At 43.5% G+C, this 63,541-nt stretch overlaps 1 protein-coding gene across 1 annotated transcript; it reads right to left on the bottom strand.

The window, feature by feature from the left end:
• Positions 1-2,923: 2,923 nt before the first annotated feature.
• AVPR1A (arginine vasopressin receptor 1A) lies at positions 2,924-7,947 on the bottom strand. The gene is made up of 2 exons (XM_075059050.1): positions 6,646-7,947; positions 2,924-4,830 (listed from the first exon to the last, which is right to left on the bottom strand). The coding sequence occupies exons 1-2, from the start codon at positions 7,631-7,633 to the stop codon at positions 4,547-4,549; spliced, it is 1,272 nt and encodes a 423-aa protein (XP_074915151.1). The 5' UTR covers positions 7,634-7,947; the 3' UTR covers positions 2,924-4,546.
• Positions 7,948-63,541: the final 55,594 nt, after the last annotated feature.

Below are 63,541 nucleotides of genomic sequence, written 5' to 3'. Positions count from 1 at the left end.
CTGGAAATGTGCAAAAGATTCTTCTCTGATTAGAAGAAAGTCCATCTGTACCCAACAACATCTTGGTCCACCTGGAATTAGACTTACCGGTCTCCTCACCGTAGAGCTGGGATGAGAGCTTTGTGCTCCCGATGCTGCCTCACAGCCTTACTTTTCAGAAATCGAGTAACCCAATGGACTGTGTCAGGAATTCAGCTAAAAATGTCCTTATGAAGACCTAAGGCTAATTTGCATGTAAATTGTTACTCCAAGCAAGTTTATACTAAGACATGGCAAATTACTGAGCAGTTGTACCAAAACAGAGATACAGTATTAATCCATTAACACAGTACTGGTCCAGGACTTTCTGCAGGACTAATCCTGGGAGAAGCAGACCCATGCTGGCTGGCTCTAACGAAGCTCAGCAGGGACTAGTCATGATTGATGTTTGCTTGCTTTTTACATACCTGCACAAACCATCCTGCATGACTTACATTACCTTCAACAGTTCTCTGCCTTTTTCAAAACTAGCTGGACATACTTTTGTGTGAGGGACTGTTACCTGAACCATCCAGGACTGTTCCCGGCGGAGCAGCTGTGATCTCTTCCTGGACCTTGAAACCTGTTCATTTATGTACCCTGGAATTCCTTTACCCAAGTAGCAAGTGCTACATTTTCCAGTAAAGCCCATTCCTAAAGAAAAACACAGAAAACTATCTTGTAACAGTAACTAAAGCTCCAAACCAGTGTTTAAGCCCTCTAACTCCTTTCTGCCTCCCCAGCCTTCCATGTAAAGAAGGGACTTCTTTCCATCCAGTACAGAAGGGACTGTACAACTAAGACTCATGCAGACACTTATTAGAAGAGGACATTCCATTTAGTTAAACCTTTCTGTAGGTGGGGAACTCAGTCTAGGACAACTCTGCAAGAGGTTCCCCTACGCAGCAAGTAACTCTGTATTTCAGTACTAGCTCTACTGTAAGACCTGGGTTCATTTCCCAAAGCTGGGTCACTGGTACGTGCCCTGGGACGACATCCAGCTCTGCAACTGCTTTCCTTCTTCTGCCCTGGTTTCCACATGCACGAGTTGGAAAAGAGCATGCATACACTCTAATAAGGTCCTTCAATCTGGACAGCTTGGAACTGGCCATAAGATTTGCTGCAGACAAAACCTTTGTCTTTGCAGGATTGGGCACACATGAACTTGTTTGTGTCTTCTTGTAGACTTTGCTCTTGATGTGGTAATACAGAAAAAAAACCCTTCTTTTTTTCTGAGCCAACAATATGTTTACCTACAGATTTAAAAAGAAATGAATGAAAAAAAAAAAGCTTTTTAGCAACTTAGGTTTCTTATTTAAAAGAACAAAATCCTTTCCATCTTCTGTATCATCTCATGTGCTCCACTTTGGCCATCTAATTGTCTTTAAAATGCTGCAATTCCAGTAACACCAGCACAAACAACAGAGTGAAGGCTCATCCATTCAATCGTGTTTCCATCAGAAGCTAAGTATTTTGTCCTCCCAAATTAAAACAAAAATATCAAAATAACCCCTCAAGTACATGAATAAGTGCTATGTTACATGTTTTAACAATACCAGCAGCATATAGTGGAAAGCTGACTGCACGTTCCTTCTTTGCACTTGTCCTTCATGTACTATATGTAATAGAAAAACATTTTAGTTTTGTTCACTCCTTAAAGCTTTTCATGGAAACAACTCATTAAAATTAATGAAGAAATTTTACATTTTGTAAAACGTATGGAGTGTCACCAAATATGTTTCTGGCCCTGCAAAATCTAATCAAGTGAAAGAAACAAAATGCTTCTCATCGAATATACAGGTTTATTAGAGCACGTTTCCATGTTTTAAACGTGCAATGGTTTAACAATTTCTTGCTTCCTTCTGTATTTGTGTGCCCTCATGATAACCCAAAGCAGCTGTTAAAAAAACCTGCATCTCTACAAATGAATTAGAAAAAATGGGCTGTATCTTCCAATGTCACAGTTCTGTGAAAAAAACCCCCCTCAGTATTTACAAAAAAATGCCTGGAATCCAAATACTGCTAAATAGTGTTGTCAATTTAATTACAGAAACTGTAGAACGCTCACAGGGTATATTTACGCTGACAGCCCCAAGTGTAAGCCTAGATTTTGTAACATATTTGGAAGAAAGGGAAAATTATAATTTTGAGTCTGTTTACTTTTTTTTTATATAGTGGTCATTACCCAGCTTAGTCCTATTAGCAACATTATTCTACATTTGTCTTCTTGTTGTCTCCTCCATTTGAATATAAAGTGTAACAGAAAAAGAATTCAATTCTGCAAACAAGAAAATTCTGTTAGTACAGCTAATTGCTTTTTAATATATATTTTGTGTACAAAGAAAGTAACACAAATAGAAAACTAGGCAAAGGATAGTATACTTAACTAGAAACATTTGTAATTTCAGTAACTGAATTACCTACTTGCGAAATATACGCAGTACATACAATGTGCACAAATAGACACACACCCAACGCCACTGCACACATTTTTTTGGACTAAAATATAACTTCAGGTTCACAAACCTTCACCCAGAACTGGTGAGAGCTGTAGTCACATCTGTGTACTAAAGGTGGTCAAAAAGATAGTCTGTTAAACATAAGCCATTCCACCATGATGTCCTTTGGGTTCCAGTGTTTTGACCACCACCACCACATTAGACCAGATTGCTCTCCTGAAGAACAGAAAATTATAACAAGGAATGTAGAGAGAAGAGCTAAGATTTTCTTTAGCAACAAGAAAACCTAAATACTATTTTTTTTTGAGCTATAATCTTCCTTAGTCTTTGCCTGGAATAGTCAGTGATATGTCTGTGAGCTTCTGGAGTGGACAACAGGTTAAGTATGATCTTATCCTGCACCTAGCTCTATTAATTTCTGCTACCATTATTGCGACAGGCATGCGGCCAGCACCATCCTCAGTGAAAGCCACAGTTGTGGCCCCAATTTTTTCTCTGCTCAAGCAATTAGAAAAGCAATCTTGTTTGTCTGGTTTTGGTGGGAAAGAGAGAAACCTGCTGCTGAGGTTCTTCCTTGCAAACATAAACACGGACATTATGCAGCCGTGCATGTGTCCCACTGCTCTAGCGAGCCAGCTGGGATTGCATCAGAGGTCCTGCACGGTGCCAGGACAATGCCTGGACTTCAGGATGGAGAGAGTTCAAGAAAACGGAGCAGACAGGTAGCTGAACTTCTCAGAGAAATCCTCAGGACTCTAAAATGACAGCAAGACTTATTCAAGGAGCTTCATAACCCAATTTCCAGGCAAAAGACAGACTCCACAGAAAGACATAACAGGATTATTTACAAGCTGTAGGAACTACACTTGACTTGGCATGCATTGTAGTGAGAACAAGCATACCTTGAATGCTTTATAATTAGTAAATGTGTTGTGATGACTTTTTATTGAAGTTTACTGCCGATTTTAAAAGCTATATTGTCATGATCTGCCAAAAAAAAATAATCCCAAAACAACAATATTGATGATTTTTATAAGTTCCCAGAAGACTTGTAAGTTTGATTCTCAAGTCTGTGTTGTGGAATATACTGATTCTTCAGCACTTACCAAACGGCCACATTCTCCCGAATTTATGGGGCTATTTGCTTGACAACCAAGTGTGGCTTTATCCTAGCTATCTTAGGGAACAAAAAAGAAAAGATGCAATTCTTACCCATAAAGCAAGTGGTTCTGGTAGTCAGGATGAATTTTCTTAGTGTATCTGTTTGTAACAGTGCTGAGCTAGTCACAGCTTATCATACTTATTTATCAATGTATTTTTTAAAATTAGTTTAAACAAATCAAAATAGGTGCAACAACACAAAAAATATGCCGTATAACTTCCATTAATGTGAAGGGAAGAGGAAATGTCACCCTAAAAATGAAACCCCACCATACACACACAGACGTTGACAGCACTGAAGGACTTGCCTCCACAGGGGCTGTTAAATTTCACTAACTGAGATTTGCTAGACCTTTACAAGATAAAGCAGTATGATCAGTGAAATTCCCAATAACTCAGAGCCTGTCTAACCATGTTCCTTACCTGGACAGTTAGGACATTCTCCCAACTCTTTTCTTTTTGTGTTTAAGACTAAAATTGTGATCTTGCTCATATCATCTTCTTTCCCTGTGACTTCATCGGACAATCATGAGAAGTTTTAGGCATTAACACTAGAGTGGAGCTACCTCAACACAGGCCAACTGCACTATTTTTACTGCTTTGAACAACAAGCAAACAATGCACTTAGTATTTTAGAAACAACAACAAAAATTAAATAGTAAATTCTATTTAGAAAAATAATTGCTTTATTGTTGTCACACCTTCCTGATCAGTTGCCCAAGTCCTAAATACCTTTCAGAAAATAATTTACATGCTGCAGAATAGCTTCTCAAGCAATGCGGCACATTCTGCCTTACAGCCTTCTTAGTCCTTCCTTGTTAGCACGGCTGGCGCCTTTCACCAGTGAAAAATGCTATGCAGTAACCTTCCCAAGCGCTCTGCAAGCCCTGCCCGCCCCGGGGCCTGTCTCAGGTTGGAATGGGGATGAAGCTGGTCGATTTGGAGTGGGGCGACTCTCTCCAGGTGTTCAGACTGTGGGTTGGGCTTCTGTTGTTGGTAAAAGAAGTCTGTCGCCTGCTGTTGCTGTTTGAATCTTCTTTACTCAGCGTTTGCTTTATTTTTTGGCAGCAAGGGAAGCTCTGTATGCAGTCTTGCAGGAGGTGCCCACTGAAGAACATGTAGATCCACGGGTTACAGCAGCTGTTCAGACTGGCCAACAGAGCCGTGACAGTAGTCGCAGTGTTTTCGGAATCTGGGGGGGGGGGGGGGGGGGGGGGGGGGGGGAAGAAAGCGGTTTCATCATCAAAAGAACATTTGCACCTTTCGGTCAATTGCTTCACTAACCGTTGGATTTATTTTCCTGAATAATTCTAGTTCTAAAAGTTGAGCAGCAGCATTTTAAATGAATAATGAGGACATAACGAGGAAAGTTCTTATTTATGTAAGGCTGCCACTGAAGTCAACAGGAATTTGCCTGAACAGACTTCAAAAAGCTGTGACAGAAAAAGTTATGGGGCAATCCATCCAAAATCAAGCTTTAGTCCGCTTCCACTGATGTTTATCGAAGTGTTGATAAGCTCATGCTTTAAATACTGAACAGACTTTTGTTTTAAAAATTGGTTACCCTGGGAGGCATTGGCAAAATTCCTACTGACTTCCCACTGCTTTCAATAATACTGAATTTTGCTGTAGTCATTTGCATGCTGAAGTGTATTGAATGCTCAAGTAACTACTGGCTTGTGAATCAAATCTGGATTTCAGAGATTGAACAAATTTTACTTAAGGGAAAAACGGAAGTTAGGACTATGCCATGAAACAGTTACGGTCTTCCACCTTCAATAACTAGTTAAATTATCAAATATTATAAATATATATTTAGTCTAATCAATTATTAGTGACCTTTCCTTGCAAATATTGAATCTCCAAAGAAGTATAATCACTGTGTTACACAGTTCCATAGATGTAAAGAATCTCTTCAAACAAACCTACCAAATACCCATCCGTTCAATTAGGTTTGCATTTCCTTTGAAGTAAAAAAAAAAAAAAAAAAAAAAGTATCTATTTGCCTACTGCGAGCCTTTATTTCCCTGTAGGGGTCTGCATTTTAGGCTCAACTTCAGTTCCATATTAGGGGCAATCAGTGCTCTCACTACAGTAAGTGGTAGTTTGGGGGCATTAAAAAAAGTCAAGAAATCATGAATTCCAACATTTTGCTCTGTTGCTTTCTCATTATGAGGAAACAGGGTATATGCTCCTATGTTGCCTGCCCCCCCCTACCTAACAGCCTTTAAACTCACCAATTATTTTCAGCCAGACTGAACAGCGGGACAGGCACCTCCAAAATACCACATTGCTCCTGTTTCATGAGAACCCGATCGTTGACTAGAGGGGCTACTCAGAGGTGGCCGCCCTACGGACAGGCGGGCTTCAGGCTGTGCTCAAGCCCACCACCAGGCAGCAGGGGAAGAAGGCTTAGCGAGTCCCCCGCTCCCATCACTACTCGAGACACACGCGTGTCCGGGCTTAGGAACACCGCAACCCGTCGCTGAAGTTTTATTAACCGGCACCTTCAAACGGCGGAAAACGCCGCTGGGTCAAAGCGCGGCCGCCCGCCCCTCGGTTCCCCTCCGGGTGGGAGCGCGGCGGCTGCCGCCCCTCGCCGGGCCCCGGCAGCCGCCCCCGGCTCCCCCCGCTCCGCCCCCGGCGCCCCCCCCGCGCCCCCCGCCCCGCTCCGGCTGCCCCGGGGCAGACCGAGCCCGGCGCCGCCGCAGCTCCCCGGGGCCGCCCCGTCCGAGGGGGAACGGGGAACGGCGCGGGGGTGGCGGTGGAGGGGGGGCGAGGGGCCCGTTCGGCCCGAGGGCGCCGGGAGGGCGCGCCCCGGTCCCGCTCTCGGCGTCCGCGCCCCGTCGCCCCCGCTGCCCCGGGCTCGGCCGAGGAGCCCGCCCCGCCCCGGCGGAGCCGTCCGCGGCCCCGCAGCGCCCCGGGGAAGGCGAGCCGGCGCGGCCGGGGGACCACCCCGAGGCAGGGGAGCCCTCCCGGCGCCCGCCGGGGCGTCCCCGCCACCTACCGACCCAGGGGAAGCGCTGGTCCCAGACGGACCACATCTGGATGGTGAAGAAGGGCGCCCAGCAGACGACGTAGGCCGAGACGATGACGAAGGTCATCTTGACGGTGCGGATCTTGGCGCGGGAGATGGTCTTGACGCTGCTGACGCAGGGGGCCAGCAGCGGCCCCCGCCGCGGGCCGCCGCCCGCCCGCCGCCCGCCGCCCGCCGCCCGCCCCGGGTGCGTCTTGCCCCTGACGTTGCGCCAGATGCGGTAGCAGATGAAGCCGTAGCAGGTGACGAGGATGAGGACGGGCGCGACGAAGATGCCGCCGGTGATCCAGGTGACGTAGGCGCGGGGCCCCCAGGGCATGATGAAGTGGGCCCAGCAGTCGTAGACCTGCGAGCCGCGCTCCACCTCGCTGAGGGAGAAGATGAAGTACTGCGGGGTGCTGAGCAGCAGGCTGAGCACCCAGGCCGCCGCGATCATCCCGTAGGAGCGCTTGGTGGGCTGCTGCAGCGTCTTCAGCGGGTGGCAGACGGCGATGTAGCGGTCGGCCGTCATGGCCACCAGCATGTACGCCGAGGCGAACATGCCGAAGACCTGCAGGTGCTTGACGACGCGGCAGAGCCCGTCGGGGCCGTGGAAGCGATGGGTCACCTCCCAGCAGAGCTGGGGCAGCACCTGGAAGAAGGCCACCACCAGGTCGGCCAGGCTGAGGTGGCGGATGAAGAGGTGCATGCGGGACGCCTTGCGGGGCGTGCGCCGCAGGGCCAGCAGCACGCTGCCGTTGCCCACCACCGCCACGGCGAAGGTGACGGCCAGCACGGCGATCTCCAGCTTCGCCAGCTCCTCGTCCCGCCCGAAGGGGTCCCAGCCGCCCAGGCTGCCGTTGGGCGACCCCGACCACGCCTCGGGGCTGCCGCCGCCGGGCTCCGCCGCCCGCCACCGGCTGCCGTTCCCGGGCGAGGGGGCCGCCCGGGGGGAGCCGGCGCCGCCGGCGAGGCGCATGGAGGGGGCTGCGCGGGGGGGCCCGGCCCGACCCCCGACCCCCGCCCGCCCGCTCGGCCGCCGCCACCCGCCGCCTCCCGGCTCCGGCGGCGCGGGGCGCCGGGCCGGCCGCCTTTATCCCCCGCCGCGGGAGGCGAGGCGAGGCGAGGCGAGGCGCGGGGGGAGCGTCCGTGCCAGTGGCTGCCCAGCGCCTGACGCCAGCCCCCGCCTTCCCCCGGCCGCCCCCGCCGCCGCGGGAGGCTCGTCCCGCCGCCGCCCCGGAGAGCAGCGCCCCGCCGGGGGAGCGGGGCCGCGCCGCTCCCCCCCCAGAATGCTGCTCCGAGGGGGGCACGGGGGACGGGGTCCGCCTCCCCTTCCTGCCTCCGCCGAGCCCGGCGAGGGGCGGGGGGGGGGCCGGTAAGCGAGGAGGGGCAGCGGGAGGAGGTGGTGCTGCGGCCGGAGAGCTGCCTCCCGGCCGAGGAAAGCGGCGCTGAAAAGTCGAAGTGAGAATAAAAGCGTTGCCGTTCAGCCAGGCGGAGTGGGTGGGGGGTCCGGCGGGGCCGGTCCGCACGGCCCCAGGTCCGCCTCGACCGAAGGCGAAGGGGGTGGTGGGTGAGGAGCGCGGGTCTGGCTCTAAGGGAGATCCCGTCGGCGCCTGCGGCGGGTCGCAGCGGTGCGGGGATAAACCCCAGCCAAGTGAACGGTTAGAAAAGCGAGCGCAGAGTTTGAAAGCAACCCGCTAAACCCAATGCTTCTGAAGGTTTCAGGATTTCACCTAAGACAGTAAATGTCATCCAGGCCGTAGCATATGGGTCTACAACACGTGTTTCTGCAAATACAATCAACATCTCCTCATTTCCTAGAGAATCCCTGGCAGTGGGTCAATTAAATCTCCGTTTTAAACATGTTTCGAGCTGAAGAGTTTCTTTCCTCTTGGTAGAGTGGACTTGGTGCAAAGTCTGGTCCCGTTGTTGTGACCGTGGATTTACACCCTGACTTCACTGGAACCTGAATTTGACCCTTCGTTTACAAACTTCTTCCTCTGGCCACACAAAAATGCGTAAGATTACAACAAAGAAATATTGCATTAGATGCCAATCCTGCTTTGTTTTTAATAAAAATCTCTGGGCCTGCTCATTATGTGATTGCAGTTAAATTTAGTTGCAAAAAATATGTGGGGTTTTCCCAACTGGTTTCACAGGGAGAAGGAAGAAGGGGGAAGAACTAAAGATTGCATCTTCCTTCTTTGATTAAAAAGATGTTTCCAAAAGTTTTTGACTCCAGAAGAGTCTTCCAGCTTGAAATACAAGAAGGTGATATGCTTCCAAACATGCTAGAATTGTGCAAGGCTTTATCCCAGGCTTTTTGCCGCCTTCCGGGCTTGCTAGCCTGTGAGAGGGTGCACGCACCCATGCCAGCCTGCCACTACCCTTCCTTTGCTCGGGTCAGTGGCAGCAGTCTAGGAGGACACCTGCTCCAACAGTGCAAATACTTGGCATGAGCTTTTCTGTAAAAAGCTGCAAGAAAACCCCCAAACCTGGAATACGGACAAAAAATGTGGCTGTTTCCATTCATCCCTTGCTGCTGTGGTGGTGACTTTTGCTGCCTTCAGACAGTCTTAGTCTCTTCTTCCATGGCAAAAGAAATGCTTTGAGCAAGTCAAAGGCTCAGGATTTTAATCCTGGGAAATTGATGATGATTTGTATTCTGCAAGATCACTTTTCACCAAGAAGTAGGGGGCTTTCAGCATAATATTATTCAGGAAAACTGACAGTTTTGAATTGTAACTACTCATAGTCAAAACATGAGCGTCTGCCAGGTTTGGCAAGAGTTGCTCTAATCATTAGAGTTGCAAAAAAAGCAATATAAGCAAAAAAAGAAGGTCAAGCTTTTTTATCAAATAAATTCCTCATGCAGGATGAGGGTTAAAGCACTGCTAAAAAAAAAGGAGGCCTGTTTATTTGTAGAGGATTCAGCTGTCATGTTAAATAGCACATAAACCATCTACACAGATACGAACAGCTGTCTCCTGTGATCTGTCTCCAAGTTCAAAGTATCTGTACTGCTCCCTTCCACAGACAGTATCTACTAAGTAAGGCTGAGTTTGGTAGCCCTTCCTAGAGAGCCACGAGACTTAGATACTGCAGATCCCAAACTTTAAAATCACAGATTTGGGAACCAAGTATGGGAGAAAGCCTATGTGCTGAGTGAGGGACTGCTAAAAGCTGGGGACACCAGCGGGGCAAGCAGACGTCCCAGCCGTTCACCATCCCCGGCAAGGAAGTGTCACCTCGAGGCAGGCAGGAGGGCATGGTGGACTCAAAGCAGCCTCCTGAAAAAATGCCTTGTTTACAGCCTCTATTGGTCTAGCTTTTTGGCTACCCGAGCAAAACTAAGCAGAGAATTGCCCCCAAACTGCTTTCAAAACAGATCAGAAGTCTAAATTCAGGGTTCTGAAAAGCCTGTAGTACAAGACCAAGAAATGAGTATGATTGAGAGCAAACTCCCACTCTGGAAAACATGGAACTAAGAAACCCGCCATAAGAGACAGGTCTTCAGGGTTAGCCCTCAGGATTCGATCTGCAAAAGCCCAGTTCCTTGTCTGGAAACGTCTAAAAGTGGCCAGGAAACACAGAGCCTTAAGGTTATGCCCCAAGTTTTCTTTTGGTTATCACCTGAAACCACATCCAGATCCAGATTCTAGTATTGGTGCACATCAGAAATTGAGTCTGACCATCCCTGTCGTACTGCGTTTCTTTCCGTGATGGAGGCTGAGTGTGATAGTCAAAGCAGTACCGCAGAGCAGCCTATACAGCTAAATGTCACCAGAAGCAGCAGCGTGTTGCCCTTCTTCTACCTTTGCCTCCTCCGTTGCAGCCTTGCTGACCTGGCTGATAGCAATCAGGGCCTTTGGGAGTCAGGGAGTTCAACCATTCCCTTGCAGAAATGTTAACACAGCAGCTTCCCGGCCTGTCTTGATCTCAAGGCAGTGAAGGAAACAGGCATTTGGAGGGACTATAGGCCTTTGCACGTTTATAACCTTGCGGAAGGAACATACCAAAAAAACACGGTGAAAGCTCCTGCCTTTCCACATTGCGTCATGTTGATCAGACTTCCAGCACGTCCAAGGTGCAATAAAATCTGTCTGAGACAGTTTAACTACAGCCTCAGTTGGCAATCTCTCGTTTAATCTGAAGGATTAAAATCACTGGGGCATAAATCCACACATTCATTCAACATGGTCATTGGCAGACAAGGAAAAATTTAGAACTGAGCTTCCTCATGTTATATCTACTTTGTGAAATGGCATAACGTCAGACTTTCCAGACCTGAAAGAGACTTAATATACATTTTGCACATCTACAGACACTGCTTCAGTGTTTTTGCTTTAAGCACATAATCAGCAGTTTTATCTCTCAGTTCTCTTATTTCAGAGATGTTAAAGGCTCTTGTTGATTATCTGTAGTATGCCTTGAGCCAGTTTTTAAATTACTCCTATCTAGAGTTTCATTCTATCTGTAACCTACTGTTTCTATCACTGTGTTAACACCTACCTTATGCTTCCTTTTGCCTTTTACAAGTTTTGATTCATCTAGGGGCAATTTAATAATGATTTTTGTGTTCTCTCCTAGTTAACATACACTAAGCCAAATGAAGGGAAAATATTTTATACAGTTTGGTGGCAAGAGTAATCAGTAAAAACAAAGTGAAATGGACATTTATAGTTATTCATGTGATTTCTTCTCAGAAAACACTTGACATAGTGAGATGTGACTCTTACAAAAATATTTAATACTAGCAAAAGTTTTCTTGAGGCATTTAAAGTAGTAGGAAGGAATACAGACAATCTATGCATGACATAATTTTTCTGAGGGATTTAACTGCAACTGACAGTGACACTATCAACTGATTCTAGGAAATGGTCCATCTGTGTAAAAGCTAGTCATTGTACAAAATTGCCTTATTTATCCCGGAACTATGCCAAGAACAGAAAGCATTCTGTATTCTCAAAAATACACTGGCAGGGTGTTACTGCTTCATAATTTTAATTGAAAGAGACCCACTTAACATTTATGGAATAAAGGGAATAATGCTTCTGATAATGATAAAATTAATTTTAGTAGCTATCCTTAAGAAACATATTCTAAAGCATTTTTTAATTAACTGGGTTTGAAACCATGTATGTCAGTATTCTTATGGTGATCATTTTGAAGAGTATGCCAGTATGGAATATTGGTGATTGATGCAGAATACTAACACAACCATTAATGTTAAGAAAACACCACTCAGATCATCTGTACTGAAAATATTGTGGCAGTTGCACTCTCACAAGCTTGGTAGTTCAGGGTTCTACCATCACAGTCACTTTATCACCGCATTAGTGAGAAAGAGCATCCAGTCTTTCTAACAGACCAGAGGACATCCAAATGCCAGCTAGTCTTACAGATGCTTATGGGACATCCATTGTTCCAAGGTCTACGGGACTATCCTCTGTGAGACTGTCTTCTCCATATAAAGCCCAGTCCTCTCTGGAACAAAGCTGGCTAAAAATGTTTTCATCAAAATGCTTTTTCATTAGAATGCCGGTTTGTCAAAACTGCAGTTTTTCATAGGCATCTATATAATAGCTTTGGGAAAAACCTTTTCTTCATTCCCACCCATATTGTGGGTAAAAATTTAAAAGGTTGATGGAAATGGAAAGAGTTATTGATATGCCCAAAGGGAATACTTTATCATGTCCATACTGTAGGCGGAATTTTCTGATGTTACTTTATTGGCCTCGTGCTTTGTGTTGCTGCCTGAGGGAAACCTCTAGGGAGGAACAGGGTGTGCAGTCCAAGGGGCTCAGTAGAGCTCACGCTTGATGTTATCCAGGTTTTGCTCGTGGCGATCATTGTGCCTCCTCGTGAGTCTCCAAAACAAAAGGACTCCAATCCATGATTGCCACAGCTCTACACAAAACTTTGATGATTGTATGGACTAGCACAGGCTTCTTCAAATCCAAGTGTAATGCATAGTGTATAAGCTGTTCTAGTCCTTGTGCAGCTGCGTGATAAATTCTTGGAATGGATGAGACATGGCAATACAGAGTGTCTTTCATCATTGCCTTAACACCCACGTTTAGGATCCTGAAAGCTGCAGATGTATTGCGCTCTTTACCTGCGCTGTGGCATGCAGCATGTTCAACATGCAGAAGCAGCAAAGAGCACGTTCCCTACCTGCTTCCAGTGCGTCTTCTCTTATCACATCTGCTGTCCCTATCTGAGCCAGCAACAAGCTGGCAATGCAGGCAGCACACACTTTCTCCTCTGCTCAGGCCTCTCCGGAGATAAAACAAAATAGATGGTGGTGTTGAGGAAGGCAGAGAAGGATCAGGCATTGAACATCAGAGCGAAGAAAGCTGAAATACAGGGCAGGGAGGTAGATGGATCTTGGAGCAGAGTCTGGAGGGTAACGCGTGAGGACGTGAAAGGAGAATCCAGGCCAGGCAAGGAGAGGCAGCCCTGTGTCTCGGGCACGGGCACAGCAGAGATGCCCTGGTGCCTCCACCTTAGTTTCTCACGCTGATGAGGTAGATGTGGGGCTTGAAGAAGACTGGAAGAAGCAGAGGGGAAAAGAAGGAATGAGTAACGGTATTTAGATGGTGCATTGAGTAACTTTGCTGCTGATTTCGTTGTTTTTTTTAAATGCGTGTGGGTGGAGAATGGTAGCAGCCTAGGTTAAACACAGCAAGACTCTTGCATAGGTATGCAAATTGCTGTAAGCTAAATTGTACTGTGGCAAGTACTTAGACGAGGAGAACTTCCTGATGTTAATGACTGCAGCTTCAGTGCCCTTTGAGGTATTCTTGCTTTATACTTTAAACAGTTTATAATTTTCACTCCAAACAAGTTGTCTACCTGACAGTTTTAAGCAGTCTCTCTTTGCACTTCCTTCATCATCATACTTAGCAGCTTTATATCATATAACATTTTACTTGTTCCTTTTATGACCAGAGGAAAATTTGTCTGCTTCTAGGATAAAGAAGGATAATAAAGCTATAAATTTTAGGGGATAGGAGATACTAATGAACCAACTAACATGGCAAGAGAGGAAAAGCACTCCCATGAGATATAGTGAAGCTATAAGCCAAAGAATATAATTTTACGTCCAGTGAATAAACTTTTTTTAATGGTTTCTTGGTGAGTTTTGCCATTACATTGCTTATGCTTAATTTGCCAACAGCAGGATTAGTAAACCGTGTGAAATGGCTTGTTTGGCCTCCAGAAAACAGGGTTTATAATTTTATTTTTCTGCCAGCTATACAGGGAGTAACACAGGTGATAGCAGTAGTGTAGCTAGATCCAGATCACGTACAGATAGGGCAGAGGAGTAAAGAGACTTTGAAACAGAATTCTGGAGTTAGAAGCCAGCACATGGAGATTTCCTGAAATTTTCTTAGGCCCCTAGGAGGATTTATATATGAACCTTTTCAAAAGGAAAGGAGAAGAAACTTTTAATTGCATTTGTCCAAACCTAAAAATGAAATCTTCCTAGAAGTGATCCTTATGGAAGGCTTTCACCAGTGTTTGCTCCCAGTGGCCTCTCATGAATGCCTGTATCATTTACTGAAGAGCAAATGGCACTGTTTCATACTGGTTGTGATTTCCTCTGGATCTTTTCGAACTGGTATGGAAATCACTGTGTTATGCATTTCATCTAGGGAAGCCCTGGGAATTACCAGGAGAGTATGTATATGGAAGAGTGTAGTTTGTGTACAAATACAATAGCAATGTCATCAAGAACAAGCCTTTGAACATTGCACTAGTTAATTTCAAGACATTGCAACTGCAGGAATGGCAGTAAAATATGTGACCTAAAACCACATTTGTGCTCAAATTCTTATAGAGGTCAGAGCTGAATAAATTGGATATGCCATATGAAAGAAAATTCTTTAACCTCATGGACTTCATGTTTAAATCAGCTGCTGTTTCTTTATTTCAGTCCTTCCTGTCTTCTGTCTACAATGTTGCAATAGAGCCTTAACACTTATGCCCCTACTTGTGAGAATCCTGATTTTCTCTACTTCTTTCACCCTGAATAACATGGGTCATCACTATCTTATTATCTCAAGTGAGTTCAAGGAAATGCTTGTCCCTGTTTTGAACAAGTCAGCATCCTTCATCTGTTTCTGCCACTGTCACCGCCACCACCACCAGTATGAGAGGAGATCCAGTTAAAGAGAGATGATCTGATCTTCCCCAGGAGGCTGAGTCTGTTATTTCGGGGGCAAGTGTATCCCTACAGCTGCCACAGAACACGCCTCTTCTCTGCCTGTTGCTAGTAAAGCAATTAAAATGCCTCTTAAATTAGTACTTTCAATTAATATTTATAGTGTACTTCTGCTTAATATTCATGTTGATTTGTACTAATGTTACTTACTTATTAATTCCTTGAATTGATTTAGATGAGCAGACTGCCATTGTCGGTTCCTGGACGTGGTACAATGTCTTTAGCCCTTGTAAGAACACAGCTCCTGAGGGAGTGTGACTTAGTGTAGCGCTCTTTTAATAGAGCCTCCCCTTCTGCTGCTTCATTATTACCTTGTGCGTAACAAACATTTCTGAGTTATGGAACTAGCAGGCACCTTACTAGCAGGAATCAGCAGCTTTGTAGAGAAGTATGTTCCAGCCCACTCACTAGAAAAACTCTAAGCTTGTAGGGTAGCTACAGAAGACAACAAAATCAACAACTAGAAAGGGTAAGTTACCTAAAATGGGTTTTCAGGAAATTTAGAACTGTCAAGCTGCCACTGTATGGACTGAAGCAATAAAGATAATCATGGCCCAAATTAATTTTGAGTTAGTAAAACAAAAGAACCTAGCACAACAAATAATTAAATCTTTTAAATTTATATTGTTGGTTTAATGGTTAGTGAAGGGGCTTTAGAAGATTTTTTTCAAACTGTGGATTGTTGCAGTTTTCAAGCTCTCAGAAGGAAGCCTTGGATAGCTCTCTGAAATTAGCAGAGCTAAATCTGGCAAACTAAAGTACTAAAAGGTTGTAATGCAAGAGGTGCACATGAATTTACCTGGTAATTGTGTAAAAAGGTTTGATCAGCCAACTCACAAGTTATTCGGTATATGCAACAAGTTCAGGGATAAAAAAGGCAAGGGGAGTGTAATCGCCAATTCAGGAAGTCTCCCAAGGCTTCAGTGCTGTCTCAGTGCTGTCTCAGTCATCAATGAGACCCTAAGATGCTAGCTAGAGATGTGACTGGCAGCTCACATGTATGAATGATGTAAAGAAATTAATCGTAAGTGAGCGGTTCCAGACAAAACACTGGTCACATAGGTTGGATACAAGAAATCCTGGAAAAGACTTCCTGAAATACTGATAAATCTTCTTCATCTCAATTTCTTCCCATCCTTTGGGACTGGCAACAATCAATCTTAAAACACCACACAACTTTAGTGGTCTGTCATGCCATCTACTCCTCATCTTCATCTGCCATTCAATAGTGCCATCAGAAAGAGCATTCAAGGTTTATAGCACCCTGCCCACATTAGCATCCAAAGTGTTTGCAACTTGGGTGTTTCCTATGGCAAATTCATGTTTGTCATGACTACATGGCAAGCTAGAGATTTAGGTCGCTACATCAACGATGTGCAGCACTAAAGGATACTGCTGAAATGCTGAAAAGGAATATATAGCAAGTCCACATGTAGAGTTTGGGAAAATCTCCCCTTAGCAAGGAACTGGGACCTTTTTGTTACAGTATTCTGTGGTTTGATATCAGACTGTGGGCCATTTACTAGGAAATATAAACTCTTGACATTCTCCCAGCTCTACATTTCTATGATCCTGTATTAAAATATTCTGATGCTTGGACATTATAATGACTTGCATTTACATGATTTTTGATTGCTTATTTTATTCCAACTAATTCCAAAAATTTTAGCTTTGTATTATACTAGGGCAGGCTAAGTATTGGGAAGGTAAGTTTTCATTTTCCCATAAAACTCCTTGATATATACAGACTTGGAAATTTTCCTTTTATGACACATTGTTTACACTTTCCATATCATATTCTTTTATGATTTGTTTAGAAAAATATATTAGTAGAGAACATTGGATTCATAAAAATATGTAAGAAAGATCTTCATTCGCAAATCAAATGCAACCTGCAAATAGTAGGTTGTAAATCAGATACTTTTGGCTTTATACAAGAGGCATATCTTGCTCTTTTTATGTTTTTGTTTGTTTGTTTGTTTGTTTGTTTGTTTTAGACAATATCAGCTTCTTATGTCAAGAAAATGTGATAGGGAATGGAAAGACTTTTTAGAAAAGTCTTTAGATTTTAAAAGACTATAGGAACAAAGGTTTTTGCCAAACTCGGAGATGTGAGCCAGAGCCACATTTTCAAAGGCTTTACAAATTTGGAGCAACTAGTCAAGTTTAAAACTCTTGAGAACTTGATTACTAATGGAAGATTTTTCTGAAGTTACTATACTTCCTGAAGAATCTAGAAGTGCTTGGACTTTCTTAAACCAGAATTTTAAGTTTTAATAATTTCCAGCAGAACTGCAAAAATAGAGAGAATGCAAAGCTTAAAGCATCCTAAGAATTTCCCGTTGCAAGGATAAAGGCAGTATAACCATTAACTTGAGGTAAAATTACAAGTCTGGTGAATATATAGTAACAAACTGCATATACATGAGCTTCCCTTGGAGGTACTGAACTGCTGAAAAAAGGACAAAAAGGGACTTTTTAAAATCAAGCCAAGCTATAAGATCAATATAAGCTTTCAATTCCCCAAATACTGTGAGAAGAAAAGGTATAGAAACTCCAGAGCTAAGAAAGTGATTCTTCATTACACTTTCTCCTCTTTACTCAACGTGTTTCTACAAGGAAGGCAGGAAAAGAAGAGAGGGCAAATACAGAGCACCAAGATGAACCAAATACCTAAGCTGGCACTGTTTCTTCAGCTCAGAGGTATCAGTTAGTTAGACTGCAGCATCCCAGATAAGTTTGCCAAAGCAGAGTACAGCAATTAGGTTAAATTACTCCAGTTAATAACTGTAGTATGATGTAAAAGATGCCACTTTAATTTAAGCATGAATAGCAATGCCCATTAACAAAATTATATTCTGAAAGCTGACATGAACATCAGCAGAAATTCTTAGCAACTATTAATTTGCTGAATAAGCTCTTTGAATGTCTCCTTTGGAGCAACTGCCTTACACAGTTCCATAGAAGCTTTGGAGAACACTAGTTATAACTAGCAAAGTGACAGACATGTGCCTGAATAGGCATTCAGAGAGGTCATTAAGATTTGGTCTGCTCTTTCTTGCTTCTCTGGATGCTGCTGCTGCATGTGCTTTGAATAGAATTACTCTGCACTGCATTAATATGTCCCCACCTGCCTGGCAGCCTGAATACAACACCTACTGAAATCAGCAGAGAACTCCAGGTGAATTCAGAATGTGCAGTAAGGACTGGTTTAGTCTTCACCAATTTTAGCTTTGATTGTACTGTAGATGTTCTTTTAAGATGACAGAGAGCCAAATTAATATTGGCTTGTAGATTAATTAAGCAATACAGACCTTCACAGCATTATTATGCACTTTTCTTTTATGCAGTTCAGTTCATCAATATGCAAGAAGTTTGAAGTGCATCGTGCAAAAACATTGCCTGATTGCTCCATGTTGAAGAGGAAAATTCTCTCTTAGGTGTCCATTACCAGGTTCACTTAGTAATAAAAGCATTTTTCTGAAAGGATTTGGGTTATCTGCAGAATGAGGCTATTTCTTCTGTAGTAAGAAGAAACATAGATAAAAATTATGTTGGACCATACAGATGTCTTTAGACTTTCTGGAACCAAATGATAAGACAATCCCCAAGGAACTGTTGTGCATATTGAACGTTGCAGTGAAACAAGCAGATACACAGGGAAATAGGAAGAAGCAGGAGGAGTTTTAATATAAGTTAAAGTCTTGGTGGTTTTGTTTCACTTCCTAGAATGTGAATTGAATTTTTTCTAAAAGTGCATTAGGATCTATGGATACAAAGTGAGCATTTGCATAACAGGTGATTGCACAAGATACAAAGCTAGGCAGACTGAGCTGTCCCGTGTATGCGCTATCTAACATTTGCTAAGGAACATTGCAGATTTTCTTGTGATACAGTGACCACATCCAAATGTTTTGTATGAGAACTTTTGAGGAAATTAATTTCCTCAAACAAAATTAATAAATGTGTACAACCATTCAAAAAAATATGTATTTCACTTTTCTTCTCTTGAATAGATTTCCTATATTTCTGGGTTTGTAAAAAAACATACAAGGATGTGGAGCAATTTGTTTGTGCATTGCAGATGCCACAGGAGCAGCCTCCCTGTGTGCCTGCATTTTGCAGAAGAATATGTAGAATAGACCAAGAGTTTTGAATTGTTATCTGTTGTTTATCATTTGTGGCCTGATTCAAGAAGGCAGTGGGACAGGTGTCTAAATGCTCCTGTAGAACAGAGATGCTTTCCCAAGTTAGGAACTCTGATAACCAACTCCTACATAAATGCTGTTTATTTTCTAAACTGACACCATGCAGTAGATAAGGAGCACTGTAGAGATAAAATGCACTTACAGAGATGTGAACTATTTACCAGAATGACACATGCCTAGCATTTTGGGGACTGAACCAAATTTAGAAATATAATGTCCTAATTCCTTTCTTGTGTCTAATACATTAACTCAAATGTCACTTAATAAGCAAGTGAAACCTGTCCTGCTTGTAATGTACAGTTTGCAGAATTCAAGCTTTGATTTACAAATAAAAAATTCATAGATTTTGTAGGTATGAGAATATATTCTATTCAGGCATGGGAGTTCCCTAATAAACTGTGTCTGGAAACAGTGTATAATGGTGGATTTGAGAGAAGAGACTTTCTCTTTAAAGACCCCAAATCTGAAGCCCATTTATGACATTAAGGGGCAATATACACATTTCACTGTTGATCATTTTAATAAGGGATAACAAGCTGTTTCGGGTGAAATCCATTTTAGGGAGGGAATGAACAGTGCTGCAGCAAAGGAAATGCAGGAGTGACAAGAGAGGAGACCAGAAACAGGCAAGAGGGAGGCAAATAATATAGGGGAAATGAGGGAAGATCAAACGCAAGTAGAGGACATTGTCCATAATGATGAAATAGCTGTATTTTTGTAGCTGTAATGGTCAAAGGATCGAGGAGAGGCAAGATTTGTAGGTGATACCATTAGTAATGATTTATATCAGTTGGTTTAATAAATTATATTACCTTTGCCTACCAAAGTGACCTCTTATACTGACAACCACCAGAGGTAGCTGAAAGTTTTCTGTCAGAAAGTTCAGCTGGCTTGGGTTTTTGTCCATTTGCTTTTGTTGGTTGAGAGTATATCAAGGAAATGTTCACCTCTAATTTTTCAGGATTTTGTGGAAAATCCTTTAACCTGAACCCCTCAAAGTTTCCATTTTCCTGTGAAAAACTTAACTGCTAGCAACAAAAAACTTAACTGAAAAATAACATCCCATTTTGCTGAATAATTTTATTACATATAATTTTCCATTGAGTGTTATTGAACATGACAATATTTATCAAGCAAAAGGTTTAAAATATCAGTAACTAACTACACTGAATAAATGGAGATAATTTTCTATGTAGAAGAACTGCCCTGGCTTACAACAACGTCTCTTCTTATTGCCTAACAGCTGAACTAATTTGTAACTATTTCCTACCACTACCTCAGAAGACAAAGAGAAAAAGGTGTAGAGGAAGGGGAATCACACTAAACATACCCTGAGAGCTGTGTGATGGGGTCCTGCTGGTGGGAGCTGCACTGTAGCTTTACAAATTCTGTTACAGCACCTACAGCAGATGAAGTAACAGCTGCTGAAGAGTATTTCAAAGAGTGACCAGATATGCCACCGAGATGCTGTCCCCACTGCTTATAGGGAACAAACACAGATGGGTGCATTGATCTCCCAAACAAGACTGAACCCATCAGGCACCCCTGCTTTGCTCCTGATTACCCCAAGGGCAGGAGATTACATAGCATCTCTTCTCCAGTCAGGGCTGGGGGTCTTCTAAGCCCCAGCTATCCTCCAATGCTACTCAGGGTCAGTCTCAGCTTTATCTAGGCTTTTTGGAGCTTCTGATGCCCTGGCAGAGCAAGGACGGAATGTCTGCACATGATCCATCATCCTGGAGCGAGGTGTGGTTCTCTGTGGATGATGTGGGAGGCTCAGAGTCCAGGGAAGACAAGGCTCAGGAGTGGGTTTCCCTGAACCAGTCTATTTCCACTGGGACATTTTGGCTCCCTTTTGCCTTAGGATATTAAAATTAAATAACAGTTCTGCACGCTATCCTCTACGCCTCCAGATACTCCCTTGGAGTGGTGTGTCCTCTGATACATCTCCTTACAAGAGCCCTCTGAAAAAGGAACCTTGTGGGAAGCCATAGCATAATTAGATAGAGGCTTTCCTGGTGAGATGTGGCAAAGGGCAAGAAAATGACAGCCCCATTCTGGCTCATCCTCCCGGCCTCCTTGTCCTGAGCAGAGCTCACGGGGCTGTGGCTGAGGCATGGGGGGCTGCCTGCACGGCCGCCCTCCAGCAAGACAGGGAGCATAGCTGGGAAAGGGAAGAGGGGCAGGAACTTCTCAGGGAGCTCTTTGGATGTCCTCTCCTGCTTGATCATTTCCACTTCTCAGGGCAAGCATGTCCCCACAGCACCAGGCAGCTGAACCCTCCTGTGCTGGCACCACAGCACTACTGCCCTCACATCCCTTGTCCCAACCAGGGGGAGGGACCCACACATTCCACCCTCTTTTTTTTTGGATGAAGGGAGTCTGGAGTACGTTGTTCTTGTTTTGCTGCCCTTCTCCCTTTCCCTCAACTGAAACTCCTGTGCAGAGGGCATGCAAAATTGTTCGCTGCCGTGGTAGAGCCTTTGCAGTAGGGCAGGCTGCAGAGGTGGCTGCAACTGTAATCAGTAGGTGGAATGCGGGGACTGCAGCAGGGCAGCGCTCAAAGGACCGTGGGGGGCCATCAGGGCACAAAGTAACTCAGCAAGCTGGTGATGACAGTAGCCCAAGCAAATCATGTCTTGCAGGGAGGGGATAGGAAACATTTTGTGAGTTTGCTTTTGCTGTGTAGTTCAGAGAGGCATCGCGGAAAGTGCAGGAAGAGAGCGAATAGTAGGGGAGAGAAATTGCAGGAAGCAGGTGGGCAGTTAAAAGTGAAGAGTCTGGTGGGAAAGGAGGGACCATGGTGGGCAGCAAGCAACCGCCTGTCAAAAGTACAGCAGAAATAAGACACAGCAGGGTGAAGAGAGGTTGAGGTTGCACACGTCAGGAATACGGACTAAGGGAGTGAAAATAGATCTGTTTCCTGACTGTTCTTAGGATAAGGCATAAAGGACTTTGTGGTTTCTGTTGCAGTGTTTGCTAGGGCTGTGATGGCAGCGGGTGGCTTCATGTACTTCTTGGTGGTGTCTGTTGCTGAGACAAGAGAGGAAAGCGGGGCCAGAGTAGGTGCGCAGGGCCTAGAAGGTGTTAGTGATGCTTCTGCTATGAGGTGCTTCCACAGGTTGTTGGGGCACTAGCAGTGACCACAGCAGTGTCTGTGCCCAGCTGCCCAAATCTCCATTCCATGGAGACCCTGCAGGATGCAGGGTCCAATGTCAATGTGTGACTGGCCTGGGCTCAGAAGTTTGTAGGCCTCTTGCCAGGACCATTGCCAAGAAGACACATAGTCTGGATGCAGCCACCTTCATTTGGGGATAGCAATTTTCAGTATATAGACATAGGCTAAGCTTCGCCTCGTGGCCATATGGTCAGAAATCACTGTCAGGCTCCTTCTGGTTACTACTATGGTTATAGACATGGTACCCTTGCAGGCAACTGAGTTTATCTGGGAAAGAATCACCCTCCGCTCCACCACCTGTCTGATTTTAGCTCTTCTCAGCAGATCCCTGCATTGATCCACCCGTATATGGGTGTCCAAGCTCATTCTGCTGGCTCACAACTTCTGTCATCACCTATGAAAAAGCGTTGCCTTGAACTTCTCATCACCTTTGTCCCTTCTTCAGGAGTTGCAAAGGGGAAGGGGTTAAAATAGTTTAGTGACTGTGAGCTCTGCTCTGTATCCCACTTGTGTCAGTGTAGAGCTTGGAGAAAAAGCGACAGCGATGTATACACAGTGTTGCACTACTACAGCAGCAATCACAGCAGAAAGCACTGCCTTACTCCAGATCACCCTTTCAGATCCTAGGAAAAGCAAGGAAGAAGAGGGGAGGAAAAAAAAGGACATACTTTGTGAATGGCAGGTGAAGGTCAAGTGCACATGCACACAACACGCACCCACACACTTTCTTTCAAGTTCTTGTCTCCTATTCTTCTTGACATATTGATCATGGAAATGTGTGCAGGACTCTGCTCACAGGGAGCAACTTTGATGGATCAGAGGGGAAATACTTATGCCAAGAACACGACATTTCATGTCCTTCCTTTGCTTTTCAAGTAGGATTATGATAGCTTTTCAGTTAGCATTAAAATAAGCTGAAATACTTCAAGCCAGTGCTATTTAAATTAAAATTAATGTTATTCTCCTGCACTGTGGAATAAAACAAGTATTTGTCAGTGGTCTAGGAAGAGAAGAGCTAAGATCAAATATGCCCTTTGTGTGTAGAAACCCCTTTCAACATCAATGAATATAGCAAAGTCAATGCTTGCCATATCCCAAATTCTTACACAGATTTTTTTCAGTCAGTTTCAACAGATTCACTGACACCCAAATGCTTTGTTATAAAGATTGATAACTGCCACAGTAGTGGGAGGCAGATCCATCCATTATCCAGATAACTTTGCAGGCAAACACTAAGTAATATTTTAATTCCCTTATCAGTATTCCTGGTCATCTTCCAGTTCTGCCTAAGCACCCCCAACCCAGGTTCCTGGGGTTTGAGATGCACCTGCAGTTTCTAGACTATTAGCACTTACATGCATGACTTAGAAGATTTTAAGTAAACTTTCGTATTAACAATAACAGAAACATAACGGTTTGTTAATGAAATGCAGATTGTTTCACACATAAAAACTCTTACATTTTCTTCCACTACAATAGTCTTCCTCATTTCTCCTCCACCACCAGAAATGAGGTAACCATCAGCTTTCTGCTATTAGTACATATTGGAGAAATGAAGGTCTCCCTCCTTGTACTTCCCTGGCCTATATCTCCTGGCTAAATCACTCATTCCCCGCCTCTGCCTGTTCTTCTGCTGTCAGGTAGTAATAACAATTTTCCTGAACTGTTTGCTGGGACCCAGGTAATAAATGATAAACAGAAGCGTAAATCCACCACTGGTGTATTTGGAGATAGCATGAACAAGGGCTGGCCCTCATACTTGCCCCAAAGAAAAATGGGGCTTAAGCTGTGACTAGCACCATTGCCAGAAGAAGAAATCTCCCAGCTTCAAACTTTAGGCACAAGGCATGTTTAAATCACAGAGCACAGAGAATCTGCTGGAGATCTCAGCAAACAGTGTCTCACAAAACATCAGGACGATGGAGATATTTGCATCCCCAGGAGCCCTTCCAAAGGTGGGATGTCGCTGTGCTGTGCTGAGGGGGAAGAGCTGGGTGATTCTTCTCCCCAGACAGCGTACAGTACCAGATCTCTCAGAGGAACTGCTCAGGCGGTGGAAGGGCAATGGAGAAGAGTAAAAGGAGCAATAAACCCACATGTTCTTTCAAATGCTCCTAACTTCTGTCTCGGAGAAACAACTGGGACCTGGATGCTCTGACACTCCTTCATGTCACCTGGTTCTCTGCCTGTGGCCAGCCAAGGATTCAGCAAATGTGTTACCCATTTGCCATCAGGGCTGGCATGGAAGAGATCTTTTCAGCTGATTTGGTTGGAGCTGAGGGTTCAACTCTTGCTCATGCCTCTCATGCTCTTACTCCCTTCCTTTGGTGAAATCAAGGCTTCACATACAGAGTTATCACCTGTGGCTCCAGAACCAGCCTAGTCCAGTGAAGGGGACTGTGTTCTCCCCTTCCCCTTCACCCATCTCCTCATCTGCTTTTGGGGGATCTTGCACTGAAGTTTCTCTGTGTGATCAAAGATGATAGAAGCAAGTTTCCCAAGCTTTAAAAGAAAGTCTGGAAATGCTGGCCCATTCCTGTCCTCATTCATGCAGGATTTTGTTAAAATGTTCAGTTCACACCGTGTTCAGTATTGGTGCCTGTCAGACCTGAAGGTTCTGCTTGTTTATCCAGATACCAAAAGAAAAACGTAGAAACCCTGGGCACTTGTACTATACTGCTGCCTTGCAGTATTTCTAGTTTCCTTTCACTTAACGTAGGAAACCTGTTTGAATTTTATGTGCCCTTTCCTCTTCATGACACTACAAACAGGCAAAGATCTCTCCTACCCTTCAGTAAACCTGCACCATCATTTCAAACCCTTGCAGTAGATTACAATTCATTTTCATATTTGCATCAGAATATTTGAGAACATGGTACTTGCAGCTTCTGAGAAATGAATGAGGCACTAAACCCACTTTTCTTCCACATGACCTTCAAACCAAAGGACAATACATATTCTCAACTCTTTCTTTGCAGATGGTAAATTTGATACCACACTTCCGGCATGAAGGACAATTTTTGCATCTAAAGTAAAATATAGCTGAATGCTCTAAATTTTGCCAGTATAGAATAACTGAAAAGTATGTTGTTCTAAGGCTGATAGTGCTGGTGTGGGAGTTCAGAAAGGTGGCTGAGAAAATTGTAAGATCCAGTCATTGGAAGAAACAATTATATCTTACTTCTGAGAGACCTTCCTGCTTGAATTTGACCTGGCATTTCAGAGAAATGGACCTGCCCAGATACCTGCCTGCACTGAGCTGGCAGTGGCAGAAACAAAACCAGCACATCACAGCTGAATTTCTCAAGCTCTGTGTGTGTTACAGAGTGGTTTAAAATGCCAAGTTCACAAGCCAGCACTTCTCCGTCAGTGCGAATGTACACAATACACCACAAATTACAGCAGTTTTCTACACTCATGTTAAAAAGGAAGATTATTTTGCCATGATATGACATAATGTGAGTCTAAGCAAGAAGTTACATTATTGTGCCAGGTAGCATCACCTTGACTTTGCTGTGGGTGCAATTATACGCAGGGTCTTTTATCAACATGAGAAAAATAAGCAAGCAGGATAAGCATTTATTTCACTACTCGCTTCTGATACAGCCATCACTCTGTACATTATTTTCAGCAGGGAAGGAAACCAGAACCAAGCATGATTTACTAATTTGAAATTTTTCTGGGGGAAAGAAACTTCCTCCTGAGAATATCATATATATATAAAAATCTCCAGACAAATGAATGATTGAAGAGAAGTTTGGAAATGAGGTGGTAAGCTATCTGGCATAAAAACTTGGAGAGCCTTTATCTCCAGACCACCTGCTCCCTGTGCTGTCTGCCAGCAGAGCAGTTACCTGCTAACTTATTGCAGGAGGAAGCACGCAAAAGCTAAATATAGCTCAGGCATAAGTGTTTATATTTGAAACACCTGCACAGCTGGATACAAAACAAATGCACTACAGCAAAACACACACAAAACACAGAGAAACCCGTGACACGGCACCACGAGTTGCAGTCTGAGGGTGTTCCAAACACAAGAAAACACTCTTTCCTGTGAGTGTGGTCAAAGAGGTTACCCAGAGAGTTTGTGGAGTCACCATCCTTGAAGAGGTTCAAAACCTGACTGGACACAAACCTGGACAACCTGCTCTCAGTGACCCTGCTTCACCAGGTGGGAAGGTCTTTTTCAACTTAAAGGCTTCTGATGCATTTGTATAAGTACTAACACATGCAGCTCATTTAGAAGGATAGTAGGTTCACATGTCCTGCCAAGTCTACCCACATATCACTTCCTCTCTTCTGTGTGAAAGCATAACAGGAGTTCATGCAGATTAACAGTCTGTGAGTCCCCGGTAAACATCTGCACAGATTATAAGGCATATTGTGAAAATAGCCTAAAATAGCCTGGTCTTCTGTCTTGGTCTGTCCATTTATCTTGCTAGTTTTTCCCCCAGGTGCTTGTACTGACTGTAAAAATCCTGAATATTAAAGGCAACACAACATCATTGTTTCCTTACTGCAAATACTTCATGTGGGGAGTGTATGCAGCTGCAGTACTGTGCAAGATAGGAGGGAGCATGCTTATGTATGTTCTGGGTCAAAAAGAAAATGAAATTCTTTCATTTGCTGCTGCTATGTTGGGCAGGCCAGCTGCAATTTCTCTTTACTTATACAGAACATGTGACAGGTTTTCTCACCTGCTCTCCCCAGGGTAGACACAGAAGCAGCACACAGACGAAGGCTGGAAGAAGCATTAATTACCATACCTAATGTCAGGGTTTTTCCCAAAATCTGGAAGCCCCAACTCTAATACTGAAAAGATATTTTCTGGTAGTTTAGTGACAGAGGGATTGACTCCTCTTATCTTTCAGGTTTGCTGGCCTTTGCTTCCTGTTTTCAGGTTCCCTTCACTACTTACAAGGCTGGGTAGCATTTGGCTAGAAGCACATTCTGTAACAATCTTTTCCACAGTAACTATTTGTCATTTCCATTGCATGTGACTCAGACCTCAAAGAATTTTAAGCAAAGCTTGCAAGCACCTTAAACAGAAACTATAACTTGTTGTTGCACTGCAAATACACGATGTTCTGAACATTACAGTTCTGCTTTTTTCACAATATTAAAATTCTAAGTGACTTTTTAAAATTCCTCTTCATGGCACTTGTTCTGATAAATGGCCTAATATTAATAAAAAAACCTTGTCCTTTGCACAGGCAGCTTATGAAGTGGAGACTTCTAGCATGCTAAAAAAATAGACTGCTGCCATGACTGAAGTACTGTATCTTTCATAAGCTTGGAAGGAGAACAGTCATTCTAGTTAAAGGAGATATTTTGTGGCAGCTTGCTCTATTTTACCTTTTTTTTTATTTTTTAATCTGTGATTATTCTGTGGGAAGATGGCAGACATCTTCCCATTTTCATTCCAGGTTAATCTCTCCTACACTGGATGCCCAAAGGGCCTCTGCTGATTCCTCCAAGAAGCCATTTCTCTAAGTGAGATGGCCAGTTTCCTTTTCGGTGGCTCGTCCAGCTCCCTGATGGACCAGGTCCTCTCTGTCTGCTCCTCTCACAGCCCCTTTGCAAAAAGCTAATGTCAGGATGTCTCTACTGGTCAGAACACGGGGCTATCTGGGTCCGTACCCTAACACTGCCAGTTGCCAAGACCCAAAGAAGAGCAAAAGTGTGTAACTGTAGTTTCCAAACAGCAGTTTGAGGAAATAAGGACTTACTGACCCAGAGGGCATGAAGCTGTTTAATGGCTGTCAGTGGCTCTTCTGTGAGTTTTGTTCAGTTGTCATTTGAACTCCGTAAACTTCTAGGGTGGCCAGGCGTCTGCCACTTGATTATGTAGGAAGAACCAAAACCCATGACTCTATTTTGTACTGAACATACCACTGACTAGTTTCTCTCAGTGCCTTTCATTTTTGTTCTAAAACAGACACTGAAGGACTGTTTCTCCAATGCTACTCATGATTTTGGAAACTTCTGTAATATCTTACCTCCCCAATTGTTCTTTTCCAGTCAATTTGGTCATTCCTTGTACAGAATATATTCTGTACTTTGATCATTCTTGTGGCCTACCTCTTTAATTTTGCCATTTGTATCACCCATTCTGAAATGGAAGAACAGAAACACAACATAGCATTTCAGATAAGAGCGCACCATCAATATACACAGTGGTGTAACTGTTTTGTTCTGTTCCATTTCTAATCACCCCTAACATTCCAGTGGTTTTTTTTGACTATTCCTGACTGTTAAGCTAATAGTTTTCTAAAATTATTGTAAGACTAAAACCTTGTTCTAGTTCATGGCCCACCACCATGTATGCGAATTCATGACTATTTTTTCTGTGTACATCTATATTGAACTTCATCTGCCTTTTTATCACTCAGTCATTCAAGCTCCTAACATTCTTCTGGAATTCTTCACATTTAGCCCATCTTTGTCTAATGGCTGTCCTGTATAACGTCTTCAGAGGCCTCTGCCATCTCACTACTTACACTTTTTTCCAGATCACTGTGAATATCTGAGACAATAAAATTATCAATGGGCCTGCAATAGTAACTTATTGGGAAAACTGACCACTTATTCCAACCCTCTGTTTCTCATTTTTAACCAAACACTTATCCATGTGAGAACCTCCCTTTTTATTCTTCAGAGTCTTAATTTTAAATCTTCTTGGAAACACAACTTGTCACTCAGTTTCTGCCAGCCTGCAGCAGACAATAGGGTCATTCAACAGAAACAGCAAAGGATATTTTTCTCCCCTTGATTTTAGCCCAATCAATTGCATGTTGATTGCGTGTGTTTTCATGAATGCTAATGACGATGTGTGCTGGGCATATGTGGCTGGGTCAGGAACAGGACCTTGCCTGTGTTGTTTTGAAATGAATCAAATCCCATAGACATTTAAACTGGAAATTATGGAATTGGACAAAACTACATGTAAATTTTGTGACTACAAAGGAACAATGCACTCAGAGTAATAGGTAGCAAATTCATGATATTCAAACACAAGCAGTGTAGGGTATGAAAACTGGGACTAGGTAAGCAATGCTAGGGTATCACCAAGTACCTCCATCTCCAACCATGACCTCTGTGTCTAGCCACTGCTGGCAGCACCTGGAGGGCAGCTTGCTCCAGGGCGAGTGACAAGGTCAGGGAGGTAGGATCTTGCTCCCTTCCAGGTCAGCCCAGCATGCATCAGATCAGAAGCTGAGCACTGGGGTGTGGAAAAACCTCAGGTCCTCGAGACCTCACTAGGAGGGACGGAGCCTGCAGACTGTGCCAAGAAAGACATTGCAGGCCACAGTCACCATTGTGCGAGAGGGAGGCAGAGCAGCCTGGGTGGATGGGGGAGCTGGCCATCAAGAGTGGACACTGCATTTGTCAAGTCCTCTGTGGTGGCTGGACCAGTTCCCTCCTGCCACATGGCAGGTGAATTGAAGTAAAAGGCAGAGAACACAGAGAAGTCATCTTTTCTGAGCTTCATTCCTACCACTTTCCCTCCAGGAGCTGCAGACCATACATCAGTAGCCTGAGTAAGTGCCCAGCATGCAAAAACTCTTCAGACTTCTATGAGGGCCTGGACCCAGCAGACTATCATCTCATACAGGGTCCTACCTTCACTGTTGCAATGCCTTGTAGTAGGTTTGACCTCTGGGGATACCTCCAGTAAGCAGTACCTTTTGGCCTTTTCTCCAAGGGGAAGAGCTCCCAGGGGTCAGATGCTCCCCACAAGCTCTTTCCTTCTCCCACACTCACCATCTATAGACCTCATTTCCCCTTAGCTAGACCTATCCTTAACATTTGTTCTAGTCTAATGCCATGAATCAATGTGCTCTCCCTCTATCCCCCTTTTCTCTTCAGTAGCTGGGGGCCTCCCCAAAAGCCTGTTGGAAGCTGCTCAGAATGGGAGGAAAATCTTGAATTTTGCAATGAGGATACAGAAATCACAGAAGAAAAAAAAAATAATCACTGAATCTGGAGCACACAATCCTTGTCCTCCAACTGCTTATGCACAACAGTACACAAATGACCAAAATGAAGAGAAGTATAAGCTCAGACATGAAACATGCAGTTTATCAATAGCTGGATGTTCAGTCATTCCTGAACTGGTGCTGCATAGGTCAGTGCTGGAGTGGGTGTGCGGGGCACTGGAAAGAACAGAAGCATTTCTTAGGAATATTCTTATGTCAAGTGCTTTATTTTCTGTCCCATTATTATGCCATTCACCATTTCAGTAAAGTAGATGTCATTTTTGCATTTAGTTTTTTGTTCATGACAGTTTTTCGTCTCCTCTCCACTCACTAGACAAGGATTTTTGATGGACTGATGACATTTATGTATATAAGTGACATATTCTACCTAAAGCTGTTCTTGAGAAAAGGTCTATTTTTTTATGATATGAAGAGGACATTTGTGATGGGAAGTAATGGAGGTGAGAGCAACAGACAGAGTAAGCTTCTCACTGAAGTGCTTCAATTATTTCAATCAGTAAAAAGAAGGTTCAGAAAGAAAGATCAGTCTATAATGTGAAGAAATTGGAGGGGGCGGGCGGAGGCTAGTGGGAATGCTTTCAGTGGTTTCTGCTGAAAGGGTACTGACTTTAAAAAAACTCAAAAGCTTCAAGATGGATTGACAGAAACAACACTGAAAAAAACTATTTAATTTATGACAAAAAAGCTTTGGCTAAAATTTGTCATTCGATTTTTTTATTCTAATCACCAATTAGCTAAAAATTTTGTAAGAGCTACAGAAGCTTTGCTAACTTTATTGTAAAGCAGTTGCTAGGTTTTAGGGCTGTAACATTCAAAAATGTGTGAACGTTTCCCAGTGGACACAGGCCTTATCTTCATCAAAGGGCCTAGGAAATAGGTGAAACTATGGTGACCACAGGCAGACACACAAATCTGATGTAGGCTTGTAAAAATAACCTTAACATCCTGCAAGACTCCCTCCTAGAAAGGCACAAGGCCTCAGCTGCAAATACGGAAGATGGAAAGGGCAGGATTATTCAAGTTGGTTGTAACAACCCCTTTCAGTAATCACACCATAATGTCCTGCTTTGTGAAGTGATGACCACTGTGGTGCTAACTTGAACTCCACTGTTGGAGGTGGTGGTAGTAGGGTCAACAATGGCACTTAACCCACTTCCAAACCTACACCTGCCCCCATAATCATGGATTCCCCTACACCTCTGCTCTGATATAAACTTAAACCAAGGTCCAGAACAAGGAGGTAATGTCAAAGGGAAAGCTTGAGCCATGGTATATCACATGAGCTCTCTGTCACGTGTTCTGGACAGGTCAGGGATGGTCAGGACATAGCATGCCACAGCTCGGTAAAGGACTGAGCTTTGAGTTCCCGCTGCATTAGTGCCCACAACTGTGAACAGAAAACTGACCACGCTGGAGTAAACATATCACCTTTCCAGCACTTCCCAGAGTACACATCCTACTCTACTATGTCCATTATGGGCTCAGCTTGAGTGGCCCCTACTTTGTAAGGCCAGAACTCATACAGGTGTAAAACTGCAGCTTGTTATGTGTGTGTGCTGTAACACATAAACTATTCATAATAAAAAAGTAGTGTTATTTCATGTCGCATGTCAGAAAAGTAGGCATACCATACATATTTATTATGTGAGAGAAAGAAGACACGTAGGATGATTAGAAGAGATGGCTCATCATCCCAATAGCCTGTAATTCAGTCAAAGTGCATAGTGCCAGGAGAATATATCTTGTCATATATTTGGACAGCCATAGTCTTAGAACCCCACCTGTATAACAGTTTATAAGCTATGGTGGCTATCTGAAGATGCACAAACTCATTTTTTTTTGGAAGTTAAGGATGTCACCCAAAGGAGGACAGACTCAACATGCACACATCTAGGCTGCCTTTCAGGCTGAATACACAAGATATTCCCTCTGGTTCATAACCTTCCTGCTGATTTCCCTGTCCATTCCAGTGTCTGGCAAATAATTTGTACCCATTGTCAATGCATGTAAGAACTGGTCCTCAAGTCACCAGTGCACAGAGCCAACCGCCAACGGTTCCCACAGCTCAAAGAGATCACTATGGCCCAGCATTTAAGTCTTCCAGATAACTGTGGCTGTCTATGGAGGAAGAAAACTTTGGGATGTTGGAAACAACCTCGGTTAACTGTGTGCACCTCTGTGAATAATAATAAAGCAAGCTTGTTAAGCAACCATACAACCTCTAAATTAAGGCATGACTGGAAACAGAACACAGGCATTCCCTGTTTTCATCATTTGTTAGATTCTTGGGACTACCATGGGTAAGCAGGCATGTAGGTTGAAAAATGACATGTGCAGAAAACCCTCAGTTCTTCATTAGCAGAAAAATGCTAAATTCATAGGAAAATGCTCTTCACCTAGAGGGGTCTTTCAGGCTTGTATGTATCATCCCTTTGTGTACACCTTACTTACTACTCCTGACTAAGCAGCTTGGAGCCAACAACTTCTCTTAGTGCTTGTTTTATCAAAATGCTTGGAGTTAGATTAGCAGGACCTCCATCAAGAAAGATTAACAAAAATTAACTCTGCCTCCCTGACCCAAACCTAACTTTCTACTACTATAGGGAATTTATTTATAATTGGGCTTTGCCCTTATAGCAAGGCTTTAGGTTGGGTTTGGGACAACGCAGTGAAACCAGCCTCTGTTTAACACAGAAGGTGTTCTGCAGCAGCACGACTGGATGGCTCCAGATGAACTGTATCACATTTGTTGGAGATACTATTTTATCCTACAAGGAGGAAGACTAAAAGCATTCAGTCGGACTTTATATCAATCTGGTTAAAAGCTTCAGGCTGAAAATTAGTGACAAGAAATTTAATCATGCCTTATAAAATATAAAAACTTCCCTCTTCAAATCAAGTTTTTGTAATAATTAACATGGAACTTTGCTCTTGTCTTCTACTTTAGCTGCGGTTCCAGTCAAATCTTTCAGAAAACTGTAGGAAATCAACAGTTTGGGGAAAAATAAACAGTGTACAAATTCAATATACAAAATAATACAGTTACAAGAATAACTTTTATAAGAAATTAAAAAAAGGCAATCATGTAATCCTTCATCTGTAAGCAACGTAGACAAGCATTAAGTACTTTTGGTTCTGTTAATCCAAAATAGATATTTGCAAACAGAAAGTTTTGGCTTCCCTATTTTGCCATTTAGCTACAGTTCCAGTATTTTAAATTCTGACGTGTAAAATATTGATATATTAAAAAAAACAAAAACAGAGAGGACTTAAATCCATTTGACACATAAAATGTAACAAAGTCTGTATGATCACATAGTCTGTTCTCATCACATAGCCATAATACCTAGCATACGATTTTTTCGCTCACAAGATAAAAGTAAAAGCTGCCCTCAGAGGGAAAATAGAGAATGGTTAAAGAATATTAAGTGACATAACTAGTGCACCTAATTAAAGAGGAACTCCATCATGTGTGATAAACAGTACACAGATAAAGGAACTCTTGTTTCCTGCAGGATTTTGATCAGACAAGAACCTTTGGGACACAGACACAGGCAGAAAACTATGAAGCTATCAGATCTAACATGCTGGTTATAATAAAATTAAAATCTATCTGAAGTCCTGGAAAAGAAAAAGAACAGAAAAAATATTGTACACCTTGTTTTTATGTCTGTACAGCACAACGTCAAAGAAATCCTCTCATGCTTGGACTGTGAATGATGGGATAAATGAAGCCAAAGAAGGTAACACTCATCTGTGCAGTTAAGCTTAGGGAAATTATGAAACTGTACTCAGTCTTGAACCAGTCTGCCATCAAAAGGGGCAGCTTCACGCTCCTCAGCCCTTCTAGCAGAGGATCTCCCAATTATGGTAGCAGAGCTGTCTTAGATTAAGTTAGGCCAGTTGTAAAACTGCATGCTCGAAAGTACCTTAAATGTTTTCCCTTTGGGAAAATCCAGTAACTTCACAAACTATGTATAAATCACATAGGTAACACAGGAATTACTTCAGCTAACACCACCAAAGTGTTTCTGAATGAGGCAGATGATAGCTGCAGAATGCTGCTTTCCTGCAAAATGTATGACAAATGCAGTTGAAAAATAGATGCCATTGCACAATCATCACACAGCACGTAGAAGTTCACACAATCACTGGTGCACGGACCACTTCCCTAAATCATTCAAGAAGTATTGAAGTTGAGTCGAGGGAGAAAGGAGTGTTCTCATAAAGCTGCCAGTAATGGAACCAGGGCATGAAGTTATACTAAGATATGTATGAATTGAGTATTGTAGTACTTAGTAGAAGCTCTCATTTTGAAAGGAGATAATTAGTCCAATGCCATTCATACCAAACCAGGTGCTAAGCGCCCTCTCTGATTTGACCTCCCTCAGCTAGTCTGTGAGTCTCCACACCAGCTTCCTTCCTTGAATGCTACTATAATTTCTAATACATGATTTTGGGCTACATACACAGTCTTTTCTTTCAGTGGTCACCACAGTTGACCACCTCTTTCTTCACTTGCTTTCCAATTACCTGGCTCAACTGTCTCAGCACCAAACAGTTTAGTTTAATCAAACCAAATAACAGCATGGCACTGTCAATTAGCCAAATGCCTTCTCAGAGATCATCTTTCTCAGATGGTGCCTCCTGCATTCCCAACTACATCTAAAAGTAATGGGCCTGCTCAGACTCTGTGGTAAGCATCTTTCATGCAAGTTTTGCTTGTGTGATTAAGACTCTACTTACTATACTACTTCAGTGCAAATGCAGACCTCCTTGTGGAGGTCTACTAACTAGACAGGGTCATGGCTAGTGCCCTGAGGGCATGACCAAGAGCAGCAGGGTGTCCTGGGGCTGCCAGAAAGGGTGCAGTCACACCCTCAGCCAAGACATAGGTATGCAACAAACAACAGACACTCTGCAGGACGTCTCGGAAATCCTTCTGTCCATGGCAATACAAAGGGACAGAAGGAAAATGAGAATGGACACCATTGGGGGAGAGGTGGGCTCCTGAGAGTAAAACTGTCTGAATGGAAAAAACCCTAAGAAGATATCCAGGGTCACAAAACCTGCAGGCTGCCACCATCCAAGGAAAGAGGCTCACCTTGCTGCTTGTGGTTTTACAGCAGCAGCTGTGAGAAGGCAAGTGCAGACACAGACAATGAATCAGTCATGTTTTATTCTGCAAAGAGTTGCACACAGTGAATTGAAGCTAGACAGAGCCCATGTCCTTCACACTCAGCTACTCCTGTGTCCAATCTCAATCACACAGCAAGAGTTGTAATGCTGAATTGCAGTCTGAGATAGTAAAGAAATATCCCCTGAGCACTTTCTGGGACTGCACTACACTGATATGGTCTAGGATGCCTGTCGTCTCCAAGAATTCATCACCTCCCTGTTTTTTCTGTGGAGGGAATACCTTTGGTCTGGGTGAAGAGCAGCTTTTGCTGACCTGTGCTGCCATGGACTGTGTGTAATATCACTTTGCAGACATAATAGGTTACCTAGGCCCAGATAAGACTGAAAGAAGTCATTTCAGAGGGATGAGGAACTGGGACAGATCCCTGTGAAGATGTGGAAGGATTGCTGTTTATCCCAGGGCATGCAGCAGAGAAATGCGAAGGACCAGTTTGAGGGGGCCATCTCTGAGTGACTATGTTAGGGGAGATGAATCCCAGCCAGAAACTGCTGGGAAGCCCTATGGATTAGTCGTTAAGCTTGTCAAGACTCAGAACTTGGACTGTGATTGTGCAGCTCAAGTAATAATCCCTCTGACATCTTTTTCCTGGAAATAGCCAGGAAGAAACCACTGCAAGGTGCTGTGATGGTCTCGGCTGCTGGAGTTAGCCCAGACTGCCTTGCCTGCACTGGATTTGGGGTTTGGCCATGGAGACAAGAAGTACACCAGCACATACACTTCTCCAGGGCTGCCACAACTTGCAGAAACATGACGTAATGTCAGCTCCTGCAGTGCATGCTATATTCAAGTGGAAGAAACAAACCATTTTTGCTCCTGTCATCTCCCTTGCCCAGAAAACTCCCAATTGGCTTTCAGCAGGTGGGAGACAAGCAGAGCATTGGAATTTGAAATGCTGATGGGTGCTCAAAGGAAACGAAAGGGACTACTCACCTGCCCCTTCTCATCCTTTCCCCCATTCCTTTAGCAACAGTCCTATGAGCTGCACGTCACCAGTTACCATCCTGTTAACCAGTGCATGGGGAAGAGCTGGTCCCATCCCCTGCCAGTCATGCTGCACCCCTGGTAGATACCTGAGCCAGCCTGAGGCCTCCCCTCACCTGCTGCAGGGCCCCAGAATTATTCAGACTCCAAGACTTCCTCAGTATGTCCCCAGGCATCTTTCTCTCCTCAGCCCAGACAAAACCAGCCAGTCACACAGAAATGTAAAAAATGGAAATTAAAGGTTTTATTAGAAGCAATAAAAAATGACAGTATTTATCTTACAAGAAGCTACCAAGTAAGCAAATACAGCCGAGTTATGACAGACTAAAATTAGCTTCAAATTAAACAGTATAAGCATCAAATTCCAGTCATGATATGAGAGAAAGTTAATAAGAACATAAAAGTTTGTCTAGACATTGTCAGATGTCAGACTATGGACGTACATATCTATTTTTTAGTAGTATCACAGAATATATTAACACTGAATCAGAATTCTTTATCAAACCACAAACTATGCTAAAAGCCCAAAATCTTCATTTCACAGGTAAAACCTACCTCCCATCTGTATAGGACTGTATGTCACAGACTTTAGAAAGGTTTTAAAAAAATCTCTTATACGTGGCAAATAAAGGTGTTACAACTCCATACTGAAAATGCACAGGCATCATGCGTCCTGCCTAATACTAGCATGCTTTAGGATGCCACAATGTACACCATTTAAAAAAGCACAAGGAGCTCTCCCTTCCCTTCTTTCCCTACATCTTCATGACAAAAATACTTCCTTTCCATTTGTCCTGGTTTCAGCTGGGATAGAGTTAATTGTCTTCCTAGTAACTGGTACAGTGCTATGTTTTGAGTTCAATATGCGAAGAATGTTGATAACACACTGGTGTTTTCAGTTGTTGCTAAGTAGTGTTTAGACTATAGTCAAGGATTTTTTCAGCTTCTCCTGCCCAGCCAGTGAGAAAGCTGGAGGGGCACAAGAAGTTGGCACAGGACACAGGCAGGGCAGCTGACCCAAACTGGCCAAAGGGGTATTCCATACCATGTGATGTCATGCCCAGTATATAAACTGGGGGGGGGTGGGGGCGGGGGGATCACCGCTCGGGGACTAACTGGGTGTCAATCGGCGGGTGGTGAGCAATTGCACTGCGCATCATTTGTACATTCCAATCCTTTTATTATTGCTGTTGTCATTTTATTAATGTTATCGTTAACATTAGTAGTTTCTTCTTTTCTGTTCTATTAAACTGTTCTTATCTCAACCCACAAGTTTTACTTCTTTTCCCGATTTTCTCCCCCATCCCACTGGGTGGGGGGGGAGTGAGTGAGCGGCTGCGTGGTGCTTAGTTGCTGGCTAGGGTTAAAACACCATCATTACAGCAGATTAAGTTGCTGTTATCTTTATAATTAAAGATTAAGATAAGACAGCAACAGTAAGAATATGTCTGATGATAAGCTGTTGTGGGGAAATGGAAAGAAACAACTTCTCTAAGTTTTAGTGAATTTTACAGAAAAATCACACAGCATTAAAAAAATTTGTCCTAAATGCAAGCACAGGGAAGATTTTTTATCTACCATGGCCCTAACAGTGAACAATGCCTTTCCATATCATTGCTTGCAACTTTCAAATCTCAGCCACTTCAGCAGACACTTCCCAATGTCTAAAGCCTTGTAAAGCACTCTTTTGAATAAAAAATCAGAAATCTTATATATCATGGTTTATTTCAGGATTGTTAGGAAAGACTTTGTATCCCTTTCTAGTCAATAAAGCAAAATAAGCATTTTGTAAGGTGTGATCCATCTTATTGAAGATTTAGGAGTCAGCTATATAGATCCTTCTTCTTTCATGCAGCCTTCTACGCTTGAGAGGGTCTTAGCTTGAACTTCCCCCCAGAGTTCAGAGTGAAAGAATGTGCATTGAGGATACATCTTTTTCTTAAAGCACTTGTTTTGCTTTGTCTTTGGCAAGACTGTGCATTTGTCTTTTTTTGTTCTTGCTTGCACATGCTCACTGGAGAGATTCACTAGTATTTCCAGACTTTGGGAAGGAGAAACAGGAGATTTGGATGATGAGAGAGAGGAGGGCCAAGGCAAGAGCTCAGAGAAGCAGCAGCACTCTTGAGATATCATACATGTGTGGACAAAACACATAGACGAACAACATGCATCTGTCCCCCTTCTCATCACAAAACTCAGCATTGCCACCATAAAAGTCAGCCTCTGGCCAGGCATTCCTGCACTTTCTGAATCTCACCCTCTTCATTTTTCATGCCTGTAACACAGATCCATGAGTTTCCCACAACAGTGCTCACCGAACAGTCCCATCTAAACCCAACGGTCTCTCTCGGACGGGATCCTGAGCATCAGGCAGGAGCGTTCACAGATGCCACCACCAGGTACCTAGTCCACGTGACTGGCACAGTATCACACTGTAGGCATCTTATTTAGAAGTGACTCATTTCAAAACACTGGTGATTAACATGAAGACACCTACTCAAGTGCAAAGTGTCCTCTTCTGACAGAGCAATGCAAAATGGCTTCCAGCCAATCAGGCAAACATGGAGACAAAGGGGAGCCAAAGAAGGGCCAGGCTGGTAGCCAGGGCACATCACCTCCTGAGTAGGACAGTGCCAAGGGGAGGGGGCAGGGTGTGACAGGGAGAGGAAGAGCAGAAAGGGCCACTCTTAGGGAGACAGCAATAAATCCAGTGAAAAATTGCCAAATTCAGACATGCGAACCACCTTAAACAGGCCTCCAGGACCTCTCTGACAACTCTCTGTACTTAGCTAGTCTGATAGCATCTGCTGTGGTGTAATCCCATCTAAAAATCTCTTAGAAAAAAATGGATTTCTTCATTTTTTTCACTCCATTAGTTTTCCCATTCAAAAATCCACTCTTCCTGATACCTACACATTTCTATGGTCAATAGCTCCATTTCTTAAGTAAAATTTGTATAATCTCGTCCAGTAATTCCAGGGTTTTCAACTAAAGGAGCTACAATCATAACTTTTAACATAGAAATGCTGTCTGCAGAAGGCTTCTACATTGTAAGGGTTATACTAAGCAGTCTTGTCTGCATAATTTAGCAATTCACAGCTATGTGAAGGACCATACACAACAAGGCTGAGTTTTTTCATTCCTTTGCAGTAATTGATAATTCACCTAACCATTTTTGTTGAAAAAATTACATAGCATATTACAGTTGAACTGAAAGCTTATAAACGTAAGAGTAAGAAATCTTTACATTGTTTACTACTTGCCTTTACAGTGTGCTGAAGTACAGCAATTATTTAATTGCCAATAGAGCCACCAAAAAATATTTCTCTACAGTTCTTATCCTGCAGTTGCAGTCATTGCAGTTTTGTCTAGCTCAAGATTAATTTGTTACTATAGTTGTAGCAGCTTTAGTTTGCAAGTCTCCATAAAACAGTGGCTATTCTTTTGGTGACAGGAAGGGACTCATTCACCACAGTAGCTTCAGAGAAGTTCCTAAAATGCACTTCTTCGTATGGAAGTTTTGGATCTACTGTGAGTTCTCTCTTGTACATGTGATAGCATCAGTTCTCCTGTCCACATCCAAAACTTCCCCATGGAGGGACCTGTAAGAATAGTGACCATTATCAACACAAAGCCCTTTGGCCAACCAGTACTCACCTCATCCGGTGGTCACCTCACTCTCACCAGCCCCGCAGCCCTTTGATCTCCAGCACACAGGACCTGAGTGTCCCAACCCTGGCGGAGGGTATTTGTGCTGGAGAATTGGCTAGAGCTTCCTACAGAGACCTTCTGCCAGGCAGGCCTGCAGGACTGATAGGCTAGTACAGCAAAATGAAAGTGCAGCACATCTCATTGTCCACAAAGAGAGTCTATAGTTGGTTGTAGCTTTGCAGAAGGAAGTGTTAAGCTGGAAAAATACAAAAGTAGGAGCCTTCCAGCTGACACTGACAACCAAAATGCTACTGGATATCCTCTTCACAGCAGTGTGAAGTGAAGGCTGTAGGGAAAAACAGAAAGCAAACAGCAAGAAGGGTGAAGTTAAACCATTTGCCTTACTCCAAAACCCAGAGATGCCTCCCAATGTGTAATTGAACAAATGTGATTTTTTTCCATCAGCAAACATCAATTTAGCCAGCATAAAATTGTGAAGGTACTAAACATACATACTGAGGGAAGGGCAGTAAAGTATTTTAACATATGATGTTTCAGTTCACACAGAATTTTAAATTGTTTTGAACTTTTTGTATTGAATTTTATGCTGTGCCTCAGTAGAGTCCTCTAGCAAAGTAATTTCTACTGAGATGAATCCCAGCACTACTGGGATTTTGGATTTAGTAGCTTTCTGTACATGGTTACAGAAAGCTTGACACTTTGATGTGAAACTAATTTATAAACATATTTATACTGGGTTTGTGTGGCAGGATTTTGGTAGCACGGGAGGAGCTGCAGGGCCAGCTCCTGGGAGAAGCTGCTCGAAGCTCCCCCGGCTCGGAGCCGGACCCGCTGCTGGCCCAGGCCGAGCCCCTCAGCGACGGCGGTAGCGCCTCGGGGAGAAGAGATTTCAGAAGGGGAACGCGCCGTGAGGGAGTCAGGGGAGTGGGATGTGAGAGGAACCCCTCTGCGGATGCCGAGGTCAGGGAAGGAGGAGGAATGGGGGAGGAGGGGATGCCCCCGCAGCCCGCGGGGAGGCGGCAGGCTGTCCCCCCCAGCCCGTGGAGGGGAGCGGAGGCCACCCAAAATGGCCACGACTCCGTGGGAAAGCCCACGCTGGAGCAGTCTGTGACTGAAGGACTGCAGCCCATGGAAAGTACCCGCGCTGGAGCAGTTCATGAAGAACTGCAGCCTGTGGGAAGGACTTAGGTTGGAGAAGTTTATGGAGGACTGCCTCCCATGGGAGACACCCCACGGCGGAGCAGGGGCCGAGCGCCGAGTCCTCCTCCCCCTGAGGAGGAAGGAGCGGCAGAGACAAGGGGTGAGGAACCGACCCCAGACCCATTCCCTGTGCCTCTGGTGAGGAGGAGGGGGAGAGAGCCGGGAGTGGGGCTGAGGCGGGGAGGCGGGAGGGCTGGGGGGGAGCTGTTCTTGGGTTGGGGTTTACTTCCTAATAGCCTTGGTTTGACTGGATTGATAGCAAATTAAATTGATTTTGTTTCTTCCCCAAGTTGAGCCTGTCTTTTGCCTGTGACCATAAGTGGGGAGTGATCCCTCCCTGTCCTTGTCAAAACCCACGAGCTTTTCTTTATATTTTCTCCTCTCCATCCCACCCAGGGGAAGGAGTGAGCGAGCGGCTTTGTGGTGCTTTTTTGCCGGCTGGGCTTAAACCATGACAATATCTTGTGATTGAAATACATTATTACTGGGCTTTGCAAGTTGATGGAGAAACCTTATATTACCAGACTAATTGTTGCAAGCAGCAAGTTAAACAAAGTAGAGGTATAAATTGGTGTCTCCTTGGCCTACAATTGAGGCATAGGAATATCTCTTTTCCTCCTTTTATACTGCACGGATGTTTCATAAGTACAGCCAAAATTGTAAAAAGCTTTGAAGAAACTGTGTTCTTCCATTTTTAAGCCATTACCTTTTGCAACATGTTGCTTTGACTGTACCCTTTTCTATGTTATTCTGAGAAGATGCAATTCATCTGTAGAGGTAAAGCTTGAACACCCCTTTTAAGAACATAGTTGAGGGCAACCACAATATATTCCTGTATAGTGGCCAAAACATAGCCTGTGCATCCTGAGCAGAAACTGACTTTAATCCTGGTATAGCCTGTTTTATGTAGAAGGCCATTAACATTATTATATCAGTATGCCATTAGGAGAAATGGCAGTAGCACAGGAACAGTAGTGACATTATTCATTAGTTGGTCCTCAAATTAAAACACAACCACAATGTCTCTATTCTCTGGTGTCCCATGTTGCTTAATGGGGCACCAGCAAGGTCCAGGAATCAGTTTTCAAATAGGAGCAGTTCCCCTCTGCAGCTCTGAGACAAACAGCAGCGTTTCCTCAGCAACATGCTTAGGAAAGAGCAGGACAGGTCCCTGGAAATTCTGTCTCAACATCTCTCCTTGATTTGCCAGCTCTACTCCTGTCAGCTTGGGAAGGTGACTCCTCAACAAATACCATCTAAAAGCAGAAAACTCACCTTGCTAGGAATTCCAGGGCTGCAGCCAGCTCTCTGCAGAAGTGAAGCAAAATGCTTGGTGTGCTCACTGCCCTGAGAAGCAGGGTCCTGGCTCAACTCGGGAGCATCCTGGCTGCCCCATACCAGTCAGGCTGCTGGCCTCTCATCCCATGTCCCCATGCCCATCATCTACTGGTAGCAAAGAGTCCTTTATGTGCTTCCCCATGATCTAGAGGTTTCAGACCAGACCTTGCACAGTTTATACTACAAAAGAGCTTTCTGGGAGGTAGGTAATATCCAAATCAATATCTGGAAGGCAGCCAGATCATCTTTGACCTCCCACAGGGCAAGCACTGAACAACTCTACCATCTCTAAACAACCAGCTACATCTTGTACAGACATTTCCTCTAAATTTGTGTGGTGCATGCATGAACACTTCCACACTGCTGAGTGAAACAGCAACAGGTTGTGCTTTGTAGCACAAACCCCCAGTTACCACCCCACTCCAGGCCATGTCAGATATACCCTCAGCAGCATGAAGAAATGCCCTCATGGCCATGGACAGGAGCGTAGCGGCTCCAAGAGGGCAAAACCAGGCAGGGAAGGAAGGAGGCACTGGTGTCTGCATGCCAGAACTGGGGGGACATTTCTCTAGCTGGGGTCTCTCTTGCCACCCCAGAACGCAGCAGCACATATCTGCATGCACAGAGCCATACAGCTTACCGAAATGAAGCACCTGCCACCACCTTGATGTGGCCAGACACTTTCAGTCCAGCCCAGCCCACAGAGGGGCCTCACTGGCAGCTTGGCTCATGGTCCCCATCGCCAGTGCAGCTGGATGGACCAGGGGCAGCTTGCCCACAGCAAGGACGCCTGCTTCTCCCCTGGTCCCTCTCCACTTCCCTGCCTCTTCATCAGCCCCTTTTATTCTCCCTACCCCTGCCAGCAGCCCCCGCCCATCCTCCTGCCTTTTGGTGGTCTTCTGCCCCTCCTGCCTTCCATCTTCCCCATGCCTCTCCTCCAGGCATAGCTGAGGAGCCCCCAGAAGCATTGTTTTAGAGATAAATCCCTTTCCCATCCTTTTGCCTAAACAGCAAATATATTTGTTTTTTCCTTGGGAAAGCACATATGTGCTACAAATTAGTGATGTGCATGTGGCAACTGCTGAATCAAGGGAGGCTGGGGAGGGCCAGTGGGTTTTGAGATGTTGTTGTGGGAGGACAGCAAGGCACATAAGTGGGGAGACCACTGTGAGGCAGAGATGAATGGTGGGAAAGCCACGCTGGAGCCGTGGTGACAGGAGGAAACCATGCCATGCCACTGGAGTGGTAGCAGCGGTGTGAGGCAGGTTGCTTACATGGAGAAGCTGGCCAGGGCAGTGGGCAGTCCGGCAGGCAGAAGGCACTGTGGGGCAGCCGCTTGCCTGGAGGCCCCAGAGATGTGGGAGCATGTCCCAGCCCATTGTCTTGGGCAGACTGGGGAGAAACATGGCCTCACAGGCTTCTCCTTGCAGGAAAAGAGGAAGATGTCAGGAGTTCAAGGGCAGTCAGGGATGTTCCTCAGCCAGGGAACAGCAAATGGCTGCATGGGCACTAGGAGGAGAACGATGCCCCTTAAAGACTTTATTATTGTCACTAACAAATTATCAGTTCTCCCCTTGGCAATCCCAGCAACCACTGCAGCCTCTCACACCAACATCCATCCCATGCACACGCTCAAACCGTGAGGAGCACACTGCGTGCACATGTGGTGCCATGCTGTGAAAATACTGCTTCTAGGGGTGCAAAGCAGCCCTCCTGTTATTTGTGTAGATCTCAGGGTTAGCAACAGCAGCCCTGTCTAAAGGACACTGTAGGGAAATGTGATGCTCCAAAGAGACAGATGCTTTACTAGGGACATAGAGGAGGTCGGCCTAGAAATAGGAGGTTCCTCCTGGATGCTCTCTACAGGAAGATCACATTCCAGGCAGTGGATCCAGGCCATTCCCCAACCACTGTGCAGAAGCACATTTCAAAAATTTAAGCAGCCTGTGTGTGGGTTGGGGATGCAAAGCACCAAGCAAGTGCAGCTTGGCATGATTACCATGAGTATGTTGAGCTGCCCTAGATGGTTGACTTGTACAACGGTACCACTGCCCTGCCTGTCTCCCCATGATCTAGGGACTGTCATACTGCTGGATCACCTTTCCAAAATCACCACATCCCAATGTGGGATAGCTGAAGAGAACTCAGGAAGGAGTTGCAAACCACTGTTGAGGCCATCTCTCAGCCCACCTGCGCTGGGAGCAGAATGGCTGTGTTGCTCCTCTGATCTGTCATTCTCTTTAATCCACTTTGTTTTAAGCTCCCTATGTTGCATTTATGACAAAAGTCCTGTAACTATTTTCTCCAGTGTCGTGGTTTAACCCCAGCCAGCAACTAAGCACCACACTGCTGTTCGCTCATTCACTCCTCCCACCCAGTGGGACAGGGGAGAGAATAAGGAAAAAAAAGTAAAACTCATGAGTTGAGATAAAGACAGTTTAATAGGACAGAACAGAAGAAAATAATGATAAAGATAATAATAAAAAATAACAATACTACTACTACTAATAATAAAAGAATTGGAATATGCAAAAGAAGTGATGCACAATGCATTTGCTCACCACTTGCCAACCAATTCCCAGTCAGTTCCTGAGCAGTGATCCACCCCTGCCAGCCAATTTCCCCCATTTTATATACTGGGCATGATGTCACATGGTATGGAATACCCCTTTGGCCAGTTTGGGTCCTCTGCCCTGGCTGTGTCCCCTCCCAACTCCTTGTGCCCCTCCAGCCTTCTTGCTGGCTGGGCATGAGAAGCTGAAAAAACCTTGACTTGGTATAAACACTGCTCAGCAACAACTGAAAACATCAGTGTGTTATCAACATTACTCTTATACTGAATCTAAGACATAACACTATACCAGCTGCTAGAACAACAATTAACTCTATCCCAGCCCAAATCAGGACATCCAGAAAACATGATCCTAAATAGCCATCAGAGACTGAGGAAGTCAGATCAGACTGATCCAACTGTACACGTAAAGTCACCCTGTCTTCCATCTATTCATAGCAGAGCTCACTTCTCTTTGTGAAGATGGAGGATGTTTTAGGAGCTGCGTGCTGACTAAGCAGACGGAGTAGCAGAGGAGAAACAGCAGTGTGAGGGCAGTCCCTCGAGCAAGAAGTTCCTAAGGGGCTCTGGGGTCCAGCTGATACCGTCTTCCTCCAAGTTGTGTAATAGCTCTGACATCTTTCCTGCACAGTAAGACTATCTGATCCTCTGACACTGATTGTCTTCAAACTACTCTTAGTCACTTGGGATGTGTTACAGACAGCACAGAGCTGCCACTGTCTCTTTGAAGAGGCAATACCATAAAGATTAGAGCAGATGTAGGATCCTAGAGGATTTTCTGGCATATATTGTCCATAATACAGAAATAAAAGCTGATTGAGATTACACATCTGAGCTTCTTATGTGTCTCCTGTTGATAAGAGCCTCTATTAAATGGGGAAATGGCAAAAATAAAATTTGTCTTGTTAATTAAGTCTACAGTTTTCCATCATTAACTTAGTGTCTGTTACAGTATCCTCAGAAGAGAAGCATGGGAGGGATTTTGGCAGTTAATCAAATTACATCCAGAAGGGTTGAGCTGGTAATTGACTTCTCTTTGAGAGCTAGTCTTAAATTTGTTTGATGTTTGTTAATGTGTAGGTTGCTAATAAATAAATTTAAAAAGGACAGAGAGACTTGACAATGGGGCATGCTTTGTTACTTTTAGGACATGCAAGAGGGAATTTTGTCTCACACAGTGAAACAACCATTTATTAGCCAAACAAACATTAGTGGCATTTGGTCTAGCAAAGCAGGATTCTCACCTGCTAGGAAACAACACAATATTTATTTTAGTTGGTTTTCCCAATCTTCCATCTCCTCAATAATTTAGAAAAGCATACCAGAAATGTTGGATCTGCTCAGACATCCTGGGAGAGTAGTGGCTGCAACCCGAGATTTATCAGCTGGAAAAAAAGATGGAATCTATATCAGACTGTGATACCACAAGGTGTGTCAGCACCAGAGAGCAAACTTCGGATGTGAGGACAAACTGTTTCTCCTGGGTCCTTTCACAGTAAACCAATTAGCTGTGTCAGAGATGACAAATTTAGAGGTCTTTCAGGAACTGTCCTCTATAAACAACATGGTCAAGATAACAGCAGTTTGGCTTCTTCCACCAAATACAGGCCTCCAAAATGATCCTGATGGGCTCTGAACATTCACATGCTCCGTGCCCCACGATGTGCCTCTGGGCATATGACACACTCTTTGCTGTAATGCAGTATGGACACTACCCCTGGAGGTCATTCAGTCTTGCCTGCAGACATTTGCCCTGAATCAGCAACCCACAGTAGGCAAAACCAGCCGTACAGTCCCAGCACTGTTGTCAAATGCAGACCTCCCTCTCATGGTGGCTGCTGCTGGTGGTCTCTGAGACCTCTATCACAGCAAGTCGTCCGTGGGGTCAAGGTGATAAGGCCCCAGAGGGTACAGGTAACCTCCTCTCCCCTGGCACAGGCCCCTGGAGGGGGCAATGCTGCTGTAGGATAGCAGGAATGCTTCCCAGCAGAGCACTTCAGAGCCTTTACATTCACAAGCACTGACGCCTCTGTTGTTCATCCAGATGGGTAGTGCTGTCTAGGGCCAAAATGCCCATTTGTTGATGGGGAGGTGGCCATAAATGGTGGCCAGGGCTGTCCCTCAGGAACAGAGAGTCAGACACACTGGTCCATCACTTGTCGGCCATCAGTCTCCTCTATGTCATGGAAAACCAGTGCCTACAGGGTGGTGAGATATATCAACCTTATGGCACCAACCTTGTGGCAACACACCTGGTCCTAGCACAGAGGCTCAGCAACAGGTTTGAGAAGTTGGTGATGTTTCCTGGGCAGAATAGCTAACACAGATTTTTCTCTGATGCAGGCAAGGGACAGGCTTGAGCAACACAGATAGGAGATGCTCCTCTCATGGCCGGGAGTGAGACTCACTCCCCAGAGAAAAAGGTTTGTTAAAGCCTTGGTGACAGCTCCACTGTGCCAATTTTTGGGGGTTTATAGCAGTATCAGAGAACAAACCTCCTGTAAGGAAGATGATCAAATGATGTCTATCCCACTGACTCAAGTTTCGGAACCCAGCAGAAGGCTTTGTATTAATTTCTAATCTTTGGACAGGCAGGAACAGTCAGATCAGGATCTGTGCACTTATACATGAAAGAATGTACTTCCAGAAACCCATTGTTCAATACAAAAGGAGCAAACCATGAAAACTGAACACCAAAGGGGCAATTAAAGAGAGTGATGTCGACAGCCAGCATCAGGGCCTGTACTGCAGGCTCTCTGGAGTTCTGCAGGAGACTCCAGCCATACCCCATGGCTTTAGTACACCGAATGCTTTACAGGGATAAAAGACTGCTCTTTAGCTAGATACCAAAGAGGAAATGTATACAAAGAACGCTAGAGGGGTTTTAGTGATGTTAATACACTATAAAGCATTAAACCTTATTCCTAAATCCTGCTAGGGGATATATAACAATCTTGCTTTATAAGTTAGAATTTTTAGTGTAATTTGGGTGCAAAAAATGTGAAAGAAAGATGACTTGAGAAAAATTATCATGGATGCCAGGCAGTAAAAGCAATGAGCTTTTCACCTCAACATCTAGAAATGATCACAAAAGATCACATTGCTTCAGGTATTGAAAATTAGGCTAAAGATTAGTTCTAGTCCGCTCAAAGTAGGAAGATAAATTAAGTGCATCTCCATGTGGAAGTGTGCTGGGCCCATAACCCAGAGGTCAATGGATCGAAACCATTCTCTGCTACCATTTCACTCCTCGCCTCTGTGAATCACATATTTAAGAATTATCATTAAAGTCCACATTCATCACACACTCTTCACAATCTTCATGAACTTCACTCACGTCAACAAAAAAATTCTCCACACCAAAATCAAAATAACATCATCACAACACCAAATGAAAGCGCACAATTTAGACACAATCTACCCCTTGTCCCTTCACCACAATTACAACAACAGAAATTCCCCATGATCATTTTGCTCTTTGCTCTCTAGCTGTGTTCAGTCCATGTTTTGCTTGTTACCTCTCCCAATTACTATCCTTATCTTGAATTCCTCATGCCCCACGTTGGATGCCAAAAAGGACTGTGGTGGGTTGACCCTGGTTGGATTGCAGGTGCCCACCAAAGCCACTCTATCACTTCCCTTCTCAGCTGGACAGGGGAGAGAAAATATAATGAAAGGCTCATGCATTGAGATAAGGCCAGGGAAAGATCACTCATCAGTTACTGTCACTGGCAAAACAGACTCGACTTGGGGAAATTAATTTAATTTACTATCAATAAATATCAGAATAGGGTAATGAGAAATAAAACCAAACCTTAGAACACCTTCCCCAACCCCTGCCTCCTTCCCAGCTCAAACCCACTCCTGAAGCTTCTAGCAGCTTCTCACAGAAGCCACCCCTGAACCGCAACCATTACCAAAACCTTACCATGCAAACCCAATAGAGTGTTTTATATTTTCCCTCTTTAGTAATTAAATTTTGACAGAAGGGCTCTGCCTTGATATTGAGCTTCTGTTTGTGCTCAGGTCCCAGCCTGTCCATACAGAAAACCTTTTTCTTCCTTGCAACTTTTCATCTGATGTTTGGATGAGATTTATTCTGAATACCTGATGGTTCTTCTCCAACACTTAAAAAATATCTGGGAATCACAATACACAACTCTTTTAAGTTTATAACAATTATACTAGTTATGTATCACTTTCATGTAATCTTCATAATAATTTTAAACTGGTTTTAACTGATTTGATATAGCCCATCTTTAACATTTTCGGCTAAGTTCTTTTATAAATTAGTTCTTTCCAGCAGCTGTTTTTTCTGGAGCTAGGTCCTTGAGCACTTGAACATAGTTTCAAGTTCACATCGGGGGGGGTCAGCAAAATATTCTAGGGAAATTATTTTTGTGAACAGAAATCACTGTAAACACTGATATTTCCCCAAGCCTTCTGACTCCAGAAACCGGGAAACATTACTTCCTTGATTAACATTTAAGTACTTAGAGGCTGTGACCTATTAGATGACTGTCTTATCTTGAGCTGTATGAAACATCACTTCTTTTCTGTCTGACTCATTTTTCTTTTCTCTACACCCTGTAGAGCATTGCAGGATGTTTGATGTTTGGATGTAATTATGATTGGCACATTAGAGATAGTCTTAAAACCTGTTAAACTGAAATAAAAGATTTTTTTCTTGCAAGACCATTTCACAAACTCTCAAGTGGGAGCAGATGAGAGGAGAACGAGGTTATAGGGAGAGGGAGGTTCTTGACCTATTAAAATGCATTTGTGGGTGTTTTGACAAGCAAAATATTCCCAGATGATACTGGGGAACAAGTCAGACCTCCAATTACTGAATGAGTTTTACAAGGGAGAAGCATACAATGACACCTACTTGCCTAACCTCAGGGAAAATCTCTGCCCATAACCCAAACCTGCCAATTAATTTAAACAAAAAGCTTGTGGCTAAGACATATGAACCAGCATTTTTTAGGCTCCAGCGTATCTTGCTCCTGTGTCCTTGTTCTTGCAGTTTCTGAGAAAGTAACTGTTGCTTCTCCCAAAGAAGAGAAGAGAAAATTCTAACTTCTGAGCAGCAGGACAGTTCTTTACCAGCTAAATTATCTCCCAGTTTCTACTTCCATCTGCACAAGCACTAGACATTCCCAGCTGATCTTGGCTGTTCCTTTCTCTGCAAACACATTCCTATTTGCTCTCTCTCTACCAAAAGGGAAATGAAAACTCTCTCCTGAACGCCCCTGCTTTCTCCACTCTAACGGAAGCTCTTTATATGGCTTGTCAGACCTAACTCCAGGAGAACTCTCCTGCACAAGAAAATCTTTCACCATGAATGAAACATCGTTGGTCAGGAGCCTTTTACTTCTAATTGTACACTAAAGTCACTGTAACTGTCCTAGATGGAAGAATTTAGGGTCTGACAAAGAAAATCCCTCAGAAAGAAATTGTGCATTGAGCTGGACGTGTTAGAATAATGGAGTTCTGCAATGCATATGCTGCATTGCTTATTCTGCAGCTGTAGCAGCAGATCTGGTCAATTCTGGGCTATAGTTACTGAATTAATCAGTCTTCATTCTCCAGCATTTTACAGCATAAAATTCACTGAAACCTTTTAAACATGAAGCTTGTGCAATTATGTTCTTAAGTTCCCTCTCTCCTGACTTGCCCCCATGTCTCTAGTCACCAAATTGTGAAGGGCAAAGAGATGCTGAGTGGAAAAAACCAAGCAATACTTATGGCAATGTCTGCACAAATTAAATAATCCCAAGAGGTATTTCCATTCGCTCTACTTCAGAGGAGCAAGAGCTCTTCTGAACTCTGAAAAACATTCCTACAACAGTCCCTGGACAAACACCCTTGTTCTCATCCTACTATTTTTGATCAGAATGAGACGCTCCATTAGCCGACTGGCTCTTTTCATTCACTGCTTTTTTTCCTGCGTCACCTACTCCTAGCTCTGCTGTGAAGACACACAGCTATCTCTGAGAGATCCTTGTTTGCTTTTTGCTTTTATGGAAAAGCCATTTCCACTATGCAAATACAAGGGTGCAATTTCCCCCACAAACAGCAGCTTTCAAAATGGGAAAAATAGGGCATACCAGGTCGAGTATCTTTCTGCATCAGTACTGCATCTAATTAGAGCCTCCAGTCTCCACTCCACACAACTTCTACCCTGGTGTAAGCGTCATGCAGACCTGAAGGGAGGCTGTTTTAGAAGCCTGGGCTTTCCAAGTCAGAGAGTACCTACAGCTGCTACTGAGGCCATCCCTTGTCACACTGCAGCACAAAATGGATGCAATATATAGTTGTTCTTAAGCTCTACAGCCAGCTAAGAAGATGCACAGCTCTCTTGGGATTATTAAGGTAAATCTATAGCACCTCACCACCTGATTATATGGTCAGGTTAAAATGAATAATTCAAATATTAACAAATGTGACTTGCAGTAATAGACTACACTGTCCAAGCTATCTCGTGCATCATCAGAAGCCTTTTTATATTATCATAAAATCACCTCTGAAATGGGTCCAGGTCTTGTGATTATGCTGCAGGTTTGTTTATTTAGCTATTCTAATCCTGCTAAAGTGAGATATTTTCCAGAGGTTCATGCTAAGCATTCGTACTTTTTTTTTTTTCCACACAGCACCAAACTCAACTTCCCACCCTTCTTTTCAGACCTCTACGAGCTCCCCAGTGCTCTATACATCAAATTCAGAGCTCTTGCTTTGAAGGCTTGTCATGTAGCAGCAAATGCCTATGATAGTGGAATTGCCTTCTCTTACAAACTGTATTTTCTATATTAGTGTCATGGTTTAACCCCAGCCAGCAACTAAGCACCACGCAGCCGCTCACTCACTCCCCCCCCCATCCAGTGGGATGGGGGAGAAAATCGGGAAAAGAAGTAAAACTCGTGGGTTGAGATAAGAACGGTTTAATAGAACAGAAAAGAAGAAACTAATAATGATAATGATAACACTAATAAAATGACAACAGTAGTAATAAAAGGATTGAAATGTACAAATGATGCGCAGGGCAATTGCTCACCACCCGCCGACCGACACCCAGCCAGTCCCCGAGCAGCGATTCCCCGTCCCCCCCTTCCCAGTTCCTAAACTAGATGGGACGTCACATGGTATGGAATACACTGTTGGCCAGTTTGGGTCAGGTGCCCTGGCTGGGCATGAGAAGCTGAAAAATCCTTGACTATAGTCTAAACACTACTGAGCAACAACTGAAAACATCAGTGTTATCAACATTCTTCACATACTGAACTCAAAACTCAGCACTGTACCAGCTACTAGGAAGACAGTTAACTCTATCCCAGCTGAAACCAGGACAATTAGTACATTCACCTCCAGCTCAAAAGATACGCAGTTCCTTTCACACTGCCTTACAATTCTGGAATGCCCACCCTAAATCTGTCCTAGCTGTATGGGTCTACAACTGTTCCTAATCTTCCTCTGTTTTCTTAAATAAAATGATTAGGCTGGTTTCAATGCCATCAAAAGCTAGTAAAAACTTTGTCATAATAACAATCACCCTCTCCTCTGTCCTCCAGACATATCTTGACACAAATCAAACCAGAAATCTTCAACTTTTGTACTGTAAAGGGATCTTTACAGCTGATACAAAACTAGGGCAAACAGCTGTGGTTTCTTTAATTCTTGAAAAGATATTTTAAGCCTTATCTTCCTACTCCTTGGTTGAAGTGGAAGAAAGAAGTGTCTGAAAGAAGAATATATGTAGCCTATTAAAATAATGTTGACAAAGCTAAAGATGAGACATAGGCAAGGACCGTCAGGTTAGTGAAGTTCGTTGTGGAATTACTAATACAACACAGTGAGTTTCCATTTTCTTAATTAGAGACTGAAGACTCTTCTTTTAGATGCCCAATTAAAAATGATAGAGACATTGCTATTCTGGATTTCCATCAGACTCTGTAGTAATCACAGTATGAATAGCTCGTAACAGTGAATACGAGAGATATATAAATAAATAATATGCAATAGGTATATTATTACCTATAAATAATGCATATAAATAATGTCTTGCACATAAATAATATGCAAGGAATTACAGCTAAAACTAAAAAGCACCCACGGATCTCAGTGCAATCACTATGCATTCTGTGAAGCTCTAGAGGCCTCTGAAACCTGGAGAAGTCTACTTCTGTTGCTTTCCCTGGGATACTCTGGTGGCTCAGACTGAGGGTGAGTGTAAACACGAGCCCTTGGATTGTTTCAAAGTGCCTTGTGTGCAGGTTCAGGTCTCAGAGCTGTTTCTGCATATGAGATCTCAGGTCATTTTGGAGGATCCAGGAGAGCACGCCCCACACCACGGCAGCTCCCAAACCAGCTCCCAAACCCCGCGCTGGCTCACGGGGCCTGGCAAAGAGGTGCTGCTGGGTGTGTGGCCAGCCCAGATAGCACTCATCAGCTGCGAAGCTGGCAGCCAGGGCTGCTCTTAGACAGAGGGACTTTAAGTGGAAAAAGAAGAAAAGATGTCTCTGATTTCACTTCTGAGAACTAATAAATATGATCTGTCTTGTCTAGATGATATGGCATGTTCCTTGGTGCAGATGCTCTCTTTAGCACTGATTGCTAAGGAAATGAAGAGTGGAGGATCGTGTTGCATGTATCTTTCTACCTGTTTATCTCCCAAATTAACCCATGGGCCAATTATGGCAAGTTTGGCAGGGGAGTAGAGACCTCAAAGATACTACCTTCTTCTTCATTTTCTCTAAATAGGTAGCTAGGCATTTAAAGCTGTCTGCATGGTAAATAGCTGAGAATCAATCCATCTAGGAGGGAAACACTATGACTGACCAAGTGCAGGGGAATACTCTTTGGGACTTATTTGATAAACACATTGGAGAATCTGAATGCAACACACGCATCAATGGGAAGCTAGGCTTCCTGCTGTGTGGCTGCTAAACCAACCATCTGCATACCAAGCATACGATACAGAGCCTGATCTCTTCAGACACCTTGCCTGACAATGGTGTAAGCAATAAACAAGGAAAGATCCAGGCCAGGCTAGCCTGTTGAATAGAACTGATCTAGGTCTAACCATGACCTCTAGCATTTCAGGCAATTCTCAGGGATGTTGTAAACAAGTACATTTTATAAGCTACCTCTTAACCTCGAGTAACATGACCTGCTTTAAGTCTCTCTCCAGAAGCTAACTCACATCTGTATTTCTTCCTGCATCGTTTGGAGGCTAGAGCATGCTAAGTTAAATGCATGCACATCCTTCTGATTGATAGCAATCTCTTCAGTGTTAGTTCTGTACCTAGAACTTTACCACTGAACACCAACATTTTCATGGCCACATTTATATTTGGATGATGAATCTTTGTATCAAAGAATGTTTCAATGTCACAGTCTCAGTAATAACAGTCACGTCTGGGATTTTGCTGAGTTTCACAGGGCACTTCAGAAATTCTAAAGCCAGCGCCAAGAGAGTCAAATTTGTGTGAACCATGATGTCTGCAGGACAGAGAAAAGAATGGTGTGTATTTCTCTCCTCAGCCTGAAGCTGAACCTGGTGGAGAAGTGCACATAACTCAAATAGATTGAAATATAATGATTACATTTTTCTATTTTTCATTGATCCTTATAATTCATTCCTTTGTTTCCCTGTCTTGAGCAACATTAAGTTAATTAAGGATGCATAAGCATGTAATTTTTGAGACGTCTCTAATTATCTTGTACTGCTGGATTAATAATCCAGGTGACTTGAATTATGTCTCTAAGCAAGGGTCTTGAGAAGTGAATCTCTCATCAATATTCAGACAGGTTCCCTCAAATTAACCCGGGCTGGCACTGCAAGAAAACCTTCCTTACACAGTAAGGAAGGGTGAAACATTCCTTTCCATTCAATAAATGGGGACCAATGAGTAATATCAGTATTTGCAACAGAACAAAAACTGCCTTGCATATTGATTATCTCTTATCTTTTAAAGGGATAAAGGCCATTTTATTCAAAGAATTAAATACCAGCACACTTACAGGTGCCAGGTATTTACAGACTTTTTAAAAACAGCCAAGAGAAAATGGTAAGGACCCAAGAGAAAGTAAGGCAAAGTATTATTACTAAAGCTTTCTATCTTGGTAAATGAAACATAAAGTGAAAAGGAATAAGGTTCCTTCAGTTTGCAATTAAGCATGAAAACACATAAATTCCCAAACTTTGTTAGAAAATACTGGAAGTTGAAGAAAATGGGATCTCCCATGAAACTGTGCCAATGTAAAGAGGGCAGGTCAGAGCTTAGGCAGAAAACATAAGAAAAAATCTCATAGGATGGTGAGCCCATAGGGATAAGGGAGTGCTGATAACTAGCACAGATGAGGTGGAGAATGCTCTTGGAAAATTTTATAAAAACCTGGGTGTCACAGAGTGATACTCAAACCAATTAGCAAAGATAATTACTACCTCAAAGACCTATCTTTTCTTTATTTAAAAACAGAAGATAGATAATGCCTGTGTATCTCATATTGCAGAAAAGTAAGGCTTTTACAGGGTTTTTAATGTGCACATTCATTTATTTATTTAACAAAATCAAACAATGAGAAGTAGCTTAAGTCCTCTTGAATAACAGCTTGGATGGTTCAGATGACTAAAGAGGAGGGAAACTGGGCTAACTGCTCTCCACATAAGCCAATTATATTCATAAATGTTGACACAGAGATTCTTGCCAATATGTCTGGCAAATAAAGAAAAGTGAGTATATCAGGGTTATGTGCAGCCAGATAAACCAGGATTTGTAGGTTGCTGACTTTCTGTGGAGTGCAGTAAGAAGACCCTTGAGCAATACTTAATTTTCAGAAAAAAGAGTTTTCAGGGCATTTTAGCTTCTGTCTACATGACTGCTTACCCTGTTCTTATGGACTAAGAAGAGGGTGATAAACTACCTTTGTGGTGTTTGATCCCAGACATTCAAAAGGATATCGGAATATGCATAATAAACTCTATTGGGTTTCAATGGCAAGATTTTGGTAGCAGGTGTCCTTCAGGGGTGGCTTCTGTGAGAAGCTGCTAGAAGCTTCCCCTGTGTCTAATAGAGCCAATGCCAGCCGGCTCCAAGTCAGACCTGCTGCTGGCCAAGGCTGAGCCCATCAGTGATGGTGGTAGTGCCTCTGGGAGAATGTATTTAAGATGAGAAAAAAGTTGCTGGGGCACAGAAACTGCAGCCAGAGAGAGGAGTGAGAACATGTGAGAGAAACAGCCCTGCAGACCCCCAGGTCAGTGAGGAAGGAGGGGAGGAGATGCTCCAGGTACTGGAGCAAAGATTCCCCTGCAGCCCGTGGGGAAGACCATGGTGAGGTAGGCTGTCCCCCTGCAGCCCAGGGAGGTCCACGGGGGAGCAGATCTCCACCTGCAGCCTGGGGAGGATCCCACACCGGAGCAGGCGGGTGTCCGAAGGAGGCTGTGACCCCGTGGAAAGGCTGCACTGGAGCTGGCTCATGTTAGGACCTGTGGCCCCATGGAAAGAGGACCCCACTCTGGAGCAGGTTTTGTGGCAGGACTTGTGACCCCACGGGGGACCCACGCTGGAGCAGTCTGTGCCTGAAGGACTGCAGCCCGTGGAAGGGACCTGCGCTGGAGCAGTTTGTGAAGGACTGCAGCGCATGGGAAGGACTCACATTGGAGAAGTTAATGGAGGACTGTCTCCCATGAGAGGGACCCCACGGTGGAACAGGGGACGAGTGAGGAGTCCTCCCCTTGAGGAGGAAGGAGCAGCAGAGACAATGTGTGATGAACTGACCCCAACCCCCATTTTCCATCCCCCTGCATCACTGGGAGGGGAGGATGTAGAGAATTTGGGAGTGAAGTTGTGCCCGGGAAGAAGGGAGGGGTGGGGGGAAGGCATTCTAAGGTTTGGTTTTATTTCTCATTACCCCACTTTGATTGGATTGGCAATAGTTTATTTTCCCCAAGTCAAGTCTGTTTTGCCCATGATGGTAATTGGTTGAGTGACCTCTTCCTTTCTTTATCTTGACCCACCAGCCTTGTGTTATATTTTCTCTCCCTTGTCTAGCTGAGGGGGGAAGTGAGTGAGCAGCTGCATGGTGCTTAGTTGCTGTCTGGGGCTAAACCATGACATAAACATAAACTCATTCTTGCCTAAAGCAGAAAAAAAAAATCTTTTGATGAATCAGAATGGGCACTGAAGTACATGGACTGCAGGAAAACAATGTCGTTGAGGATTTTAATTTCTGCCTTACTTAAGGACTGCAGAATTTCTCTTTTAGAGAATGAAATTATCTTAAATACATTTACATTCATAAAAAGTGTGTGGCAGTGTGCTCTCTGTCAATCTTTGGGGCATGTATCTGAACCATGAAAACTCTTGCCACAGTAATACCCTAGACCCTATCACATGAGGAATAAATGTCAGATCAGAACCAGATCATAGTTTTATTCTGCCCCTCTACTCTGCTCTCGTGAGACCCCACCTGCAGTACTGCATTCAGCTCTGGGGCCCCCAACATAAGAAGGACATGGACCTGTTGGAGCAAGTCCAGACGAGGGCCATGAAGATGATCAGGGGGCTGGAGAACCTCTCCTATGAAGACAGGCTGAGACAGTTGGGGTTGTTCAGCCTGGAGAAGAGAAGGCTCCGGGGAGAACTTAGAGCAGCCTCCCAATACCTAAAGGGGGCCTACAGGAAAGCAGGAGAGGGACTCTTTACAAGGGCATGTAGTGATAGGAGAAGGGGTAATGGCTTTAAACTGAAAAAGGGTAGATTTAGATTAGATGTAAGGAAGAAGTTCTTCCCCGTGAGGGTGGTGAGGCACTGGAAGAGGTTGCCCAGAGAGGCTGTGGCTGCCCCATCCCTGGCAGTGTTCAAGGCCAGGTTGGATGGGGCTTGGAACAGCCTGGCCTAGTGGAAGGTGTCCCTGCCCATGGCAGGGGTTTGGAACTAGATGATCTTTAATGTCCCTTTCAACCCAAACCATTCTATGATTCTATGATTCACGCAAATAATTGCTACTTTTTTACAACACCCCTGTTCTTGAAAGCAACAACATCCTTGTTAGATCTTAGTTCTAGTTCAGTTTCTATTTCACTGCATATCTCCCAGTCATCCACACTACCCACAGTGGCAGTTCACTTGAATCTGGCGCAAATCAGGCAGTACACAGCAGTGAAACTTGGTGAACGATAATTTATCACAACATGTTTCATTCCTGTCACCTGAGATTGTCCTCCAGCAACATCCCAGGAAGTCCTCTGAACCATTGATCTCCTTGCCAGCATACAGTTAGCACTACAGGATTTTTTGGAAGTGAAACAAGAATTGTAACCAGTTCAATTTTGAAATCTAAATGTGACTTACCAATCAAAATATTTACACCACAGAACACCAGTAAAATGTTCTTTTTAAAGTCATGTTAGGTAGTAATCCAAGGAATGTGAAGCCCTTCTATGTGTCTATATAATTAATTAATGTGTCTGATATTTTGAGAATGAATGAGTAATATGATGTGTTGGAAAAAAACTATTCCAGATTCCTATTTCTGCCCTAACTTTCCTATGCATGAGAAACAGGCACAGCCACTATTCATTTGCTTTACTATTCCTGAATAATACTCTATGGCCTTACTAGCAAGGCAACAAAAGTACAGTCTGTTGACTTACTGAATTGCTAGTGAAAATTAATATTGTTTATTTCATTTTTTGTAATAATTTATTCTATGACACAGATGCTCATTAATATCTTCTTCTGGCAAGTGATGGTTACAAGCACAAGAGTTCATTTAATGATCTGATCTTCCACTGTGAATATTCCAGCCATTACAATTCTAGTCAGAGCTAGCAAGTACTTTTGACAAATTCAGTGTATCCACAAACAGCTTACTAAATTCTGTTAAAATTACATTCGACATTACTAAAGTGTGTTGCTTTCCTTTAACCAATTGTGCAGGCCAGGTTCTTTGAGAACAGCACTCTGTTACTGCACCTATCATTCAAATATCACCCTACATGAGCCTGGAGACTCTCTACTCTGTACACAGTGCACAGAAGTCCCCATCAAGCCAAAGGGTAGGGCATGTCTACTCGGCTGAAACAGAGAAAGATGATCTAACACGTTGGGAGCACCACACTGAGATGCCAGAGCTGTGCCCACGTGTAATGTTTGGCTGTGGAAGCAGTACCTCAGCGCTCACATGAGCGAGACAGCCAAGAAGCATGGCTTAAATGCAGCACTGCATGAGTGCAGGGGGTTTGCCAGCTCAGGTCAGCACTGCCCCATTGCATGGTGTGCACGCAACGCACAGCGTGGGTGATTTGCCAAGTCCATGCTGGAAGTCAGGGATGGAGAATGAAGCTGAAGCAGATCGCTGTTGGAAAAGATTAACCCACCAGCCTGTACTTCCTGTTTCAAAGGAGAATCTGAGATTTAGGGTGTGATAAACTTTTTTAATGAAAGTTGACAGATAGTGCAGGACCTTATATAGAAGGCAGTATTGTCTTTCTGGGGCTCAGCTGTTCAAAGCTGCTTGGTGGAGCTTTCATTCAGCAGGAGAACTCAGCAACTGCAGGAATAAGATTAGGCCAATGCTGAGCATTTACAGAAATTTCATGGAGATTTTTAAAGCAAAGATTTCTAAATATCAGTTCATTTGCAGCCAATGGTGTTTAGAAAAATTGCAGTCCTTACATGGTGAGGCCTTTTTTGCAGCTGTCACAGACTGACCCAAGCCTCCTGGACTGAACTTTGGCTCCCTTTTGCACAAAGATGCTCTGGCTGCTGTGCTGTTTCACCAAAAGTTTCTACATACTTCAACCATACTTTCAAGTTAAAGTTTAATGTTAACTTGAAATGAAAACGCAGATTTGAAAAACAACTGATTAGATCACTGTACTAAGTGAACCCAGTTAAGGTTTCTCCCAGATATTTTTAAAAATTCTGGAACCTGCTGTCTGTTACAGGCATAAGCAGAGAAATTTCACCACTGTGTCTGGAAAACATTTAGTTCTTTTATGAGCTTCTGGTCTTCCATTTAGTTTATCCAGCTCCATCTACCCTTTTTTACTGCTGTATTCCTGGGCATTACAAGTGCCTGGGAAGATGGGACTAGCCAAGATAGTATCACCTTTAGCAATAGAATAGCAGATAAAAGTTTCTGTAATTTTATCTCTTTTTTTTTCAGTGAGTAAATGTGTGTGATCCTCTGCTTTTCAGAGAAGAGTTCTTCTATCTCTCATTTTAGAAATGTTCTACTTACTTCATTTTTAGTCATATTCAGTTTGCATAAAATACAGCCCTGAAAGCTTCAGTTAAAATAGTTGTGCTCGTCTGAAGCATTTGCTTTGATCATGACCAATGGCAATAATGAAATTAAGGAAAGTTCTTTATAAATTGGCATTGCTTGTAAAATCATGATTCCTGCAATACTAATGCAGAGCAGCAGATCCCCCTGCTTCCTTCCCCCGCCCAACAGTGTTACTCCTAAGGTAGAAGGTGTGAAGCATTTTCTACTATTCTTCCCAGGTACATTAAGAGGAGGTAATAAAAATAAATGGCACTTTCATGACCTTATTATTCTTGCTTCACATTCCAAGAAAGAAACTTAGAAAATTCCTCAGCCCAGGCTATATACGAATAAATAATATACATAAGATATATGAGAAACACCAGAAACAAGCCAGAGCTGCTTTGTCTCAGAACATTTTTATTAACATGACGTACAAACATTGCTCTTTCCCATCATGATCTCACATCATTCCAACATTATAAAGCAACACATAAAAATGACTATCAGAAAGAAACATTGGGGGAATAAAACCTTTTTGGTATGACATCCTACCTACTCCACCAACCTTCTTTCTCCGGGTTTGGTGTGGTATGTGTGGCATGTGAACAGAGGAATCTCTTTTTTTCAGTGCTACCCTGGGAGGGGTGTCAGGCGGTGATAAATCTGTGCAATATGTCAGAGCAGGAGGCCTATCTCTGGAACATACCATGGTAGGGGGTAACAGCTGGGTCCAGGAGTCACCAGAACCTGCTGGTCCAGCTCCCTCCTCCAGACAGGGCCGTATCTGTGCCCCTACAGCTCCTGCTGCTTGGATTATGTCAACAAGGAGAGGGAAGACCTCACCCATTTTTCTGACAGTGGCTTTTTCGTCAGCCTGCAGGACCGCTATGCTTTCCCCCAGGAATGTGTACCAATGGGATGACTGGCACTGTCTGGGTGCCACCCTAAAAACAGATCCGTGCTGTCTGCTGAGGAGATCACCCCATGGAATAAAGCCCACTGAGTCTGAAAGGACTCTAATGGTTGAGCATGATAATTAAGTGTGAAGTCTGGATGAAGACTTTCATTATGTGTGTGCAATAGGATCAACAGATATTGACATCACCTCTGCAACAGCTCAAAGCAGAGTAATCATTTGGACCAATTATTGTTGAGGCTTAGAAGAAAGAAGCTCTGCATTTCATTAATTTCATCATGCATCTTGGTTCATAGGCAGGTGAAACAACAGAACTAGTTCACCCAAGGTCAGAAGGACTCAGTTTTTCCCCAGGGGAATTAGATAGTCATCACTCATAAAAATGTTACATTCAAGAACTAGCCCAATCCAGGATTTAAAATGTTGGTCTGTCTGACTGTGGGCACACTGGAATTTGCTGCTGTTTATTTTAGTTTTAATATCCACAATAATAAAGAAAAAGATTAAACTAATCCACTGGGGAGTAAATGAAGCAAGCATTACATTTCAGGATATTGCCACCTCTAAGAATATGCTAACAGAATAGAAGACCTCTTTACCATCTTGCACGTTTGTCCTTGATATGGCATAGTGACCTGTTCAGATATAAAAAATTTCCATGGGCTCAGCACACAGTTTTGTATAGAATGTTTTAAAGTGCCAGAAATTATTTAGGACCTGTTTCTCAAGAGCAACTCCTGTAATTTCAACCAGCGTAGTTGCTTTAAGCCGGTATTTTGCTGAAAACATGATCTACCCATGTAATGAATGGAACTATTTGTGTATGGAGAGTAGGATTTGGTTTCAAAAGTGGTCTTGAGCTATGAACAAACTGCTTCAGTTACAATTAACAAGCAGCTTTGAAACAGAACAGGATCAGATGATAAAACTAAAGTGAAACCTACAGTACATATAATACAATATCAAGTTGTGGGACTGCAGAACAAACAATTATAAAGTGTTTTCTATAATATTTTTAATGGGATGATGTTACACTAAGGATTAAATAAACCTTTTTTCACCATAAAAAAGTTTATGGAGTCATCTGATTGAAAAGCTGTGCAAGAGCCAGTAATGATCACCATCTGGGAAACATATGCAGATAATTAAGGAAAAGAATTCCTTGAGTTTTATGTTGTCATTCATTAGAAATTAAGTTTATGTAAGATGATCAAAGCACAAAATAATTTTCAGCAGTAGAGCATCCTGTAAATTGTAACAATACGTGATTGTACTCTGGTTTTGACTAGGTCTGACAGTTTTTCTTGGGAGAGAAATCCCCAACCCTTTCAATAGAGATCGGAAAGGAGAGGTCTATTCAGCCAAATACGGTGAACAAACATTAAGTAAGGGGAGCTTACTTAATGTGGAAAAGAAGGTGGCACTACTAGGTCAGCAAGAAGATAATATAAGGATCAGACTGTCTTTATGTTGCTTAGCCAGACAGTCACCATAAAAGGAATTGATATAGCAAGTATCTAGTGCAACTCTTTTTTGATTCCAGTCCAGCAAAGCATCAAATTCATTCTTATATTTAAACACATGCTTTATACTTTGCTGTGTTGTGGCTATTTGGATTCATATTTTGGCCTGCAGCTTCTAGTTTTGCGAATATAAGCGTGCAGCCTATCTGTATGCTGACACCTAGGCCACAGTTGTTCCAAACTAATCCACAGTTAAATCTGAAATAACCATTTTTTTTTTTTATATGTGCAATAACCACAGAGGTAATTTTGTAGTCAGATCCATCTTTGGATGTAAATAACATCAAGAGGCAGAAAAATAAGTAAAGATTTTGCAAAACCACAGATGGCATGAAAAAGGGCAGAAAAACAGTGAAATAGAACAATAATAGAGTTTCTAGTTCAGCAGAGGATGTAAATAAGTGCTTAGTTGTATATGCTTAAGTGGGGCTATGCAGGTGCTTAAATTTAGGCGTATTCTCTGATGTATTTCTGGATGTGTCAGAATGGGGACGTTTTCTACATGAAAGTTAAATTTCAGAAACATATAAAATATTATCACTCATAAGCTGCTAGATATTGCTACTTAATGTTTTTTCTTTCTTTGAAATACA

This window comes from Buteo buteo, chromosome 28, assembly GCF_964188355.1.
Source record: "Buteo buteo chromosome 28, bButBut1.hap1.1, whole genome shotgun sequence".
Classification (NCBI taxonomy): Eukaryota; Metazoa; Chordata; class Aves; order Accipitriformes; family Accipitridae; genus Buteo; species Buteo buteo.
This window is presented reverse-complemented; position numbering and strand designations above follow the sequence as displayed.

Bases quoted from the DNA above. Each gene is read 5' to 3' on its own strand.
- AVPR1A (XM_075059050.1), bottom strand. From the start codon at position 7,633: ATGCGCCTCGCCGGCGGCGCCGGCTCCCCCCGGGCGGCCCCCTCGCCC. The intron at 4,831-6,645 runs GTAGGTGGCGGG...CCCCCCCCCCAG, and splicing joins CCAGCGCTTCCCCTGGGTCG to ATTCCGAAAACACTGCGACT.